The 72,089-nt window shown below is 41.9% G+C and overlaps 1 protein-coding gene across 3 annotated transcripts; it reads left to right on the top strand.

Moving 5' to 3' along the window:
• Positions 1–23,490: 23,490 nt before the first annotated feature.
• tle3b (TLE family member 3, transcriptional corepressor b) lies at positions 23,491–53,514 on the top strand. 3 transcript variants are annotated; one of them, XM_079158415.1, is made up of 22 exons: positions 23,491–23,857; positions 24,396–24,608; positions 25,248–25,348; positions 25,588–25,651; positions 27,710–27,754; positions 34,039–34,101; positions 34,845–34,949; positions 38,834–38,869; positions 41,111–41,315; positions 41,894–41,910; positions 44,526–44,648; positions 45,311–45,361; positions 45,767–45,922; positions 46,836–46,971; positions 47,428–47,603; positions 48,279–48,352; positions 48,447–48,696; positions 49,502–49,749; positions 49,946–50,093; positions 50,191–50,341; positions 51,567–51,643; positions 52,151–53,514. In XM_079158415.1, exons 2-22 carry the CDS (start codon positions 24,585–24,587, stop codon positions 52,256–52,258), a joined length of 2,358 nt encoding a protein of 785 aa, XP_079014541.1. In that variant the 5' UTR covers positions 23,491–23,857; positions 24,396–24,584; the 3' UTR covers positions 52,259–53,514. The 3 variants fall into 3 exon arrangements, with proteins under 3 accessions (XP_079014541.1, XP_079014542.1, XP_079014543.1); XM_079158416.1 differs by lacking the exon at positions 38,834–38,869; XM_079158417.1 differs by lacking the exon at positions 38,834–38,869 and having other exon boundaries at positions 41,114–41,315.
• Positions 53,515–72,089: the final 18,575 nt, after the last annotated feature.

Here is a 72,089-nt window from a genome sequence, read left to right on the forward strand (position 1 = left end):
TTTTGCACTTTACTTCAAATGGACAATTTATTTCAGCCTCCTCTGTCGTTAGCTTTTCATACTGCAACTTTTTTGCTTTTGGCCCAATAATTAATATTTCTGTCCCTAAAAAAAAAAAGATATATTCAGTCATATTCATGTCTGCATTGTAGAAGGAAAATGGATAACGATCAAGTTTCAATTGACGATTCTGAAACCCCGCTGCATATGGAAAGTAATACTAATGTAAATAAATCTTTACTAGCATCAGGACCATAAAACACTCAGTTAGTGGGTGTCTGGTGTAAAGCCATAGCGTAGATAGCATAGCATAGCATAGAGCGTTTTGTTTTTGAGGAGGTGCACGTCAGCTACGTCTCTTCAATGGCGATGTGCGTAGAGTCCTATCCATAAATTCAGCTTAAATCCTAGTACTTAAAATCAATTCACTCAATGATGATAGTTTCATCAGTGGATGGAGGTTTGGTGGTGGGTTGACACTTTTGTTTGTATTTGGATTACAGACTGTGCCTTTAAATGCTTCACATGTCTTCTTTGTATCACTCTTTGCTTTCTATTCACTGCACTGTGGCTAGAGCTACAGCCTTAGCACGCAACCGTGTCCTTAGAAAGCACCACGTCACCTCCTAAGTATCCATCAAGTGAACATCAGCAACATCGGCTGCCAAAGTCACAACCTCTGGACACGATTGTCGCACAAAGCAACAGTGTTTGCTCCGCGGATAAAGAATGAAAAACAGGAATTGGGTCTTACAGGCGGCCGTGCCAGCAGAGTATGGATTCATCTCCGTCTGGCTGACCTCATCGGCTGCTCGCTGTTGACCAGCGATGCAGAAGGAGGGGCAGACGGAGGGTGGGCAGAGACCAGCACCCGAGTGGACCTCCGGGCTGCTCGATTGCTCAGCCAAGTCGAAAATGTGTTCTCAGATCTTTGCCTGACATGACGTCCTGTGGGGTTAGGCCTCCGCGCGTGTGTTTGGTTGTGCGTGTGTGTCCGTCAGGGAGGAGAGGAAGCAGAGATTCACACTGATCAGCCTTGACTGTGTGTGTGTGTGTGTGTGTGTGTGTGTGTGTGTGTGTGTGTGTGTTTGTTTTTTAAAGGGCACGGAGTTGTGTTTAAAGAAGGCAATCTAATGTGCGACAGTTGTACACAGGTCTGCTACAAATAGGAGATATCAGATCACAGGGCCATGTGTGAGCAACATATGTCATCTGTTTGCAGGTGATGTGTGTTTGTTCGTATTGTAGGGACATTAGTGGTTACTGATGCAATGTGTGTGAAGAATTTAACGTGTGCTTGAACCTGTGTTTGCTTGTGAAAATGTGACGCAACCAAGATCGCTTCAAACGAGAATTACAGAACAAATAGTATGTCTGAATTTGTGTATTCGAAAAATAGATTTCAGGTGTGTGTTTTTGTGTGTGTGTGTGTTTCATGTCGTAGTGGAGGCAGTGAAGCCGTGATTCCTCCCTAGGCCTGTTTCCAACTGCACACTTTGTCAGATTGAGCGACCTTCGGCTGACAGGCCGAGGAGTTCACTGAACCGTGTGTGTGTGTGAGCATGCAGCACAGTCTGTGATTGTATGGTTAAATGCATTTGTGCGATTGTGTGTATGAATATGGGTGAATGCACGGATGTGTGAATGTGTCTGTTCGTTTATGTGTCACACATCCATTGTGTGTGTGTGTGTGTGTGTGTGTGTGTGTGTGTGTGTGTGTGTGTGTGTGTGTGTGTGTGTGTGTGTGTGTGTGTTTGCAAATCTCCCAGGGTAGCAATCCATCTTGACAGTCTGTGTAGCCCCAAAACATCACTGTCACGCCACTCTCTCACTCGGACGAGTGATGGAAGGAGTCCAGAGGGAGGGAGGAAGAGAGAGGGAAAGAGAGAGTGAATGACAGAGAGAACGACAGATCACATCGGACTCATCAGGAAAAAGTGCTGTGACACACACTCTTCTGCACGGAGAGAGGAGGGCTGAGTGCTCCAGTCATTGCAAAACAAAACAAACCGACTACTTCCCCCTGATCCGTGCATATTGGCTTAATTGGAGGTCTCCACTCGTTTGATTTCCTCCGAGGTAAACAGCTTGCGGCTTCAAATTCCACGCTTTTCAACGCTGTCAGAAGATTAACTTGTGCATGGAAGTGATGAGAACCACCCTTTTTCTGCAGACACAAAACAAGTATTAGAGACCACAGTCTACTTGGCCTCAAAGGAAACGGTATATACAACGTTATCACTCCTTTATGTTACATGTGAGAAGCTATTGATGCAATATTGCAATTAGGATTTTTACCGATAGCTCTGCTGACTGGAGAGTTAGCGTCATATGAAATGTATCGTAAGACACCTACATACAGTTTCGTGAAATGCTGTTCTGTCCATGGTGGAATATGTTTTGAAATTACATTTTAGTTTTGATGAAAATCTAACATACATACGCTAACAATATGTTAATATCAGTTGCTCACTCAAAATGGGACCTGTAGCGTGTTAGAGCTATGCAGATATCACCCTACATCAGCCCTACACCCCCGCCCGACCACTGCGCTCTGCTGCCTCGGGGCGATTGGTTGCCCCGTCGCTCAGAGGTCCCTGCGGCCGATCGACCCGGTCACGGCTGTTTTCTTTCCTGACCCCACAGTGGTGGAATGAACTCCCCACTGACGTCAGGACAGCAGAGTCGCTGCCCATCTTTCGGCGCAGGCTGAAAACCCACCTCTTCAAGAAGTGCTACCCCGAGCGTTCCACTTAGCACTTATTGTACTCATACTAGTTTGTTGCACTTATTGTATTCATATTAGTTTGTTGCACTTATTGCATTTGTTTGTTTCTGCACTGTACTTTTGCTCTGGTTTATGCTCTTAGATGCTTGTTTAAATGCACTTATGACTTCTGGTGACTATAGTTCTCTTGAAAACCTATGTTAAATACACTTATTGTAAGTCGCTTTGGATAAAAGCGTCTGCCTAATGACTGTAATGTAATATCAATCTTTAGTGCAACTTCATCTTCATCTTGTACTAAACAAACATCTTGAATGGAATCCATATTGAAAGTCAGTTTAAAACAATTATGTTGTGATATGTAGAACATCCAGAACCACAACAAGTAGCGATACCCAAATAAGATTACCACGGTCTTTAGTTACTTGGCCTGTTTGGGAATAGTAATATTTTGATACATGTTCTTAACACCCTATAGATGTATTGTCACAAATCAAATATGTTCTAGCAATCATACTTCAAGAATTTTGACATCATTAGGTTTTTCCTGATGATCCGGTATATAAACGTATTCACTAGTGATGTCACGAGAACCAATACTTCTGAAAACATGACGGTACTTGTTTTTCTACAGTATCACAGGTACAATAGGTGCGGTTCAGAATGGTTTCCACTGATTGTTGAATTGTATTTTTGTTTGATATGTCCATCACTAGTATTGGGCAAAGATGAATTATAACGTTATCATCATGTGTTAGAATGTAATCTTGCAGAATTTAGTTTTTGGTGAGTAACCTCAGGCATTAGGGATTAATGATACATTTGCAGAAATGTGCATCCGAACGGAAACAAAGGAGTGTAATTTGAAGAACATGGGATTTATTGTTTTGTTTTTTACTGTGGTATGAAATTGGGTATTGAGAATCATGGAAGCCCTAGTGTTAGAATTTTGTCCTGTGTTTTCAAATTTTTGTTTTATCGTGCTTAATATATCAACACTTTACATGTCTTTGCCGTTAAATGTGGTCCAAATGAATTAGTATCGGTCATCATTTTAAGTAAAAAGTGAAAGCTGGAGACGGTAAAATGATACACCATGAGAGATTTTATTAAAGTAAATATCAACAACTGACCTTGAGATTGAACGATAGATTTATGCCTGTACGCCAGAGGAATTTAAATTGAGTTGGCTCTTAAAGGATTCAGTCATGTGAAACACACAAAGAGCGCAGATTGGCATCGAGCTGAATACTCAATTTGTGGCAGCGATGAAGCTTATGGTTCTCAAATTGATGTCTTTTGCTCTCCTGCTACATTTCATTTGTTATAGATAGGCTTCAGCTATTTACAAGGAGTGAATAGCTTGTCCTTTGAAATGGCATGAAATTGGCCTCAGACAATCGTCCTTGAAGACTATTCAAAAGTAATAGATACTTTCCTCTTAACAGGAGATGAATAAATATATAACTCCTGTGTCCAACAAAGCATCCCATCTTTTCTGTAAAGACTGCTTTTTGTTGTATATCTGCTTTATTGGATGGTTAACATTTTAAGATAGTTTGTAAGGATGAAGATATTCTTCTGTATTTTAATGCTTTTTAGCCACCTAGCAGCTGGGCTCTAGGGATGGAAATGTATGTTGTTTGGCTGGTCAAAACACCAATTACTGGATGGATTGCCATGACATTTTACAGAGACATTCATGGTCCCCAAAGGATGAAGCCTACGGATTTTGGGGATCACCTAGCAACACCATGAGGTAGACATCTTTTATTTTTTTGTGAAAATGCCATGACAACTGTTGGATGGATCGCCATGAAATATAGTGCAGACATTCTCCGTAGGCTCTCCTCAGGATGTATTGTCATAACTTTGTTGATACCTCATTAGGTCAAAACGTTACTTTATTTTGTGACAAAATACCTGCAAAAATAATGACATCCCCATCAGCCCAGCTGTTGTTTGTGTTTACTGCTAATTATCAAATGTTAACATTACTACTAGTAAGACTTAAAACTCGGGATGTCAGGAGAACCGATACTTCGATGCCAAAAAATGTGAAAAAGTACCCCACGTACCTTGTATCAGGGCTCCAAACTGGCATCTATTGTTTGGTGAAACAATGTGCTGGTATTATTTTCCACTTCTGTGCATTGCCTTATGTACGAGCCTCCAGACAGCTGTGAAACTATAGTGACACCTGTGCAGATCTCATTAAGATGTCCAGCGGGGAAGCTGCTCACTCAGCCTTGGCAACGGGGCTAAGTACTGCAGCGCTCAAAAGAAACCAAATTATAGTGCTGGTGAGTACATCTAAGGGGAAGTTAGCAACCTGCGCTGCTTTAGCTCTCAGGAGCCTAAAGCCTAAGCATTTCTGCCATGCTGAGATTGTTTGCCATCATTGCTCTGGACCCTCTGTCTCATAGATTGACCATAAACTGCACAATTATTTGACAAAATCCAGCCGCACTCGCTAATATCAAATCCTTGTATTGTAGATTTAAGTTTATATTTCCCAAATGTGATGTTTGGCTTGGTCCACTCAGCACCGAGCCAGCAAATGTGATCTTAGTCCTCGTTTCAGAGTAATGATTTACAAAATTGCACAGGCTAAACTTTCATGACTTCATTTCCTCTCCCAGTGCGTTGTCACTCGGCTGTAAATGTAATCAGTTGCTTGTCCAATTATGTTCAAACCCAGCCTGTCAGTGCTGTTTTGAAAAGCAGGACTGCGGTTAACTGAGACGGTGAAGACTCTTGGCTTGTTCGCCTTGTCAGCTGCTGCTTTTAATCAAACTATCTTCTGAATAATATGCACTTCTTCATCCAATCCTTTTATGTGTTGGCTGCTTGAGGCCTACTAGGAAAATCTCCTTGATACTCGTGGCTTTTTCAACCTTTGCTCAAAATGTGGAGCACAGATGGTCAGCGTTGGCTGGGAACCAGGTTTGAAAGGTTCTTGTATTTATTTTTATAACAAGGATGGTCCAGACGTTAAATTGAAATGCAAGAAGTTGGATGAATACAAGCGAACGTGTGGGAACACAGCGTGACGTCTGCTGAGAGAAGCTTCATATACAGTAAATTAATCTCATTAGCCAGAGGAATAAATCCAAGTTTTATTTCCAGCTTTCTTTTTATCGTAATTGCTGTTGTTTGTTTGGTGTGTGGCAGCGTCGTAGTGGGGTTGTTTTACAGAAATCTCGTGGCACGAGCACATAATTAAAGCGTTGTAGGGAAAGCGTATTTGAGATCTTCATCAGCACAGACAAGCGAGAAAATTGCCATCGCATGCAGTGATTTATTAGTTTCATTAATTTATGTTGATTTGCTTAATCACTCTCAGAGTGTCAGGCTCAGATCACATCAAGATGTTTACAGCCCTGGCACTCAGCAGAGAGAGGTGTTATAACACTGACGCCAGATAATTAAACTGGAGTACTGGATGTGTAATGGGGTTAAATTGGAAGCAGAGACTGCAATCGATATTTTATCACTCAGGAATTGGTAGAGAATGTAACTCGCATTGATCCTAACGCATGACATTACCATCATTATCTTTTTGACTGGCTGATTATGTGGGTGTGAGCGAAGCCTTGAGGAACGTTACCTCCTCCTCTTCTCTCCACAGAAAGCCACGTTTTACTATTGATAAAAAGTATTGAGTCTGAATATTTACTCATTCTCTCCTCCCATCTGTTTACGCTTTCCACTCATAACTGTCAATGTAGCAGCTGAAAACGAGAAGCCGCTCTTACAAGAAGCAAGGGTATTTTTAACAAGGCCCCCTGTGTCAGTTGCCAAGCATTGAAGGGCTCGTGTGAAGTCTTGTGCCTGGAGGGGCTTACGGTTGTATCTCTGTGTGGCAATAACAAGAGGAGGAACAGTGGAGGAGCCAAAGGGGGATACATTTTTTTTCTTCCACCAAGGTTGTGGAACTGACACTTAGAAATGTATCACAGGAGAGCCTCCAGAGACAGATAGCCTTTTGTTTTTGGCACTATAGGCAGATGTGGACTGATTCAGCGTAGGAACACTGCTGTTGCTGTACCTTCACTCACACGGGTGCCACCAGGAGTTTTGGGCCCCTTGACGACAGCTCAACAACAGCTCTGACATAATAAATAGCTGTGGTTCCTGTTCCAGCTCCAGGTTTCCTTCAACTTTTAAGGTTTCATCTGGCCGGCAGCACGCCTGAATTCATATGAGACAATATAGCAAAGGAGATCTATAGAGAAAGTTAGAAGGAGATGATTTGTTCATATTTTCAATCTAAAGTCTAAAATCAATTTATTGATTATTTAATGTCTGAAACTAGTGGACAAAGCCCGTCACAATTTCCCTGAATAGTTTTTTTCTTAATAACCATCAAAACCCCAAAAAGATTCAGTTTACTACAATAAAACAAAGAAAAACTGAAACCATGTATTATCGTTGCAGTTGATTTTGCTGACGATCAACTACTCAACTAATCTATTCAACTGTCTTCTAAAGTAAAAATCCTTTGTAACTGGCCTCCAAAACAACACACTATGACGGAGGCATTTGCTTTTTGAGCATCATAGAATAGATTTTATAACCCTATCACTTGTCTATAAAGCATTAAATGGTTTCAGGCCTAAATATGTTACGAAGCATCCAGACACCAGGTCATCTGGGAGAGGTTTACTGAGTGTTCACAGGGTCAAAATCAAACAAGATGAAGCAGCTTTTAAGTTTCCAGGCACCTGTTGAACAGGCTTCCTGAATATCTGAGGTCTGCTGAAACCATTCAGCTCACTTATTAAATCAGGGCGTAAAACCTACGTGTTTACTGTGGCTTTCCAATACATTTTTTTATTATTTTCACTATATTTGCTTGTTCTTGCCTTTTGTTTTAGTTTTTATTGTCTTTTAAATGGAATTGTTATGTTTTCTTAAAGTCCCATGTTTGATAGATTGATTCTATTTCTATGCCCCTGTAAAGCATTTCAAATTGCTTTGTGTCTGAATTGTGTTCTGTACAAAGAATTGACTCGCTTTACCTTTTTTTTTTTGCGTGAGCATTTAGTGAAAAGACCGATTGGCCTGATTGGTTGTTTTTTTGTGACAGTTTACATTTTTTTGTCAGTGTTAAAGCGTTGTTTTACTTTGGGATCTTATCCCCTTTTTCTACCCTTCTACCCTGATAAACATGGGCTTTCATGTCATCGAATCCATGTTTCCATCGACAGTATAAGGTTTTTGAAAATATAAATATAAACTGGATTCCATTTGAAAGAAAACACAGCTATCCTCCTCATCTATATACATATAACTTGATATTATAGATCCCCCCCAATAAATGCTTTGACAAATGTTTCATTATATCATATGACTAATTGTGACAGTGTTTTCATCCTGGTTATCTCATTTGACAATAATAGAGCGCTTACATTTGGAGGGATTGCTGGTATAAAAGCATCTTCCCTGCGCTGCTGATTCTCCTCTCGGTCTGAGCCAGCACAGCTCGTCTTCAGCTCGACCCGCTACTTCAGCTAGCTACTTACAGCTTGATCGCAGTTCTTTAATCTCATTAACTGCTATGTGTGCGAGCACATCTAAATGACTTTGAGGCAGATGATGTGGTTTAGTGCAGCTTTAATTGTTGACCCAGGCTATTGTAACTGCTATCTTGCTGTTTAAAACCGCTTGGCAGTGAAGCCAAATCTCCCCCGCTCCAACTGCCACCTCTTAATTCAGTCTTAAACTGTGACCTTTGGTATGTGTCGCTATATAAATATATATGTGTTTTATGACGGTCTTTACGAGCCACTTTTAGCCACACCAGCTGCGTGCCTCTCTGGATGGCAATCTCAAGTCTGTCGGTCGGTCGGTCGATGCACCGCTTTGGTCCAGATTGAAATATCTCAACAACTGTTCAATGAATCTCCGTGAAATCTTGTGCAGACATTCGTGGTGCCCAGAGGATGAATCCTAAAGACTTTGGTGATCTCCTGACTTTAAGCACCATCGGCAGGTTGACATTTTTTTTTTAGCCTTGGTTAAATGTCCGAACGACGATTGGATGTATTGCCATGAAGTTTGTTACCGAGATTTATCTCCATGACTTTTCATCATGTGCCACCATCAACACAAACTTTTAATTTGTTCAGTACTGAATGTTTATGACAATACATCTTCAAGAAGAATAACATTACTACCAGCCTCAGCTGTAAGTGGAAATGTTAGCCGGCCGCGCTAAACTCACTAAAACGATGTGGTGAACATGATAGACTTAGCTGCACGCTAACACTGTCATCGTGAGCATGTTGCCTTGCTGCTGTTACCATTAAGCTCAAAGCCTTCTGCCCAAAATACAGCCTTACAGAGCATGGCTCTTAGACTTGTTATTCAGTATTTATAAAGACACTTCCACAGTACTTATCTTCTGCATATTATAAAGAAATCAGCTGCCAAAGCCACTTAGAAACAGCCTGACCCTGGACGAGGTGTGTGAGGCTCTTTGAATGAGAAAAAAAGTCTGTTGTTCGAGAGGCACTTCAGTCAGTTTCTAAAACACATTTGCGAGTGATGTTACAAAGAGCATGAAGTAAAGTACATACTCCTGTAGATGCTAAAGCTCTGCATCGTGACCCCTGAGAGGCTGTTGATCACGTTTCGTAACAATCTCATCTTCTCGGGCCCGGAGGATGGGAACTCGAGGAGTAGCTCTGTCGTTCACTAACAACCTCTTGAACCTCGATACCAAGGAGACCCAGGTACTCCCCAAATCCCAATTAATGAGAGAAAGGCTTAAAGAGGGTGTTCTTGACTCTGGCTGTGACAGCTTAATTGTAATTTTAGCGAGGCCCCTCTGGCAACAATGTTCTCTACTTGACAGCTCTGTGCTCCTGATTGAACTGAAAGCCCTCTTTTGCATATTCATGTAGCTTCAACTGAATACAGTGCAGCGGTGGAACATATGCCCATCTGCAGTTGCGTGTTTGTAGGCAAGGAACCATTATGTATCTAATCAACATGCATCCACGGTGGATAATTAACATTAATGTGTTCATACAGGCGACAGTGACATGAATGTGATGCTGCGTTTTAGTCAAATGTGATTAGTCCTCAGGAATATAACAATGCTTGATGAACATGTCTTCTATTTGTCAGATAACGCGCTAATAATGCCACACTGAGACATAATCGCTTTAAAAAAATAAGGGTCTATCGTGTTAAAGTCACGGTGAAATGAAAATTAGTGTCTTTAGCTTCTGTACTGTGACGTATTTCACATTGAAGCGGATTATTTGAGCAGTTTACAGTTACAAGAGGGTTTTTAAATCAAATCCGTGGCATTTGATTGGATCTCTAAAAAGTGTGTTGGGGGGCTTAGAGTTTAGCTATCTCTCCCCAAATTTAAAAACGATATACTGCGTATGCTGTAATTCTCTGCAGATAGCAGGAGTTAATCACTTGCACACAGATATGACCCATAGTTGTGCTAGGCGTGCACTTACGGCTAGCCAAATTATAACCACTATATGCTTGCCAACTAAACAGAGACAGCATGCTTTCAGCAGAGCAACAGTTCAAGTCTTCAGTCTAATGCTTAAATGAATGACATACTACACCCAGCAACCTTATCATGCTCATAATTTATGAATAAAGCTGTCAAATTTTAAGGTTAACTTTCATTTAAATTCATGTCAGGTAAACATTTACTTCTTGTATGGAGCCTTGATTTAAAACTGTCATGTACGTCCCCTACGTGACTGGTGGAGCCTGTGCAGCCATTGGCCACGATTAGAGCCCAGCTTCATCGATACTGATTGTTTGTAAAACATCCCAACAGCCTCTGCTGCTGGGCATTGAAAGTGCATGAATAGGTATCGTGTGTACATATATGTGGCATGAGTAGGAGCAGCTTATTCTACATAGTGGCAGACTGGCTTTCACATTGTGTGATAAACGGTATTTATCTACAGGGAACTGATAGGACTACAACTTAGTCAAAACAACACATTTCATTATTGGTTGCAGTCATGACATTGTCTTAAATCTTTTGTTAGACTGCCTACACTGATTTGTTTTTATTGCATTAGCATTGCTGCTGTTGCTCAGTAGAGCATACCTTGGTGCAGCACCCCTGACTTCAGATCAGCCTCGATGGACCATTGCCATCAAAAGATGCACACAGGAGCAAAAAGGCAGCAAGGTGCATTAAGAGTAGTCTTTTTGATGTTTGTGGACGCATAGTCATCCTTTTATGAAGTGCACTATATCTCGCATGATTCCTTCTCCTTATTAACATAATATTAGCTTTGAAAAGACCGGAGCTAAATGCATTTGTCTTCATGAATAATGCAAGTAAGAGACATGTCGTCTTCCACGTTTCTTTTCCACGCAACGAGCATCGTCTCCTCTCTGAAGTAGAAGTCCCTAAAAGCCTTTCCTGGGAGAGTGCAGTGAGGTGGACAGCAAAGCAGAACAAAAGGTTATTTTGTTGAAAGAGGCAGAGTGGTGACAAATTATGAACAACTCATTACACTGAGGTGGCACTTTGCAGAGCAGCGAACACAATCAAACATTGAGGATGGATCTCTGGCGGAATGTTGGTGCAGAAAGGTGCTAATAGCTCTCTGACAGTGACAAAATGAATTACATTAACATTTTCCCGAAGACCAAAAACTCATTTATACTTTAGTGCTTTTCATGTTATAGGATCATTTTGTATGGCGTTTCTGCTCTGTTAGATCAAAACAACAACTTCTTTTAACTAACCGTGTCACCTAAAATGCATATATATTTAAATGATAATTAATGTCTATGTTTACTGGCCAAGTTTTTTCCAGTTCAGAAAGTATTATGTTCTCATATGTCATTTCTGGTATTTAAAAAACACAATCCTTTTACACTGGAGACCAGGGTTTGCGTCTTGTTCCCCCATGTTAAAGTTCTGGACAGATTGTGGTTGTAGTTGAATATTAAAAGTATAAACACGACCCGGCTTGTGTCTGTCACCATTTACTTTTTAAATATTTAACCAACACCTGTACATTCACCTATCCTTAATCAAGAGCCTTTAGTTGCCTAAACATAACCATAAAGACTCTTTACCTTTAGTTGTGTTTTGTGGATATTGTAGTGGAAATAAAAATGAAGATCTCACTTCTGCAAATATGTTCAATAAAAATGTTTCCGTATGAAGATAAAAGCTACATTTGGGGAGGGGTTGTGTTTCTTTAAAAAAGCATTTACTGTTGCAAATTGACAGTAAATAAAACGGATTTTAGTAGTTTTATTTTTGCATATCTTTGTTTTTAAATGTATTGATTGAATCTCAGAAAAAGCCAGTGGACTTAAGTTGTATTGAAGGAATTTGACATTTTGGCAATTGCTCTTATTTTCTTCCTTGGCAAGAGTTAAATGAGAAGTATGAAGGGTCTGAAAGGCTCAGTGGAAGTGAGTCAATTCACTGAGCGATTAGACACACAGTGTGATGCAAACAAATTAATTTGGGTGGTTTTAAGTGTGTCTTCCCTTGAACTTTGAGGAACTTGATTAGTCTTGTGATGTGCTTGTATCCAAAGCGCCTCACTTTGCTGTGGTGGTTGTGGTGGTAGTAACACAGGAAAGAGGAAAAACAGCCAAGAAAACAATAAAAAAAAAAACAATCATGGAAGAGTTTACAGTGTTGTTATGAAGCTTCATCATTCAGTTTCCTCTTGCAGGGCGGTGGGGTGAAGCAGCGTAACCCTGCTCCGGTCTCTCGGATAAAGTTATCAGCTGTTTGGATGCTATGGTGTTAAAGAGAGCTCCTGTGTGGGCCAGCACATGTTTCCCTGGTGGCATCATCAAATCCCCTCGGCTAGACTCCCCACTTCGCTTAATATCCCTTGTCAACAACTGCTTTGGGTTCAGTTCTCGCCACTGGTATTTTAATCAGTCACTATTATGGGCTAAACGGCTACACCGGCCCTGAGGCCAGCTGCTGGGCATGTTTGGATGTGTTTGGATATCTGCCCGCATTGCGATGGCCTGCCAGCATGGAGGCAGCACAATTTGATGAACCTGTGACGAACAAACACTCACATTTACACACACAGAGACATAAATCTTTCGAAGCGCTTCATCCCATTGAAATGTTACGAGTTGTTAATGTTTCGCATTTTTTGCTGAAGTTTGTTGCTGCATTTTGTTCAGGTCAAGGGCGCTCTGGTCGATCAGCCACAGGTCGTTATCAGCCCATAGTTTGAACAAAACTGTACTTTTTATTCGTTGACTTTTCTAATTAATATTATTGACTTTCGACACATGACGAATGGTGACACCTTTGAGTGACAGGCTTAACTAAGGTCCCCTCAAAAAATATATGCATCCAAGCTCCTACAAATCCACACACTTTTGTTACAGTTACAAGTTATATTGCTTGACAACGTAGTAACAACCAATCACATCACAGGGATGAAGTTATTCCTGACCCAACAGACAGCCCCCTTCCCAAATTAGTCACAGCGAGGAGTCGAATAGATGAAAGAGACGAGTGCTCACTCTAAATAAACCTTTGTGTCGACGCACAAAGCTCAACATTCACAAAAAGATTTAACTACACGTTGATGGTGCGGCAAGTCTGACACTGGACCGGTAACTGTTAACTAAACCGAAAAAACCTGATGGGAAGATGGAAAATATGACAACGTTTTTCGCATGAAGCATCAGCTAATGACTAAGAATGCAAAGTGCAAGAACACGGCCTCAAAGACCAGAAATTAGACCCATCCCCTGGAACAAGTAGCCCACAGCAAACCACACCATTGCTGTTCCCTGTGCTCATAGACATATTTAATTGAAAAAGACGTGGTGCCAATAGGTCAAACATGCAGGATTTTAACTGATGACTGTAGCTAGTCTGACAAGTTTTTTGTTCATTTCTATACATTCAATGTATTTGATTAATCTCTGTACGCAGCTCAAATAACTCTTCATCATTTTTCCGATTCTGAATCCACTAATGGGGAATGTTAAGCAGGAAAATATATATTGTGATATGAGAGAGCTGTTTTTTCCTCTGTCTGACAAGAGAGTGAAAGACAGAAAGTGATGGGTAGTGGGCAGAGTGCCCGCCTCAGTGATAAGTGGACCACTGCAGAGCTATGAGTGAGGAGAAACCTGATATCAGGATGGCAGCACTCAGCATGCTGGAGGTGAGGGACAGGCGGAGGGAGGGCATAACACTCACAACAGCATTGCCTTTAAGTGGACAGCTTGAAGATATTAACACGAGGTGCTGCTCGGCTGTGTGAGTGTGAGCTAATGATACGTCAAACAGAAGTGGTACTGAGAGGAAATCTAACTAGACCAGCGAGCGAAGGTGTAACTCTGTCACATATTTCCTTTTTGTACCGTGTGAACCTAGTTGTGAGCGGTGTGTTTATCTCACGGTTACTTTGTGTTCTAGGTCGTTACCCACGCAACTTCTATAAAACCACAATTTGTTTCGATTGACACGAGTTTGGACACACCCTGTGGTGCGTCCTTAATAGGTGTGTTTAACTGTACGCTCCCATTCTCACGTTAACAAACACACACAGCAGTGGCAGATTCTCAGCCGTATTCCAGACCTCTGAATCATCTCACACATTTCATATGTTGACCATGGTGACTCAAAGGCATGGTATTCCCTTCATAATGTTAGAAGAAGCAACCAAGTGAGCCGGATTAAAGTTGGCTCGCTGATACATGACGTGGACTCTTATTTTGCTTTGTGGTAATCTTTTAGTCATCCTTATCTTATTATTTTCCTTTATTAAGACACTTTGTAAGGTGTCTATCAGCTTAAATAAGCAATGTCTATTTTCAGTGTCAGTACGCTAGCTGGTGCCATGTTGACTACAATAGGAATCAGAACCAGACTGGTTAAAGCAAAATCCAACCTTCTCCTGACCAAAAACAGTTAATATTAAGCTAATGTTGATTTAATGATATTATGAAATTACAATTCAGTCTAAATATGAAACTAAATAATCTATACTTTAAAGGTCCCCTATTGTAAATAATGTGATTTTCACGTCTTTTTTTATTATAAAGCAGGTCCAAGTGATCAAAACGCTCAGAATATATAGACCACGTCACAGTTTTAATTGTAAACACTGGAGTGTGCCAGTGTTTTTTTAGTTTCTTCCTATTTTTGGAGTTACTCGCCACTCAAGCAGTTTTTAAAGTAAAGTAAATTTGACCACTTTTACTTCTGTTTGTGTACTTTTTTTTTTTTTTTTTTTTACAAAGTAACAGTACTTTTACTTGAGTACATTTGTTGGCTACTCTATCCACCACTGCCAAGTTTATTTCCAGTTGCGGTGTGTGTGTGTGTGTGTGTGTGTGTGTGTGTGAGACGTCAGCTGACAGAAAGTAAGCATGGACCCAAACTGTTGCCTAGCAACTTAATTCCGTTGGAAAATGCTAAAACGAAGTGTTTCCAACAGAAGGTGCACACAGGTATGTTCAGTCAGTATGAAAGAAAAATGTGGTTTTTAGAACATGATTTAGTCAACAGCACTCTATCTTTGGTGCATCACTGATACTGTACTTCCTCGTTCCAGTTCCTTGAAGACAATGTGATAGGTTCTGAATGTATTGCAGTGGGTGGAGCAGGGTAATTAGAGCTATTGATCTGGCTAAATGATTGCCTTCGCATCGTGCTGAAGGGCATGTGCTCAGCATGCCCCGGTGTTATCTGATGACCCACAAAATCGATGGCCTGGCTGCAATCTCCCAGGTGATTTACCTCATTCCATTTATCTCGCAAGGCTGAGTGGGTCCAAATGCACGAAAACAGCTCACAAGGCCACGCATACTCTCAATAAGCATACGTAAATGCTACACAATTCCCTCTGAAGTATTTATGAGTGCAAAAATCTCATCTTGCCCACAGTCCTGAGGCACTGCGTGTAGGGGCTTGTTCCCTTGGAAACCATATTTTGCTCTGGTCCATAATGGATTCTGGTTTCCCGCTGAGCGACTGATGAAAAAAAAAGATCATTACATAGAGAAGACATTTGAAATGTCACCAAGATTTCAGGCTACTCTCACATACTTGTAGACCCTTTCCCCCCTTGTTTCTAATAGAAATTCTACGTTGGGACAAGAAGGCACACAGTTGAGTGCAAACCTGCCAATAATGAACAAATTCAAAGCTTTTAAGGAAACTGATTTACTCTGAACCACATTTCAATATAAGAATTTGGTCACAATATGATTGAACCTGTTTATATATGTATGACTAATTCGCAACGAGATGTAAAGCCGGCCGTATTACGTTTTCTATCAACATAATGTTGTTAATTAACATCCGGCAGTGATATTAACATATTTTTGCCAATATATCCAATCATGTGATATTATTCATAGTGACCACTGCAACTGTAAGTCTATGGACATTTTAATATGCTTTATTAAACTTTCCATAAGTTAATTAATCCAATTTTATTAAATAAAAGTTTGATAAACTTAAAACTAGGGAAAGATTGTGTTCTTGTTTACCACAGAAAATGTCCATATATATATATACGTATATGCAATGTCATTTCTAGGAGACAGGGTTGCTAAAGCAGGCACTTGTTTTTCACTGGTGGCGGGAATAGTAGTGTTAGCATTGACTTGGTAAAGGCAAAGTGGGCGTCGCCGTCATCACCAGGTTCCCTGTCACTCTCCAGCTGAAGGACAGGATAAGGTCCCTTTGTTGACCTGCTTCTTACAGCAGCCACTTGGACGGTAATCACAAAAAATAACACCAACCCACTAAAGAGTGTTACAGCGGGCTGGCCTGTAGACCCGGTCACAATGAGTGCTGCCTAAATGAGCTCATTAATCACAGACAGCACCAGAGGCAGAGCCATTCTTAATTCATTAATGCTCGGCAGAGCAGTCTGGGGAAAAAAACAATCGTGTTTTCGGTATCAACAACTGTGAACTCCAAATTGACGCTTTGTGTACAACAAATACTCAAAATGCATGAGTGCTTAATATTACTGTATGTTCCAGGGCGATAGGTCCATAGAATACAACAACACTCCAAACTAACCTGCATTCACATGTAAGCTGGTTTTACAGCTTCAAATCAAACAATTTAAATTAAAATGATACGATTGTTTAAAAAAACAACACTATTTTAGCTTTTAAACTTTTAAATAGTTGAATTGTCATCTTTGTGTAAACCACACCAGTTGCAGGTGGTTACTGGCGCATAAGGTGTGTGTAATAATAAATCCGGACATCTCTTACCTCTCATGTACGAACAAGAAATTCCTCAACATCCTCTCTGTATTTTGAAATTCAGCTCTCCATAACTCTGCTTATGTCCTTAATGAATAAAATACAATTTGGAGAATATGTTGTACTCCTGTTTTCTGCTGGTATACCTGTTAATCAGCCCACTGGCTTTGACAGCGCTATATATACACTCTGTAGGCATGATGAAATGGATAACGTCAGAGAAAAGACTGCTTGGGTTCAGCTTCACTATTTCTTCTCCAAACATGCACGTGCATAGGCCTATGCACACACACACACACACACACACACACACACACACACACACACACACACATACTGTATATACACCAGCCGACAGGACAAACAAATGCATGGACTTTAGCCTTCACCTATTTTGTTCAGACACGGCTCATGTCTGTTTGTCTCTTTTGATAAAGCCCTTTCATCTTGTTTGCATTGATTACAGGCTGACGAGTCACAGTGATACACTTCGGGGGCCCTATTCATGTCTGCAGCCCCCGCGACACACACTGGGTCCATTGTGGCAAGGAATGTCTCCTTTCATGGCCTGAACCCGCCCGTGAAAGTATGTCAATAATCCCCAGGCAGTGGGTGCTTCACAATGCCGCCGCGACCGTCCCACCAAACGGACCACGGTGGAAATAGGCCCCATTTTGCACTCCTCCAAGAAAGAAAAAAAAATGACTGGGGATGGCTGAAAAGAGCGGACATTTGAATGGATGAAGTAATTAATCTGATGGATGCTGATAATCAAACAACTTCACAAAGGTGAGACTACTTACACAAGAAGAAAAGCGCTAATCAATGTTAAGCCTTTGAAGCAGTATGCAATCCCCTCTTCATTTATTACCCTCTCACACACCACACCAAATATGTCGAGAACAGCTTTATTGCTCTGCACAGCCCCTCCTTGTTTTCACACTGCAGGCCTCCAAGAGGCGAGCGAACATGGTTTCGGTACTCAGGAAGTATCAAGATCCTTGTGTACAGCAGAAGCAGGAACAAGAATCAGTTTGCTGGAGAAGCTGTGGTTTTGGTACTGAGGAGCTGTTTGAGCAGAGGGTGCGATACCATAAGCAGAATAAATGAGATTTGTGTCTTCAGTGGCCACTAAAGTCATTGAAAATATACATCAGGTGTATTTATTTTGGGGCTGGTGTGAGTAGGTGGTGTAGGGCTGAAAGAAGTTGAAAGAATCCATTGGCCAAGCCCTTGTAGAGATGGGAGTGAAAAGAGCCAATCATTGCTCTGTAAAGAATTAAAACCACCTCTGCAAATAGCTCCAATATTTGTGTAGTGCCTCAGAGTGGGAGATTCACAGCGTCTGGGTTTCCAGTGCAAATAAACAGTGCAGAGGTCTACCAGGGTGGACTGGCCCCCCTTATCCCAGAGGTGAAGCCCCCTTCTTTGTTGCTGCCTAATCTGGGCCACTCTCTATTGAGTGGGATGAAAAGTGGATCTGTGTGTGTGTGTGTGTGTGTGTGTGTGTGTGTGAGAGAGAGAGAGAGACATAATCACAGTCCTCAATGTGTGAGATGAAGCTGTATGATAATGTGTGTTTGTATGTGGTTCTTGAATCAGAGTCTCGGGGCCTGTGGAGACCGCCGCTGTGTTTGCCAGTTCCCAGATAACCCACATCCTTACACTGCACCTACACATACCAATCCCAGGATCCCCGGCGCAGAGCAAACGGACAAGTATCAGCACAATTGACCAGCATTGCTGCATAAATCAACAGTACCCGCCCACTTGAGATATGATGAATAGAAGGTGATGTTGAAATGCCAGCAGTTGATTTTGGACGGCATACTTGACGTTCAAAGTAGAGGTCATCACAGGTCTTACCCACAGAGATCTGACCCCGGACCTGGACTGAGAAGGGTCTAAATTGTATTCAGTGTGTATCAAAGTGAGCAAACTATCCGATCACGTGTTCTGTCATTAACATCACTGGAGGAAAATGTGTGTGAGTGTGAACTGTGACATTTGGAGGAAAATGACATGTATTGCATCTGTTTTTACCTGCAGCTGCTCGTTAATATGGTGGCGCATCACAGAGCCGGTTGTTCTCTATGAGGGTAGTTTCCTGTCATTCTTGGGTCCCTTTCAGATCTGGTCTCTTGTTCTTATGAACTAATGCGGCCCGGTTCGGGTAGCTTTCCACGAGTTCATTTTGGACTTTGGACATTTTCTGATTGGTGGATTTTACTTGACTGAGAGGTGTGTAAACAATGGTGGCTTGTTTGATGACATTGGAGGATATCCGACAATACTTTTTTTATTGATTCATTTTAAAATGACAAGATAGATGTGTATGTTTTTTAGTGTTTCTGTGCAAAATGTAATGAATAATTGTGCTTGTCAGAAAGCCAGATAAAAGAAAGGTGTGAGTCTGAAACCTGAAGAAAGTCTAGAACAGTAATCGTTTCTAAAACCATCTCAATGCCATTTCTGTGTATAGTGACATTATAATTAGTGGGTTGCCTTGGCAAGTGACTTACAAGTGATCGTAAAATACTTAGTAATTTACTCCCTCTTTAAACGTGGCGACATCCCATATTTGAGGTGAAGGACGAGTTTTTTTAGCATTGCCACTCTTCTCGGGCACTTCAGTCTGGCAAAAAAAAAAACTAAAACTATTCGTTACACGTAAGGTACACATAGACATGTAATCACTTCAAGGGTCGCAGTCATACCAGAAAATACGTGTGTAGAGAGCAGGTCGCCATATTCGATAGATAGAGACGCCGTAACATTCATACCTTTGGGTGATTTCGTCTCTAACAACAGCTGGCTAGCATGTTGTGGGGGAGGAAACTGGAGAAAGCAGTGGAAATACACACAAACAAAGTTCTGTGCTGGCACCGTCTGAAACAAAAAAACGATTTGAAATATAGATCAATCTCCGTATGAATGTTTTCTACGACACACTCCTAAATTTTGGGAATAAGTCCACGCGTGCGCTACTAAAAACTTCTTAACGTCGCCCGTCTCTGGTTCTGAAGGTGAGACTGAACACACTTTAACATAACTTGGCACATTTAATTGTCAGCTAGTCATGTTATTTATTAAAAAATACATCCATCACAAAACAAAATGTCTTTCACCTGGAACGGTTCCGAATGAAAACAGAGCTCGCTGTGCTTTAGGATTCATGTCACAAGGTGGATGTCAGTTCAACAAAGTAAACTTTGATTTAGCTACTGCTCGAGGAAAGTGTTACGCTTTAACTCATGTTAAACCGAGAACAAGACAGCGATGGCTCCTGTACTTTTCACCAATAAGCACGCCATCTATTGTGATTTGTGAATGTCATTCTGTCATCATTTCTGCATTAGACTCGCTGTGTGTGTGTGACAAACACGCTTGTATGAATAGAGATTATACAGAACTGGAAAAAAGGAAAGTGACATTTCAGCCAGGTGAGAAGAGGAAGAGGAAGAGAATGACAACATAAACTGGTAGATTGATCGTGTAAACGAATTTGACATTGGTGTTCCTGATGAAAGTAGACGTAAGAGTGAACATAAACTATAACAACTTTAATAGAACACGTCGTTTCTGGTTCCTCCTACAAGTTGGCTGTTCTTAACCTCCTTTGAGTGGGAGGCACTCATTAATCTACGACCGTTTCTAAGAGCCTATTCACTTACAATTCTTTTGAGGAACACCTCTTATGCTTAAGAGGGTTCGTAAGATGGATTTTATGACCATCTTAGCCTTAAGATGCTTTATTTTTTTGGCAACGAGGCCCTGGTCTTTACACCGGAGGCTGCACAAAGTGAGAAGTGAATATGCTCGTGGAGCCTGAATTCGTATGTGTTCTTGTGTTGGTCCATTTTACTTCCACATGCAGCCGGACTCATGCAGTCTGCAAGGTCAGAGGTCACACAACGGAGGGACAGAGAGGAAATTATTAGAGTTTCTTTAACAGAAAGATGAGTTGATAGTCAGAATGTTCTCCATAACTCAATAATGAACCTTTCATACTTTTTGATTAAAATACATCAAGCATATGATAGATTGGAATACATCACCATATTATAGCTCGGATTAAATATTGAACTTTTGTGCAACCTTTCTTGTTTAATTCCACATCTTTTTGGCAAAGGCTGCGTCGTACTAAAGCCTCATTTGTAAAGTCTATATGTTTAAGCCCTTCTGCACCGACTTACACTTTACCTGCGTTAAAGCTAAAGTTGCTAACTTTAATATAAGATAACTTTGAGTCACATTTGCTCAAACTCATCACTATATCCTGATAATAGTACATGAGACAGATATTCTGTGATAAAATCAGGCTCCTCTGACTCCTGCTTCTAAAGCATTTGCAAGAAAAACAACCAATCAGAGCAGAGGAGTCTCTAACGCAGTGACGATCGCTGCTTGAGCAATTTCTGATCAAATTGTTAAAACTAGGCAGCGCTGATTAAATGTGCATTCACTCCAAGAAATTGTAAATTAAGTGACCTTTTCAACAGATTCTAATGATCTTCAAGCTATTTTCTGGTGCTGGTCATCACATGGTGACACGTTTTAAACTATACATAATAAGAATAAATGTATGTAAATACATAATGATAAATAAAGTTACAAACTGAATATATGTTTTGAGAATCAAGAACATGTTGTTGTTGGTTATTCCAAATCAACGCTTGTCACGAACAGCTAAGAGAACTAATAAACTTCCCTCAGGAAGCTTTGGTTTTGAGAAGTGTCAAAAGTTCGTCGCTCACACAGTTTTACGGTCTGTTTCTGCTAAAAAGGGCAAAGATTACAACCAGGAAGATGAACTATCATTAGGGAGGCTTTGTTTGAAAAAAAAGTTCTTTAAAGTCTCCCAGTGAGAGTGTATAGCTTCCTGACATGCCCTCCGTTTATGAGTTATTATATCCCAAACTCACGTCAGAGCATCTGCAGGAGGGATGCATTTGTTGCTAAGCAACAGCTAAAGCTCGCAGTATGCTGTCATGTTCAACATTTGGTGGACTTCTAAGCTTTGGGCACCTTTTTAATTTTACACATCATTTTAAATTTAGTTGAGGTCTCATGTGTACAGCGAGTGCCCGAGTAGTTCTATTCAATCTGCATTTCAGAAATACCTTGCTTTAATTAAATGATTAACTTAGATACATTTTTCATTTTTATTATTGCGCACGTTAGGTACTGCAAACTTAAATTCACAAATGATTCACATTTTCTAATACCTGATTTATTTCTTTTGGGTTGTGTCACTGGGAAATATGCATTCAACATTTTGCAACACATTCTTCGCAGACTTTAGTAGAAGTTTCCCTGTTGACGTCAACACACGCGTATCAAAAGATTACACTTTTAAAAATAATTTTTGAAGACACTGTGCAGAAACCGACGAGTGAACACGAGTCCATGTTTGAGGTAAAAGCTTTGTTTTGCAGCAAATGTTTTCATGGAGGAGGGGTTGAAGAGAGAGGGGGGGGAATCAAACTGATATTTAGCCCCTACTGGGTTTTTTTTTTTTGTCCTGCTTTTGTTTTATGCAAGGCTCTTTTTACCACATGGTAGTGACAGATTGTTTGAGCTGAAAGGAAAAGCCATTCAAAGCTAATTAAGCAGCCATTCCAGGCACTATTCGCAGGCAGGAGGGAGAGTAGCACAGGCATTTGTCAGCGCCGTACCCAACGTGGGTTTAATTGACAACCCGGCCTCCTGACTGACAGCTTTTCCACCCCTGAGCCAATCGTGAGCCGCGCAGGAAGACAGCCGCGACACCATTGGCTTAGAAAGCAGTGACGAGGTAGGAAGAGGGGCCCACGTGGGGGCCGAGCACTGTGAGCCATGCTTGATAGGCTGATATTCCTCACGCGCAGACGTGTTGTAGCTTCCCTAGTGCTGCTGATAGGGAAGCTTGTAGCTGCTTGAGGTCTCGTTAGAAATAGGTCGATCAATTGAAGTCACTCAAAGTACACTGCTGTAGATTAAGCGGTATCCACATATTCTACACATTTTGGGTCTTGAATTAAATTCTATGAGCTTCTATTTTCCTGTTTTTTTAAGAGGATACATTCTGTATTTGGTTAGTGGGGGTATTTCCTGTTTACACCGGCAGATAGTCTCCGAATCAACATATTTGTAATGATACAACTCGCAGGTAAACACTCACAATGTAAAAACACGAAAAACACCGATTCAAACGCGCTAATATATAAATCATTGCCTTTTGTTTTGAACAAGTCGTTGAAAGCACCGAATGTCACTACAAATTCAAAATGGCGAACATGTGAGGTCACACATAGCAGGCCTATCAGAACGCCCGTGCGCTGAACACCCCCACGTGGGGGACACTGGGCTGTGATTGGTCACCGGAGCTAAACTCCTACGGAGAACCCCCATTGGTCAACGCAGGGCCCTCTCTCGGCAGTCGGTTCCTCGTGTCAGTGCACAGACTGTGTGTGGTAGGAACTGGGTATACCCACCAGTGAGCTCGTGGTATATTTCACAACGGCCGACATTTTTCACAAGAAGTAAACCCGTTTATTCGCCACACTAAAACAAAATTATATCTTTGGACTTACTGGAAGACTCGTGTCCTCTCGCTAACTGGATTGTAATATTCTTTGAGTTTGCATGCCGTCAACAACTAGTCCCGATCGAGGGGTTTCCAACGTCCGACCGGACGGAGAGACGCTCTCCGCGTCGGGATCACCGGGGTTTTAAAGGACTCTCAAGGGGCAAAGAAGAAGAAATACGCACGGCGTCGCACATTTGCCGCACGTATCAGTCTGCGGTGACGGTTACAAGTGAAGGATATTAAGCGTTTTGTGTCTGGATACTATTTTTTTTTTTGTTACCTGTGAAGAAGAGAGAGGGGAGGAATCCGCCCAGACAAAGGTAAAAAAAAAAAAGGGCGACATGAGGAGAGCCGCTAACAAGACGGGTGGTGGTGGTGCTTCATGGCAGCCGACTTTCAAAGCAGCAGCTCCTTGTTTTCTCATTTTTTTTCTCCCCCGGACCACCAAAACAACCCCGTTGTGTGTGTGTGTGTGTGTTCTTGTTCCCTTTGTGGAAGTCAACTCGTTACATTTACAAAGCATCTTGATGTTGAGATCAAAAGTATCAACTTTGGGATTTATTTTGATACATCGGATCAAACACATTTTTGCTGGTGTCCGTGTTTTTCCCCCACTGTGTGTCATGCAAATCAAAGCGACACATTTCTATGTTTTTGTCAAAAAACGGGGAATATATGAAATTTAAATAATGCCTCAATGAGTATTACACAACACATTTTATTCTCATTTTGTCAAGGAGTAGATTACAGACAATCAGTCCGGTGAAGTTCATAATACAGCTTTAACTCTCTATACGGTCGCTTGCAGCGAAAGTGATTCAGCTCCTCAGCTGTACCTCGTTGTCTGTTTGTCTATAGGTACAAAGGAGAGGTCCAGTGGTCGGGCTCTTGAGTGTGCGCCTCGCAGCCGAGAACAGGGCTTTGTCCGCCGCCATCCTGCGTATACAGGGGAGGGGGTGGCGGTGATCTACCGCACCTTCACTGGGATTAAGGAAGGAGGAAAAGGAGAGGGAAAAACAGCGAATTCACTCGTGTAAAGGACGCGACATGTATCCACAAGGCCGGCATCCGGTAAGTAGCTCTCTTTGTCACTATTTTGTAAATTGATGCAAATTGCACGCGCCCTTCAAAGTATAGCCTAATTAGCCCGTCAGAGTGGAGCTGCTGATCCACACCTTACTATTTATGGTCTGCATCGGTGCCGCTGAGCTGCTTCTCTCTGGCAGGAGAGACACTGTGAGCTCGTGTTCATTGGCGAGCCCATCAGAGCTTTTTTAGGTTGAACTCAGGAAAGTAGATCACCCTCCAGCTGTAATGTGACTTCATTTCTCAGTGCAGTTTGTTAGTTACATTTTTACACAGAATTTGAATGTGAATTTAGCTTTCTGTGCAGCACACACTTAAAAAAACCCCACATCTTTATTGTTGTTTTCTTCGTCCCTCTCTCGTCATCCTCTGCCTACCATGTAACATTACTTTAAGGACAAATGAAGCGACCCACTTCTGTCTAAGCAGATGTTGTTGTGTGAAAGCGGCTCTTTCCTCCGCCAGTCAGGGGGAATGTGATAACAAACCATCAAAAGAGAGAAAAAACAAAAAACCCAGTTCACCAAGAAAGAGGAGGAGGTGGCTGGAGAGGGATGAGCCTATTTATCTTGACTGTGATGGCGTTATTTACACCTGTGGTATCTCCTACCTTGCACTTTGCAGGCACCTCACCAGCCAGGGCAGCCTGGCTTCAAGTTCACCGTGGCAGAGTCCTGTGATAGGATCAAAGACGAATTTCAGTTCCTGCAGGCTCAGTACCACAGGTAATGACTGGCCGGTTCGCTTCCTGGAAATAAAAGGAAGAGGAAGCTTCTGTCTTGTTCCAATTGTGCTGCTTCATGCATGTCTACACCGATGTTGCACTCTATCTGTCCTGAATTTTATATATATATATATATATATATATATATATATATATATACACTCCAAATCAAGAATGTGCTTTAATGAATGTCAAACGTAGTAAAAATAATCATTTTGTTTCTCTCTTCTCTTCCTGAAGTCTTAAAGTGGAGTACGATAAACTGGCCAATGAAAAGACAGAGATGCAGCGTCACTATGTCATGGTAAGAGCAGTCGTCGTACAGCTATGAGTCTGATTTAATGGCGTATCCTCCCTTTAGCCTCAGGTGAACAGTCACAGGTGCTGCAGCCCTGGTGCTTTGCAAAGGCCATGTTAGCATTGGCTCTAGCTTGGTATTATTGACTCACGCTCCGTGTTTTCTGTTTTCGTTGGATAAGAAGGTGCAGGTGGGATGTGTGGAGGGGGTTGTTGAAGCTCTAGCAGGGGTCAAATGTCCAACTATTGATTGAGGTGTGACGACCCTCTATGGCCCGAGGGTCCTCTTTATGACCCTCCACCACCCCTCCCTAACACACCCAGCATGACCCACATGGGGGTTAATGACTGGTCTGCTGGCTTTGTGCATAAATCAGAGGGTTTCCTGTATTATTATTTTTACTTCTTAACAGCCATATTGAACCATGAGGTGATTCAGACACTTCTAAGGTCTAAAGTAATAGACTTCTTGTGGGGACGAGGAATATATGAGTGTTTTTCCACTACTGCTATCACATTATGAGAAATGGATGCAAAATCTCACGTAGGATAATCAAATTGTTGTTCAGTGCAATGAACTACACATGTTCCACTGTTTTGCATTTAATCACACAGAACTCTGTACTTGTGTGACTAAAAAAGAAACCTGTTGAATCGCTAATTGTTAAGATGTGACGTCTTCATCTAGTTTGTTGATTAATTAACCAAAAGCTAATCAGACATTATTTCAAGACTTTTAAGTCTGCTGAGATCATTTTTAAATCAGTAATGTCAAACGTTTCCTGGTTCCAGCTTCTCAAATGTGGGAAGTTGCAGCTTTTCTTAGTAGTTAGAAAGTAAACGGAATGTTTTGGACTGTTGGTCAAACAAAACAAGACATTTGAAGACGTCGTATTGGGTTTTGGGAAAATGTGATGCGCATTTATTTCTCTATTTTTGACCCAACGAGTAATCGGTTAAGTGAAAAAGGGTCAGCGGGTGAATCAGTGATTACAGTAATAGTTGCAGCCATAATATCATTACAGTTCAATTAAAAGTCAGTAACCAGTAATCTCAAGCCCCTACTTTGCTGTTGTCTTCCAGCACTTAAACCATTTTCTGGAAACCCTACTTGAAAGCTAAGATAGGTGCTTGATTCCTATCAAAGAGCTGTGAAGAGGGGGACTTTAAAACTCTTCGAATACTGCAACTAAAACATTACATTACAGTTCGGAGCTCCCTGGTGATCAAATGATACAAAATAAATACGTGCCTCTGCAAACACGACCCAACTCAAAGGTTCTCTCTACCGCTGCATTGTGTGCGCGGAAAAAGAACAATCTTTATCCGAGTATGTTGTAACTTAAAACCTCACTCTCAGTTTGTGTGTATGCGCGTGCTTATCTTGTTTGTACTTGAAAGGAACGACTTTAACTAAACGCAGCAGTACGTTTTGGTAAATATTATTTTCACTGTGAGGAACCAGAAGGTGGTGGGAGTAGCTTTAATAAATGGAAGCTGTTTGATAAACAAGACGGACAAACTACTCGGCTTTAGTTTGTATCTGTTGGTGGGCTGACAATCTCTTGGCACTCATCAGCAGATAATGTCATTTTCAGTGATAGTATTGGCGCTCTCTGGTGTTTTTGAAGCCACAGACTGGCTGTGCCCATAGAAGTAAATGAGAAGAGCAGCCACTCGTCTGTCGGCTGTGGTTGCTCATAGAACATGAAGTTGTCAACCTCCTTTTGGTTTATGTCAGTGTGTTTTTAAAATAGCTCACCCCTTGTGCTGCAACAAGTATTCAGCCTGTCTATTTTATTGTTTGGGTACTTTAGAGGAAGGATAAAAATGTCATACCAATCAAACACCATTTCTTTTTTACTGCCTTGTTGCACGAACAAATGGTCTGTTCCTCATTAGAGAAAAGTCACAAGTAACTTGGGTTACTTATTGCGTTGTGCACAATGAGGATCATCTCTTGACTCAAATGTACAAAAGTAAATGTGTCATTGAAAGATGTTTGAAACAACGTTTTTAGGCCAGCGTTATTGTGTATTAATGTTTTCTCTCCTCTATTTTACAGTACTATGAGATGTCCTATGGGCTCAACATTGAGATGCACAAACAGGTATGTAGCCATATCCGGGATGGTCTGTGTACAGCCAAAACATTGCTGTTTTTCCCCCCCCTAGTGATTATGGAATACAAACACACACACTTACACCTGCCCGTGCTCTCTACCCGCATCCTTAAATGACTTTTAAGAGGCATACACATGCTGGCTTCCTGTAGTAAAAATGCTGACAGGCTAAACAACACGAAGGGCACGCTGCCTGATGGGGATGGTTTGATAAGATTAAAGTGAAGTATTTGGCAGACTGTCTGAGAGGATGTTTGTTTGAGGGTTTGTCCTTCTGGGTGTGTGTGTGCGTGTGTGTGTGTGTGTGTGTGTGTGTGTGTGTGTGTGTGTGTGTGTGTGTGTGTGTGTGTGTGTGTGTGTGTGTGTGTGTGTGTGTGTGTGTGTGTGTGTGTGTGTGTGTGTGTGTGTGTGTGTGTGTGTGTGTGTGTGCATATGCCTGTATTATTCTGTGTCTGCCTCCCCAGTGCCAGCCGGGCTAAAAGCTCATTAGTTCAGCTGCCACCCAGCGCTGGGCATCATGCTGCAGTGGAAAGACTGTTACAGATGAGTAGGGCAAAATATCTGCAGCTTCCTCTACACCACCCAAGAAGCCATTTCTGTAGTCTGGAGGCATGAAGGGAATGACGACGAGGGGGGGGGCAGATATCTTCAAATCATCTTAGCCTTAGAAATAAGGGCCGCAGTTCATATCAGGCTTCTTTGTTGGTGTGTTTCTTTGGTCATGTTCAGCGTTTGTGGAACTCAAGCATCATGGTGTTTATCGGGTTTTTTTTGTAGTGCTGAAACAATTAATATAGGGACAAATAGACATTAATTCGCTCAAAGATTTGCTGCTATTCTGTGTTGTTATTATTTTGTTATTGAATATCTCAGTCTTTTGGACAAAAACGAGCTCTGTCGGGATGCTCTGTTGGGCTCTGGGACTTTTGGTGACATTTATGGACGAAACAATCGATAACAAATCGAGAAATGACTCTGATGATAACAGTAGTTAGTTGCAGTCCACGGTTTGCTTTGAACCAGAAAGCGGGTATACGTTCTTTCATGAAGTCGCGAGGTGTGAATTTGAGCACTTCATGTGAAGTGATTCAGCGTGTCCACTTGATAAGCAGTGTGCATGGTGTCTGGCTGGCTAACTTCTGGTGCGGTTAGGATAAGACATCGGCTACTGCAGACACTGTAGTCCTGGATCCTCTATAAAAGTCAGATTACACCTGTAAACAACTCTGTTTAGCTAAAGAGCTGACCTGGGGCCTCGTAGTCAGCCGTGTGAAACCCACATTTTCTTTTCTATTAACATACATTAGCATAATCTTTTATTCAGTTCACTTGAAAAGAGGAATAAAGATTACCGTGATCTCGAGATGCCCCTCTTTTTATCTGTCTACACTTACATTTCCATTTTCTCTGGTTCTGTCTTGCCTTCTGTTTCCCCTCGGTCACCTTTTGCCTCCTCCATTCTCCTTTTCAACCTCCTCCTCGTGCCCTTATGTCTTTCCTTTGCTTCCCGCTCCTCCGTCTGTACCCCTACCCCAGCGATGTGATGTGAATGATAGCCCCTGTGTCATTAGCTGTGTGATATGATGTATGAGAGTGGGAGTCTGTCAGAGGGGGAGAAAGAGAGGTGGGGCGGAGGCTTCATGGCCCTCAGATCCAGAAGGTTAATGGCATCAGTGGGAGGGGAGCCCAGTTGGAGCAGCAGCACACTGCACAATTCATCAGGTGTAGACGTTTTTTTGTAGGCGCGTGTGTGTGTGTGTGTGTGTGTGCTAACTAGCTGTTAGAGCCAACCCCCGCCCCCCTGTTCTTGCGCGTTGTCTGTCATGCACTTATCACCAACAAGGAGGTTGCAGGGTGGGGGTGGAGCTGGTTGTTGTGGGTGGATGCTGGTGGCAGTGGACAAAACAAAGGGGGATGGAGACGGGAAAGGAGTGAGCGGCTTCAGGGTAAATGGGTTAATCGACTGGTCCTCTCCTCTGCATCTCCTTTTGTTTATCAATAAGCCCGGTGGAGTCGACGGAGCACTCTGAATAATGCATGATTCCTGCCACCTCCCTCCCCATCTCTCCCTTCTCCCCTCCCCCGGTGATATGAGTGTTTGTGATGACATCAGCGAGAGCTAAACAGGCAGCTCTTAGCGGCCCCTGTTATTGGGAGGGAGGGTGGGAGTGAGGCTGGATTATTGGATGCAGGCAGGCACATTACTTCGCTTGTGTAGGAGATTTATGGCAGTGTGAAATAAGACATGAGAAAATCTCACATTGTGTTGTTATCGCTGCAAAGCTGGATTGAAAAAAAGCAGGGGAACGGGCACAAACCTCACACGTATGCGCATATAAATAAATACTCGTATCCCTTACATGGTAACAGTCGTCGTGTCTTTACACACACGCACAAACACACTGTAATTGAAGTTCCAACAGATGCACAGCTTCCCCTACGCTGATGCTGATGCTGAGCTGAGCTGGATGGTTGCTAGCGAAGGGATCTGTGCGGTTGCTGGGGGGGGTAATTTGTTTTGACAGTGTCTCTTATGATGGCAAAGAGTGCAGGGTGGAGGTAATCACCCTCGCTTGCTGTCAATAAGTGATTTTAATTAGCGCAGCTCATTAGGCTGCCTCAGCAACATGCCCTGCTGACTTAGTGGTGTGGGTTTGGTGGGGGTTGCTTGTTTTTTTTTTTCGTTACGTCTCTTCTCTGTTGTGGTCCATGTTTACCTCTTGTACGCTCGCCTACATTTTGATTTCAGTTCTCTCTTTTGGTAAATTGAAAGCAAAAGGAATCAACGGTTTCTATTCCACACCATTGTGTTTGGCTGCAGACTTGTGTTCGCGCCGTAGGTAGCCATTTTGTGTAGCATGTATGTGTCCTTTTCCTCACTTGTTGAGTGAATGAGGGAAGCGGTGAAAGTGCGAGGAAGAGAGCAGTGTCATGTCAGTTTCCTGGATGGAGGAAGAGCATGAAAGAAGGGGCAGAGGGAGGGAGAAAAAGAGCTTGTGCAAATGAATAATTTATAGAGGATTCCTGGAATTGTTTGCCAAGGTGATGATGGCCGACCTGTCTCTAAGCCAAAACAAACTGACTACGAGAACACACACACTCTCTCAAGGGAGCTTGACGAGGTTATTGGAGGCTGTGAGACATGCTTTATTTTGATAGGCAAGCTAGAAGGGCAGGTAGAACAGTGTTACACAATTAGTGTCTTGGTGTGTGTGTGTGTGTGTGTGTGTGCCAGTTGTGAGTCTTGATGTGGTTAAATGGAAGAAACAACATTGTGTCTGTACATGTATAAAGTGAATAATTCAGAATAAAATCTATAAAAGATATTGTTCACATGATTTGAAATCAGGTGTAATCTTTTGGAAAACAACTCGTTTCCATATGCTTTTCCTTGCAGAAAAGGACGTCACTTCAGTTTTGTGTGAATGAGCTCAAAATAGAATGACATGCACATGCAAAATATTCTTCATGCATTTGTAATGAACACCGATACCTCTAAGTGCCTCTTTCTTCCTCTGCTCTGGCTGAGAAGATAATTCCCAAATAGCCCCCCCCCCCCCCCCCCCCTTCTCCCCAACATCATATGCCACTTGGTTACTTTGCCAATCGAATCCTCGTCAGAGACTCTGCTCTCCACTTGGGGGGCTAATGCCTGTAGCGACAAACACCCAAATGGCTTTCAATGCACCATTGACGGAGGGATGCAATGGAGAGAGAGCCTCTCCAAGCTCTGGTGCTACTAGACAACCCTGAGTACCTGTAATTGTGGAGCTGCAGCGAAAAGCTTCAGGTGGCTCAAAGGCTTCTGTTTTCAGTGGCTTTAAGTGATAATAAACTCTTTCCAGTGCCGGTCTCTGCCACTAAAAGCACTGTGGAAAATAGTACCTCCGAAGTGAAGCGAGAGTAATGTAAGAGTGCCGCGAGTCATTGGATTTGATGTGTTGTGAGTATTACTTTTTTTTTTTTTTCTCTGCCAAATGGCTGTGAAAAAGTCGTGTAAATAAGCCATGTGCCCGTTTGCCCTCCCTAACATGTGTGAACTCTGTCTGAACAGAGTGGAGTGACTCAATCCGAGAAGGAGGGACAAGATGGAGCTGATAAAGGCAGCGATTCAGTTGACCGCTTTCACAGTTGATGCGCAAGTCATGCCCTCGCATTCTCTTACAGTGTAGCTGTAAAATGCGCAAAAATGGTTGCAAAGGAAGTCTGTTCCATTGTTTTATTTCCTGGCTCCAACGTAATATTTTGACTCTGGGGTAAATTTCAGAGGAAGTTAAAGGTTCGGGAACATTTAACCTAAAAAAAAAAACATGATCTCAGCTCTCAAAGTATCTGGTGCCCCAGCTGGCATTTCAGAATGAACCTCGCACACAGAAACCTGTGTTGTTGTTGTTTTTTTTAGCACATCACACTAAACAATGCAACAAACAAAACTGAGTGCGCCCGAATTCCATGAATGTTTTTGGCTTCCAGTGGAGGCACTGGAGTGGTGATTTTCTATGAACAAATGGATGCCTTTCTTTGGGAACCCGTTTGTGGTGAGGGTTTGTAATGTTGTTGCTCTAATAGCCGAGTGTATCAGCATACCGCTGTTTTCTACAAGCCCCATGTTGCTCCCCTTGCAGCCATTTCCAGAGAAGTGGTGTGATACTGAAACACTCTAATCCTACTGTGTGTCATTGTATCCAGCCCCCGCTAATGATGATGGTTTATGAGTCTCCATAGAGCTTCCTTTTTCTCTTGTCAGCCCCCCCACCCACCCCTCCCCCAGTACAGTCCCCTCCCCACTCCCAGTTATCCCTCATTAATTTCCCGTGCCGATCAGATCGACAGGCCGAAAATTCAATTTAATGACCTGCCTCTTTGCTGTGCCTAATATGATTTTACAGGCTGTTCTGGTCAGGGCCCCGGCCCAATTTACATAACGATCAGCCGTGCCAGATAGCGTTGCCCCGGCAACAGAAGAGGGGGGGGGAGGAGGAGGAGGGAGGAGGAGATGAGAGAGGAAAAGGAGGGAGGACACAGAGGAGAGTAGTGAGGATTAGTAGGGAGGGGTGTGAAGGAGTGTTTGGAGGAGGGGGGGAGGAGTCTGGATGGAGAGAGAGAGAGAAAGCACAGTGCATCTAAGGTCACGCAGGAGGTTGTGAGATAATTCCTGACAGGCCAGCAAAGGTCTGTCCTCCTTCTCCCGTCTACCCTCCTCCTAAATGAAAAGGGTGACGCAGAGAGCTGTGCAAAAAGGCCACCGGCGCCTCCTGTCCCCCTTTTCCACTTTCTTCCTCTCTCCTCCCCTCTCCTCCTCCCTCACCCTTTCACAGTCAAACGAGGTTAACGGAGAAAATGAGTGGAATGCAGCAGCGTATAAAACGGCGGGAAGGACCTCTTCACCCCCCCCCCCCCTCACCACACCTGCTGGGCCTCCACCCATAATCTCAGAATCAATTAGTTCACCTCCCCCGGTTCAGTCAAACTACATTACTTTAGTGTCAAATCAGACTTTCCCTTCACCATCCCCCCCCCCCCCACCCTCCTCCTTCTCTTTTATTCTTTCTACTTTTGTGTTCCTCTCCTTCCCCTCCTCTTTGTATGGAAAGTACAGATTTTAAAAAAGGAAATGGGGTTTGGGCAAAATGTCTTGGGACATTGGAGTGCGGTAGGTCGGCAGCGCAGCATATCCATTTGTCCAAATGTAGCGCTGTAAAGTGCTCTATGTGCGTCGAGTCCTGCAGTATCATCTTACTCTCCCGGCTAATATTCTGTGGTCGATACCGAAGATCCCTCTGATAGATAGAACCAGAGAGTTAACCAGTCTGCCCCACCCTTCTCCATTGGCCGTAATTATGAAGTATGGACCTCATTACGGTCTCTCCAGCCAGATGTTATTAGCATATTTCAGCCTCGTAATGAAATAAGGCCCGAGTCTAATGGAGGCAGGAGAGAGGGGGAAGTAAATTTGTTCTAAGGCGGTCCCAATTTAGTTAAGAAATACAGGGTCTGTCCGGATGGACGCTGCAAACGTGTGTGTGTGTGTGTGTGTGTGTGTGTGTGTGTGTGTGTGTGTGTGTGTGTGTGTGTGTGTGTGTGTGTGTGTGTGTGTGTGTGTGTGTGTGTGTGTGTGTGTGTGTGTGTGTGTGTGTGTGTGTGTGTGTGTGTCCACAAAAGCACACCGTTTTGTTTTATAGGTAGTTTAAGTGCTTGATCATAGTGTTGCCTGTAGCATGCAGTATACAGAAAGACACTCACTCTATCATTTTCTCTCTCTTCCCCGACAGACTGAGATTGCCAAACGTCTCAATGCAATTCTGGCTCAGATCATGCCGTTCTTATCACAAGAGGTGAGTGTCACTCCAGCTTGCAGCTTGTTTTCAACAGTAACTGTACAGGAAATTGTGAGGCTGGCTATTGTGCAGAGACCCTTTTTAAGCAGTTATGCTAACAATGAAACGGTAATTGAATTAGCAATTTTAGCAGCACAACCCCACGAAATAATGCTTTGTGTTTATAATTTAAATAAAGAACAGTAATCTATTTGAATCACGTCATCACTCAAGAGTGCTGCTCTGCAATGTGAAGCTAAACAGGCAAGGAACTTTAAAACCCTTATCAAGTAGGAAACTAAAACGTCCCGATCTCCTAGCAAAAGATTTCAGTTGAACTGTTTTTTTGTTAATTTCTCACGATAAGGCAGACTTATCCTAACTAAGGAATGAGTCCAGCTGCTGAAAACACCCACATGGATGGAAATCCTGCCTCAGGGATACATAAACATTGTTGCGCCAACTTTGCGCTTTATTGGTTGGTATATTCTTAAATTAAATTCTTATCAGTGATTGATGGAGCATTGGTTGCATCATTAACATCACTTTTACATCCTATTAAACTTACTACGCTTATTTGAATGGGCCTGCTTTGACTTTGAGCCGGATTAAATGACTTTTGTGCATTATCGGGCATATTTCTCCCCCTCAGCTAAAGAGCCTGTTAGCAGACTCTTTGTAGGTAAACCATCAGTACAGGCCTGGATATGTGCTAATGCATTCTTCATTAGGAATCTAATCTGTGTTTTTGTGTCCTGCAGCATCAACAGCAGGTGGCTCAGGCTGTTGAACGGGCCAAGCAGGTCACGATGACTGAGCTGAATGCGATCATCGGGGTACGTGGACTTCCCAATCTGCCTCTCACTGTGTGTATACCCCCTTTTCTTACTTCATTTGACCCGAGGCCAGGGGCAAAACTGCACGCATAGAGGAGGGCCGGCACTCCAGTACAGACGTATCTACTATTTAAGCGTGCTACATTAAGCTTACGGGTTTATTTCAGCTTTCGGCGCCTCAGCTGAAGTGTGGCATGTCAAGGATAACCGGGGAAAGGGTAATAGATTCAGCAGAGAAATAGGGGTGAAAAGGGAGTAGCTTAGTGTATTAAGCTGCAACCATTTTCTCCCTCCTGTCTGTGGCATTTGAACACTCAGACTTGAATACAAACTAGCGTCCCATGTCCTCCTCACTTGTGCAGACTTGCCCCTGTCCCCAGTGGTTTACTATGTTTTTATTTAAGTTTGCAATGATGCTGTTAATATGGTCTTCACTGGTGTAATGTCTCTGATTGTTGGTTAACCATGACCTGTCAGCACGCTGCGTGCAGTTCATAACAGCAGCTGTGCTCTGATTCCCTTCTCCTCAGAGTCAAAGAACATCTGATATACAGTAACACGGTCCAGGCTGAGATCACATTATGCCGTTTCTCTGATTTCACTTTGGCTGCACTTAAAAGGTTCCAGCTAACGGGCTTACCTTTACCTCTGACCCAGCAGCAGGAGGAATTAGAGTATTGTGATTGTAACAGAGATTACAGCAGTGTGGACGTAGCCGGTACTGAACCTTTGTAAGGTGTAGAGGGTGATAGATTTAGGCTGTATCCAAACAATGTGGGCAGAAAAGAAATAACTCCTGTTATTCTGACTTGGGGGTATTCACACACTGCTAACTTTGAAGTCGCACCCTATAAACAGCCTAAATTAGCTACTTTTGTTGTTGTTAGGGCTGTAACTATTATTTTCATTGATAAATCTGCCAATTATTTTCTTGATTGATAAACGAATCATTTAGTCTATAAAATGTCAGAAAATAACCCAAAATGCCATCACAGTTCCCTTAAGACCTGGCTGCCATCTTTAAATTGTTTATTTTCTCCGACCAACAGTCCAATAGTTAGGTTTACTATCACATAAGACAAATACATTCGCCAAATTGATTCTGTTAGTGTGATTATGACGATATTATTTTTTTATTCTTGTGTAACTTCCAGTGATGTTTCTTGACACTTCTGTTGTATTTTGTAGCCAAGTGAGAGATGTCATATCTGTTAAAAGTCCTGGATATCTCTGCTTGTAATTATGCTCTGAACAGTATAAAGTGTACACAGCATTATGTCTGCTCCAGCATTAATGTGTTTCTCACTATATTTTCGGGGTTTTAAGAACAACTTTTGGCTTACACTAGCTATATTTAAAGTACATTTTCTTACGTTTGATTCAATCAGTCTAAACGTTAATCGAGGAAAGGAGTGCACTACAAAAATCGGTAATTGATCATTTACTTGTAGCCAAAACCCTAAACACGCACCGAATCCACTCTGGCCAAATATACTTTTAAGTGATTTGGTCTTCCATCTGCTTTTATTTAAAAGCCATCAGCCTAGCTGCTTTATGATAGCCAGCTTGGACGCAGATGGATAGCTGACCCTTTTGATTAGCCCTCTGTAGTTATAGGTTAGTCAGCGGTTAGCTAGTCCCACTGGTCAGAGGGGTCAAGTCTAATGAGAGGCAGATATCGAAATTCGATTAAGGTAAATGAGCCAGGAGCACAACCTCCACTTTTCAAAGTAATTACTTCCCGTTTCCTTTTCTCTTTTTTTTTTTTTCCAACCAGCTCAGTGAAACAGGAGTGACCCTGCCATCATTAAGGGTGGGCAGGGCCACACACACACACACACACACACCGGAAAACACACTTTAATTATAGGGGCAAAGACACATGGCAGGTGATCAATCTCCATGTCCCCACAGTGTGAGAGGGGCGGTGCTGCTGTAGTGATATTCAGAGAGCACCAGACTCTGGCAGCAGCTAGATCAGAAAATAGCTTTGAGTCCACGCTTACAAACACTAACACACACGATAAGCGTTTCCGTATGTGATGCTATATATATATATATATATATATATATATACACACACGTACACACTATTAAAGTCCCCCAAACACCCAACAGTCTCCTAACCCGGCTGGAGTTAACTGATGTCATGGGACATAATATTGCTATTTTACTGAGATGGACATTCATTACGATTTTCTGATTTTCAATAGACTGGAAGGATGTATTGATTGAAAATGATTATATTATTATTTGTTACAGCCCTAATCCTTTTTTTTTTTTTTATTATTATAAAAAATATGTTTTATTAGTTTAAAATGTAGCATATTTTCTATAAAAATCCACCTGTATTTCACCAAAGTGAAAGTCGATTCACCTGATGATGTGATAGCTGTCTGACTGCTGGGTGTATGAAGACCTGTGAACTCAGAGTAAACTAGTAGTTACTATACAGTATGATATGATGCTTTTTGTAAATGTTAATTGCTTCCATCATCTTAAACTACAGAAACACAAGTTACCTACAACTTGAGTGGGTTGAACTGCGTAAAGACAAAGATGCAAACTAGTGTCGTCCGTGCTACAATATGTTTTGCATATGTTTGGCCTGAGGCGACGCATGACTTGAGTGTGATTTGACAGAGGTGCTTTCTATCACACTCCTCTCCATGATGTCAACCGGGGCAAAGATTGTACTTTGATCATGTTTAACGAGTCAGTTACAGGTGGTGTGCTGCTTATCACCTTATTCAAATGCTGTGGAACACCCAATGTAAAGTTACACTGCCCGTTTTTTTTTTGTTTTTTTTTTGCCAACAGTGATCTCCTCTGTCACAAGTTTGCATGTTTCATTTGCATGTGTATATTTACTTTATTAAAAACGGTCATATTTTCATCCAGTTTGAGTGTGTAGGCTTTTTATAAAGTAAGAGTCTGCACATGTACACATGGTGTGACTTGTCAGCATCCACACATTGAGGTCTGTTACATGGAGCTAGCATATTGTTTCTTTCTTAGCTGGCCCTTTTTTTTTGTTTTTATTTGATGTTGTTTAACAATAAGACACTAGCCTGGAATCACCAGCTTTATTATGAGAGGCATTGGATAATGAATCAAGCTTACTGTTGTATTAAAGTATTGTTTTCAATTACAGGAAACAATTAGTTCATTAATCAATTAGTTGATCCACAGTAGAGCTGCACCGATTGTAGTTTTCTTGGTTGATTCCAATTTTTAAATACAAAATGTTATTCTTTTATTTTGCTTTTGTCATCTACAGTGATTATTTGCATCACACATGTAATAATTTCCTCTCATATCTGTTTCATATTGCTGTAAAAACATCTTCAAATCTCGCCAAAACCTAAATATTACAAGATTACATTTCATCATATCGTGACAGAGTTTATAATTTACCTTCGGCCAATACTCGCGCACCACAATGCCAGTCAATGCAACCTCTGTTAGCTGTTTAACTCCGTGCTGTCTGAGGACGAGCGGTCACTGTGATTATTCTGAGCAGCATGATGGGAATGAGTTACAATATAATAACTGTCTAAATAAGTTAGTTGTTCCAAATGTTTGAATCATATTATGGACTTGCAGTTGTAACAAATTACGAGCTTTGTATCTTCCTCTGTATCTTTAATCAACAGAAAATATGTTCACTATTTTGATAATTGAATGATTCAGTCTATTTAAAGCCAAAATGTCATAAAATGTCATAAATGTGAATAATTGATTGTTTTCGTTGCTACTTTGGCATTTTGGACTGCTGATTGCACAAAACCAGCAATTTGAAGACGTCACCTTGCACTGTGGAAAAATTTTACTTTTTATTGTCCTCTTCAGTTTTGTTGCTTGTATCATTTCTGGCTGAACCTCTCCTCTTCCTCTCTCCTTTGACTCAGCAGCAGCAGCCGCCTCATAGTGTCTACCCAGCCTTCATGGTCAGTGTTCAGGTTAACAAACATAGAGAAACAATCTGTTTTTACCAAGTGTTTTCAATTGCTTGCTGGCAGTCTAACATGTGTCTTTGTGAAGGTGGGGCTGGTGTCTTTTTGGAGACTAAGCATGTCTTGGGTGTGTTTTGGATATTTTTGGCATCCTGTCCTTTTGTCTGCCTCTCTCGGGTGTCTCAGATTTGACATTATTTCTAGCCTCAAAAACATTTTTCCAGAATCAATCCTTTAGCGAAGGATGTAGTCTAATCGTTGTCGTGACATCTGAAGAAAATATGATGATCCACAGAAGCTGTCGTAAAGCACGGGATAAGTAGGTAATGTGGCGCTCATTGCCAGACTTATTAAGCCCAGTCTGCCAGCTGGTTTGTGCTGGTGCTGTTGACGCTTGTTCCACCTGACAGTACTGTTCTGCTGGGAGCCAGCTTCGCCTAGTTAACTTTAATTGCCTGTTTCCTGTGGAAGTTGCCTGAGCTGTGGCGGCATTTACACATAATGAAAAAAGATAAGTGTGAAAGGAAGCCAGCTCTTTATCCATGAATATTGAATTGGAAGCAATTTATTTTCTGAATTATTTTTTTTTTTGCCTTCTTTCTCTCTTTCTCTCTCTCTCCCCCTCACCACAACCCTCCCTCGTCTCTCCTCGCTCCTCTCCTCAGCCATAGCTCGTTAATGAGGCTTCTTGATAATGATCCCTGCACGCTTTTCCTCATTAGGCACACTCAATAGGGACGTCCCTGACTCAATCCCTCTCTCTCTCTCTCGCTCTCTCTCTTTCATTCTCTTGTTATTTTCTGATTCTGCCTCTCCCTCCTTTTCTTGTTCTGGCTGCCCCTCTCTCTCTCTTTTTTTTTCCCCTTTTCCTCAACAAATAGGCTGCTCGGCACACCAGCACAATATCGATTAACAATGCCGCCCTTCAGTTGCTTCTATCCATTGTACGGTTTCAGGTCCAGCTCGACATAATGAGCTGACTGAATAATGGCCAGCTGCTAAATAAAGCTTTAAATGTGGTAAGCCACTAGATATAGCCTCGTCTAGTTTCTCCATTTTATGTAATGAACGTATGGATGAGGATATTGAAGTTCTATCCAGCAAGGAGAATAGCAATCATGTTTTGTTTTTTCTTCTTTGGAGAGGCAGTTGATGGATGTGCTAAGTGTTATTTAACCTTGTTTTAAAGCACTTGCTTCCCTCTTGCCTGAGTGGCTATTTAACTCCTGTCTATCTACTCGCTCCTCTCCGGCTGCCTCTCTCACACAGACATCCGCGGCCTCTTGGGAAGTGTGTGTGTGTTCTCCACTGTGTCTGTGTTTAACATCATTTTGCTGGAGGAGCAGGCATGTTTGCTTCGTTTCCCAGAGTGTTGAAAGGTTTTCAGGTTTTCAAGTGTAGACCTATTGATTTTTAAGCGACCCAACTGTGATTGAGGCACGCTTGGTTTGGGAGAGAGCAAGAAAACGCTCTGTATCATCGCCGACGACCAGAGGTGACATGTTGTCGAGCCGAACATAGTTGTCACATAAAGGTCCACACTTTTTTTAAAGAGTACCAGGTCTGTAAGATGCACCTGGAGACCCTCAAGAACAGCTCACTCGTGTGCAAACCTTTGCACAAAGCTGATTCAGACAGAAAATAAATCAACAGCAATTCTGATTTGATTTGTCAAGCTATAACGTCAAGTGTTCTCTGCTTCCAGCTCCTCATGATTTGCCGCTTTTCTTTGTTCTTATATCTTTTTGTAAATAGAATATATTTGTGTTTTAGACTGTTGGTAATACAAAACCAGTGATTTGAAGACATCACAGCCCTACTTTGCACTGCTGTCTTGGCACACGTTGATTCTTTGAGTGTAATGTGATAAATCAGCTAGATTGTGTTTTTCAAATGTGACATACAGCTGCCTCATTATGGAAGCGGTGGTCTGTCTCGGGATAAAACTGCACAGCCAAAGATAAAGTAGTAATAAATTCTGTTTCAGTTACCCAACACTTTCAACCAGACATAACCGTGCTGTGCATCTACAGCTATGAACAGAATCCGTTTTCCCCTCAGACAGTGAATGAGCTGGATCAGCATGTTGGCAGTCACCGTCAGTCTGCTATTATGCATAAATGGTTTGGCCTTGAACTAAATGTTGTCAAAGCCAGCTCTAATGCATGAGTAGAGTGCGGTCATTCATGGATACACTTCCCAGCCTCTGTCTTGTCTCCCTGCGTTTGTTTACAGCAGCAGCAGCTTCAGGCTCAGCACCTCTCTCACGCGGCTCACGGCCCCCCAGTCCAGATGCCCCCTCACCCCTCAGGCCTGCAGCCGCCCGGCATGCCCCCGGTGACGGGCGCTGGCGCCGGCCTGCTGGCTCTGGGTGCTCTTGGCAGCCAGGCCCACCTGCCTGTAAAGGATGAGAAGAACCACCACGACCTGGAGCACCGAGGTGAGGATCACACACACACACACACACACCACCTGCAGCATTTTAGAAATGATGGGCGATTGTTTTGGCCAAGAACTACTTTTACCGGCTGAATATATTTATCATAGAAACATGTTTGAAAATGCAAATGTTTATGTACTGTTGGAGGAAATATTCATACAGGTTTTTGTACATTTCTTGGTCTTACCACTGAGGACATACACGTTTAGTTTGCACTAACATTAGGAAACACTACAGTGTAGAAAGATTCAGTCCAGGTTTTTTGCACAAATTAAAGTCTAAGATGCTCAATGGTGACTTATAATTGATTCATAAAGCATCATTAAAGAATTGAAGTAGTAAAAAAAAAAAGCTGAGTTACAACTTATGAACCCTTTCATTAAAAGCAACTCATTAGAAAGTGTTGCAAAAATTGCAGCGTCGCAGACGTGAGAGTAATCTTTTAGCTGAATAATAATTGAATACCTGTTATCTGATACGAGTGCTGAGTCGTGGTGACACCCATACTAATTTGAGTTTTGCTTGTCTCTCTCCTGGCCCCTCATCTTTTCACTTGCCTCTGGCCAATCCTCTGAAAGAGCGCGAGTCGAGCACGGTACGTTGACTCTCCTTCTCCTTTGTGTCTTGACTTTGCCCGTCTCTGGCTCACCGTGTTTGGTGATTAGGTGTGCTTTACCTAGACTTAAGCCCACTGTTCAATAGAAATTCGTGCTCTCTGTGTAGGAAGACACACATTTTTGTACTCTGTGCAGGGTGGGGGGTTATAATGAAGTCTGGCCAAATAAGCCAGTGCCATCTAATCCAGGTGGAAAATGACTCCAATCACTGGGCGAGGATTAGTAGTCAGCTACCTCCTTTAATTTCAGCACAATTAAAAGCGACTTTGACTCTTCTTCGCTCACCACTTTAGAGGATTCACTGTTGCATATGTCCACTACTCGACTCCTTTTATCTACCCTCCTCTTTTCCTTTTCACATATACTTTCTTTATTTTCTGCTCTCTCTTCTTCTTATCTCACTCATTTACTCCTTTCCACCGCTTCTCCCCCCCCCCCCCCTCTGTCTCTCGCTATCTCTCTCCTCCTTCTCATGTTAAAGTCCTTGTTTATTGGACTGGCTTAAAGCTCTCTGTTAGCTGGAGCGTAACGCTCTGTTGGATCTGCTCGGCCAGATTGAGTTCCCATTGACTGGCCATCCTGAATGGGACCACTCATGTCTGAAGGGAACCCAAACTCGTCCCCCATCTCGTATGGTGACGAGACGGCTGCCAATACTGCCTTACCTGATCTCCTCACCACCCTCCCCCATCTCTTCTTTCCACACACACACACACACACACACACACACACACACACACACACACACACACACACACACACACACACACACACACACACAGCGTCTTCCTGTAATGTTGTCTCAGGTCATCTGATACCAGAGCTGGAGGCAACTGCAGGGTTATTGAGTCTAAGCAATCCTTTAAAGGTCACAGACTCAGACGCACAGACAGGCTGTAGTGCTGTAGGAGATCTTTGTCTGTCAGAAAGCATCTTCACACCAAACTCTCTGTGTGGCTTTTCTTTTCCACAGCAGTAGCTGAACACATTTCCATATTCTGACCTGACAAGAAGGGATGTGGAATTGGCAGAAAGTGTGCCATTAACTGTCCAACCTCAGTGTTTTCTTTTTACGTCACACTCTACTTTTTAAAAAGGTCGTCCTTTCACTCAAGCGGTTACCTTTCTCTGCTGCTGGTCCTTCTCTTCCTGTAATTTGCAGTCAAGAAGTCAGACATCTTCCTTCTCCCTCTTTTACCATCTCTGTCTGTTTCTGATGAAGGCAGGGATTTGTTGAGCTGTCTGCCAGCGTCGGCCGGCCTCGGGGACTGCTCGCCTTCACCCCTCCTCTTCCTCCCTCCCTCCCTCCTTGCCTGTCGGCCTGTTTGGCAGTGGCCCCCACCCCCCCCCCCCCCACCCACCACCATTGCCCAGACTACAAAAACCCCGTTTGCAGCTTCTGAGAGAGTGCCAGCCTGTCAAGGCATTTCCACTAGTGGGGAGAACTCATTGCCACACTGCTACGCTCTCATTGCTTGCCAAGTTCCTTTCCTGTTTTGCTCTCTTGTCTTTCTTCCTCTTATTTTTTTTGTTTTTTCTGATTTTCTCACTCTGCCTCTTTCATGGGTCTTTTCTCTGCTGGCAACACCCTCTTTGTGTCTTCACATTGCACTCATGTCCAGGTTCCCTCAATGGCCTCTTTCTTTTTTTTTTCTTCTGGTGGATTTTCATGAACTTTGCTGTCATTTAGTCACCGACCTGCAACAGCACACACACGCCCACACTCATGGACTCTCCCGCAGTCATAAGCGTGGGTTTTACAGTTGCAGCGTGAGATATTTTGGTCACTTTTGTTTTTATTTGCATGTACTTGCATGTCACAGAAGAACATAAAGTCAGGAATGCGAGCTGTGTTTGAATTGTTAATGTAGCTTCAAGCGTGTCCCTGACCAGGTCACTATGAGGGTCTTCAAGAGGATTAGATGTCAGGGTGTGTGTGTGTGTGTGCGTGCGTGTACCAAATATCCCATGCTGCACTCTGCTCCCACCTCACATTTTCTCTCCACCTCTCCTCAATCTGTCCTACGTATCCCCTCGCTTGCGAGTTCATGCCATTGTCTTCCAGAGGCGTTTTGTGGGTTTGCTCAGCTGCCTAGTCTGTTTCCTCCTTGCTCCGCTGCCTTGGCAGCAGCAGCAACAGCAGCAGGACTAAGCTGTCCCAGAATCCTCTTCTGCACCTTCTGTCCCAAATCAGTCCAGCTCAGTCCAGGAGCATTGTGTGTTTTAGCTTTACAGTCAATATTGTCACTGCTCTGACAAAGGAAAAGGCTCCAGAGCCATGCCTGGACTTAAACGCACCATTTGGTTTTCTGGCTCTTCTTGTTCTCTGCTGTATTTAAGCTCCCACATATTCACTTGAATGAGGGGCATATGCTGGCAGGGCAGTGCTTACTCTTTTATTTTAGTCTCTTGCACTGAATGTTATTTATTTACAAGAGTCGCACTGTTTGTTCCTCCATATCATGTCAAGATGGGTTAAAATGGAGCAAGATTACATTTCCTATGTTGGCAGTATGTTGAGGATGCTAAGACGCAAAGGTGTAACACACTCAGAGGGAACTGACGTGGTCTGGCTGCATCTTGTTGTTGGCAGAATAACTCGGTGTCGCCATCAGACAGCCTGCGGGCAGCGAGTGAGAAGCACCGAGGCTCTTCAGATTACAGCCTCGACTCCAAGAAACGTAAAGTGGACGACAAAGACAGCATGAGCCGATACGTGAGTGTTTATAACCGCCACAGTTTTGGCAGTGATTTATTTTATGGGTCTTTGAATTCCTAATAATTTAATAGAAAGTGTCCTGGAAAGGAGTATCTACAGTAACTTGGCTCTAATTAAAAATAACATACAGTGTTTAATTGGTACACTTCTAATTGATCAATTTCAATTTAATGCTAAGCTAGTGCCTCCTTGAGTCTTTTAGTCAGCGCACAGCACGTCAGCTGAACATGGTCAAGAGGCGAGTATACAATTCATCCGTCATGAAGAATGTTTACTATAGTTAATGAATATGAATGTCCTTGGGTTCAAACGGACCAGTTCTTTCAGAGAAATTCTTTTGGATGTGAACAACAGACTAAAATAAATAAAGCTCCCTTTTAATTACAGCCAACCTAAACACTTCTTTCCAGGAAACTTTCAAGGCATTGTAAATATTATGAAATAATAAATACTGTAAAATAAAGGGTTACATAGTCTCATTTCATTAGTGTACACAGTATCTTAAACGATAATGAACTAATGCTAAAGGTTACAAATCCATAAATCTGGTCTTTGATGTTGATCTAGTATTTAAAGAAATTGGACTGCACTGGTTTTTGCTCACGGTACTGTTTGTGATCTCTCAGTCATGTTAAGCACGTCCCTCTTTTGTTTTCCAGGACAGTGACGGAGACAAAAGTGACGACTTGGTGGTGGATGTTTCCAATGAAGTAAGACTTCGTTTGAACTGAGCTGCTCGGCCACATTCCTGTGTGAATGCTGCACAGAAACTAAACACAGAGCTCTTTTGTCTCTTGTCTGTAGAAGCCTCAACACCTTTCACAGCGTTGCCAAAAAGTCTGTCATAATATTGGTTGTGTGTGATTGTGTGCGCTTACTTGCTGTATTTCTTTTGCTATTCATGCAGAAAGTAATACAAAGAGAAAATGGAGTGACAGGTGAATGAAAAGTGTGTGTGTCTGTATGTGTGAGGGAGAGTATGAGCATGCACAAGTATATTTATCTGTGTTTGCACATGAGGCCCCAGTTTGTTTGACCTACATGTACATGCCAGTGGCTTTCCTCCGCTCTGTTTGCTCAGTCTCGCTCTCCGTCTGTCTCATTTAACTCTGCAGGATCCGGCCACCCCTCGAGTCAGCCCCGCTCACTCTCCTCCAGAAAACGGCCTGGATAAATCACGAGCCCTGAAGAAGGACGCTGCCCCCAACAGCCCCGCCTCCGTCGCCTCCTCGGGCAGCACGCCGTCCTCCAAAGCAAAGGACCACGCCCATGTGAGTGACACACCGAAAGCCGAGACAGAAGATGAAATAGGGCAGTTACAGTGGAGGGTGAAGTGACGGACTAAAGGGCATTTGTCAAGTGAAGTGGGTGTCTGTGTGCAGGACTAATGCGTAGGAGGCTTAGCAGTTGGCTGCTACGAGGGGCTTGAAGGGGCAGAGATGCACTCTCAGGAAATCAAACCCTGTGGCTCACTCCTCTCAATCTCCTTTATGGCTTACCCAATAAATGGTCATTTCTTCCCTGGCCTGAGGCTGTAAATAACCCAGAGACACAGCGGCGAGGGAACTGCTGTCTCTCTCTTTTCTTGCTTCGTCTCATCCTCTCCCCCATTTTCTCTTAATACCGAAGCTCTCGATGACCAGGCTAAAACAATCCTCAATCATCGGTTTTACATAAACCATTTCTCTGAGGATTAAGAGAGACTTATAGCCCACATCACTGCCCTCCACATCTGTGACACCCAGCCTCTCTCCATCCCTCATTAGTGTGTGTCACCAAACTAAACCCTCCACTCCTCTTACTCCATCTGCAAAGAAAGAGAGAAAGAGAAAGATGGATGGATTAATTAATTAATTATGAGAGACGTGTTTGAGCCACCATGTTGTTTGTTTAGTCACTATTAAGAAGCCTGACTTCTACCCCAACCACACACACACACACATACATGTGGCTGTAATGAAGTGTCAGTGTTGGATTGGATTACCTTGAGCCGTCCACTCAGATTGTCTCTCTGGATTTCTCTGAAAATGAGGGGATTTTTGACTCACTTGGGATATTTTTTTTACACTGATGTGTTTCATTTCGTGTGTGGCTGAGAGTGAGAATAAGTGAACTCACAACTTTCAGTTAAGTGGATACTAAATAAGGTTTTCACCCAGAGATTAAAGACTATTTGTGTTTTAGAATGACAAGTCGTCCACACCCAGCCTGAAGTCCAACACACCTACTCCGAGGAATGAGGCTCCAACGGCAGGAACCAGCACCACTCCGGGACTACGGCCTCTTACAATGGGCAAACCACCCGGCATGGAGGCGTTGGGTATGTAAAGACCTTCACTGCTTTTGCTTAAAAATGAGTTAAAATGAGATTATACTTCTCCAAAGATGCATACAATGTGCTTTTCTTCCTATTATGTGATAATAAACAGAATACTTTTAGGTTTTGGAACGCTGGTCAGACAAAATAAGCATTTAAATGACATCAAATCGGGCTTTAGCAACTTGTGATGGCCATTTTTCACTATCTTGTGACATTTTATAGACCAGACAATCAATGGAGAAAGTACTCTGCTGATGAATTGACGATAGAATAATGATTAGATTGAGCGTTGATTCATGACCTTGGAAATAAAAAATCCATTAGCAGTAGTTCTGGAGCTTTTGATCGTATCACACGATCTGTAATGAACCATGGTTTTGTGTTTTATAATGTTTTTTTATTATCTTCTCTCCCGTCTGCAGAATTTCTATTAAAATGCTCTTCTCTCTTCTCTAGCTGCCCCGGCCCTGCGGACACCTCTGTCCATTGGGGGTTCCTATGCCTCCCCGTTTGCGATGATGGGTCATCATGAGATGAACGGATCACTGACCAGCCCGGGCGTCTATCCAGGTCTCATCTCACCGCAGATGAGCGTTGCAGCTGCTGCCGCCGCCTATGGACGCTCACCAATTGTAACTATTTCAGCTTCTATATAGAATGTATGAATCCAATGAAGCTCCTCTTCACATATATTCATTCAACATCGGTTTGACACAACAAACCCTCACTAGCGTCTGTATGAATTATCCTCCATGGCTGTAGGTTGTGGAATCTGTTTGCAAAAATGACTTTGAGAAACTTAAGTGTGTGTGTGTGTGTGTGTGTGTGTGTGTGTGTGTGTGTGTGTGTGTGTGTGTGTGTGTGTGTGTGTGTGTGTGTGTGTGTGTGTGTGTGTGTGTGTGTGTGTGTGTGTGTGTGTGTGTGTGTGTGTGTGTGTGTGTGTGTGTGTGTGTATAATGAGATAGTACAAAGACGGCCTAGCTCTTTTACTTTGATGTTAGTTAGTTAGTTAGTTAGCATTCTAAAGGCTTTTAAATTAAAATGCCTCTCCGTGTTTGAAAATCTCCCAGGCTTTCATTAGCATTAGCAAGTGGGATGTTGTAGCCTTGTGTAAAGCTTCTCTGTATGCAATGAAGCTGAGTCTGCGCCTTTTTAAGGGATTTGCCTGGAAAAGATGGAACGAGAGTTCCTCAGGGCCTTAGCAGTTAAAGTGAGGCATACATGTTAATTTGAATATTAGCTTAGTCTAATTAATCTTTGCAGGTTATTGCTTGTTTATTAACTCCTGGCTGTTCTTGGTCATGCAGGCAGGGTTTGACCCCCATCCTCACATGAGGCCAGGCCTACCAGCCAGCCTCACGTCCATTTCTGGAGGAAAACCGTGAGTGTCTGGACATTTGGATTTAGCTATATAACAAAGAGCATAGACATCCAGGCTCCAACTGACCATATTTCCCTTCATTTGTCCCCCGCAGAGCTTATTCTTTTCACGTGAGTGCAGATGGTCAGATGCAGCCCGTGCCCTTCCCTCCAGATGCACTGATTGGCCCGGGCATCCCGCGCCACGCTCGCCAGATCAACACATTGAGCCACGGGGAAGTGGTGTGTGCTGTCACCATCAGCAACCCCACGCGTCACGTCTACACCGGCGGCAAGGGTTGTGTCAAGATCTGGGACATCAGCCAACCAGGCAGCAAGAGCCCAGTGTCCCAACTCGACTGCCTGGTAACTTGCATCTTGTTTTGTTTTTTTACAAGGAAATGTTTGTTAAAGAGTTTTAGATTTGTATTATTAATGTGGATATTTCAAAGTCATCCGAACAGAAACATAATGTACTCATTTCATGTGGTCTCTGCAATCGGCCTCCTTCATTTAGATTTTTTTGAGCATCAAATGTAGTCTGACTCCAGATCCCAACAGACAGAGATGTGAATAATTCAGCAAAGTGTCTCACTGCTGTGCTGAAATAATCCTTGGTGGGGAAAAAAAAGCCTGCTGAGTAATGATGTTCTGATTGGCTGACCCTGTCTGCCATTACCCAGCTCATTACTTCCTCCCAACTGCCTCCCATTTCTCATTTTGATACTGCGGCTTCATGCCATTCAACTCACATGGCCCCCAACACCCTTAAGGTGCGTCCAGAGTGCAATTGGGTCTTATAAAGCCATCGGGGTGCCGATTTAATCCGACCAAGAGCTTCCACGGTCTTATTGATCTGTCTTCCTGCTCTCTTGGAGCCTGGCCAACAGCGGCAGCCTCACTCTCTCTCTGCATCTCTTGTTAAAGCTGACATCCACATCTTCACTATAACACAAAAAACAGACGGCAGCAGCCTGAGAACTTCACTTGTCAAAGAAAAGCTCCTCTGACGTAGAGATGGTCTCGACGTGGACATGCTGCTAATCTTTTTTTTTTTTTTCCTCAACAGAATTGTAACAGAGTTTGTTCTTAACCTCGTTGTCCTATTAAAGTAGATGTTTCACATTTTTAAATTACATCAAGATCGTGATGACACTTGTTTCTCTTCTAGAACAGGGACAATTATATCCGCTCCTGCAAGCTCTTGCCTGACGGCCGCACCCTGATAGTGGGTGGCGAGGCCAGCACGTTGACCATCTGGGACCTGGCCTCACAGACGCCCCGCATCAAGGCCGAGCTCACTTCCTCTGCTCCGGCCTGCTATGCGCTGGCCATCAGCCCCGACGCCAAGGTGTGCTTCTCCTGCTGCTCGGATGGAAACATTGCCGTGTGGGATCTCCATAACCAGACCCTCGTTAGGTCAGTAATTAGTATTTTTTACCAATATGGTTTTGTTTCAAGCACTGACTGAAATACATGGTGTATGTGTGCTTCTTGCATTCTTTAGTACACACCTCATTGTGTTTGAAGAATAGAATAGTTGGCCATCAACACAAGATGGAAGGCTTAGTCCTCTTGTTTCTAACTTGATGTTTGGTGTCTTGGGGTGTTCCAGGCAGTTCCAGGGCCACACGGATGGAGCCAGCTGCATCGACATCTCCCACGACGGGACCAAACTGTGGACCGGAGGGCTCGACAACACCGTCCGCTCCTGGGATCTGAGGGAAGGCCGACAGCTCCAGCAACACGACTTTACCTCACAGGTACGGAGAAGCCTGTAAAAAAATGAAATGATAATAAAAGAAAAAAAAGTGTTTGGTTTGAGTGATTCTCGGTTGAAATACTGTGTCCTTGTTGCAGATCTTCTCGTTGGGCTACTGTCCCACTGGAGAATGGCTGGCTGTGGGCATGGAGAGCAGTAACGTGGAAGTGCTTCACCACACCAAGCCTGACAAGTACCAGCTGCACCTGCACGAAAGCTGCGTCCTCTCACTCAAGTTCGCCTACTGTGGTAAGTAACCGGCTCCTTGACACAGACCGAAGGGGAATGATAAAAAAATATGTAGGCATTGCAAGTAGATTTAAAGGTTTCATTTTAAGTGTAAAAGAGTGGTGAGTGGAGTTTTGCTGGGGGAATGTTTGACTCCAGACCTTAAATCCTAAATACTGCCTTGTTGTTAAATTTTGTGTGTTTCTCTTGTCTTGCAAAAATAATCTTGGCATCTCGGCAGAAACCAGTTCCTAGAGCCGTGTCAGATTTGTACAGTCTAGATGAGTATTATCTGTAGTATCGGCATTCTGACAGACTTCCTGGTTGGTTGTGTTGGAGACAACTTGTCTGCACCAAAAAATGAGGAAGCAACTATTTCTGTAGATGTTAAAATGATTTAAACCTTCAGTAACTGTGACTTAGTCACTTGCGGGTTGATATACGATTAAAGTGCTGTTTATTAGTGAGAATTTGTTTAAAAAATGCAGTTGCACGTATCATTCTGTGCAGTCTGAATTGCACATAACAACATGCTCATTAAATTTGTCATTGCTTTTTCGGTTTAGCTCATTGTGCCTGCTGGGCAGACCAGCTGGTGTCAAGTTTAAGGCTCAGACAAATGAGGTTTCACTTTCGCCTCACTCAGTATTCATTTCTCCTCACGAGACCCCCACAGCAGAACTGGTTAATTCAAATGACACTCACTGCTTCAGAGCTCTTGCTGCCACTAATTAAATTATTACCAAACTAGTCAGTTGGGTAATTAATCAGAGGGTGATTTAAATAATTATCCGAGTGGAAATGGTGTGAGTCGTCTTCATTATGTGCATTTTATGTTAATGTAGTGTTATTTCCCCCAATAAGGTTTTTACAGAGTCACTAGTTAGCTGATGTTGTGTGTTGGAGGTACAGTGTGAATCTATTCTCAGACTACAGAAGACACGCTGTGTGTGCAGAATCCTCCATGAAAGTAGCCAGTCAGGAGGTTCAGAGGCCATGCCCCCTCTTAGAGAAAGATTTTTGTCGCAAAATTCCAAATGTGGTGGCTTCTGGCACATTCTCATGCTACTCTTCCATCATATTCACTGCTCTTAATTAATGTGTACCCAATTGTATACATGCAGTTAATAATTCAAATTTGGCTTTAGTAGTCAGCTGTTTGGATGGCAGCTGGCACTTTTGGAAAACTGTGTGTGAATACATACGTTCAGAATATATTCTCAAGACGTCTGTTTTGTGTTTGCAGGTAAATGGTTTGTGAGCACAGGGAAGGACAATCTGCTGAATGCATGGAGGACTCCTTATGGCGCCAGCATATTCCAGGTAACTACAACAACCACATGCACACACATAAAAAAAAAGTTACCTTCTTGTGATTTCACAACCAATTTAAAAGGTGTGTGTATAAACCGTACAAAATAGAAGCAAAATAGTCCCAAGAGTCTGTGGTCATATTATAACGCTGTCTTACTAATCGTCAGACATATAAATCTTGTGTCAAGCTAAAAACGTATCTCATTCATTGGCGGAATCCATTTATCGTTCAATAAAAACCATAAACAAACCTTTAATGCTTTCAGAAAGTACTCAGAGGCTCTGTGTGATACTAAAACTATCACTGCTGCATGCGTTATGTGACAAAGACATTACTCATGCTAATTCAACTGTAATTAAAGAAAGCTGCGTACCGACATACACATACCTGTTCACCCTATTCATTAGGCTGATTTAAGCATCTTTCATACAACTTGACAAGATCAAGAAAAAAAGAAACCCACATATAAATGAAAGCTTGTCCTCCTAACTTGAGTTTCTTCCTTACTCCCACAGTCGAAGGAGTCGTCCTCCGTCCTGAGCTGTGACATCTCCGCAGATGACAAATACATCGTGACGGGATCCGGTGACAAGAAGGCCACCGTCTACGAGGTCATCTACTAGAGAGACCGGAGGCTCCTGCTTCAGCACTGATGACTTTTACTTTTCCCTCCCGACCATCCGTCTGTGGACTACAACACGCTAAAATGAACTACAGATTTGGCGGTGATCGATGGAGCTGTTTGGCCGAAGGATGCTTGTGCTGGAAAGAAGCGCTTTTCTGTACTTGTTTTGGAAGGTTTATTTTACGGTTACACATTTTTTTCGTGACTTTTTTTCCCCTTGAGAATATTTGGGTGTAACCCGATGAAGCGGCGCTTCATTTCTGAGAACCTCGTTCCCCCAGACGTCTTGTGAAAAGTGTACATATCGGATTAAATAAAAGACTCTTTATATATATTATAAAATATATATATTTTCATGTCCTGGGTGTACTTGTGATCAATTATTTTTTTTTTGCCCACTCGGTCTTATGCCATGATATTTGAGTGGGAACATAGATTAGAACTTTTTAACAATTTTTCTCTTGATTTTCTTAAAGCACATTCTCCGGGCTGACCTTTTCAGAAATCAAACCGAGGAGCATGAATCTTGTAAGTAGGACGTTTTGTGGAGATTTTTAAAAGGCCTTTTTGTCACAGTGCTCTTACCGGACAATGGATACGTGGAGTCCTCTGACTCCGGCAGAGACTCGGCTGGTTTGGACCACTGTGGGATGGAGCGGGACACTATGATTCAGGAAAAGAAATGGATGTAAATTTAATTCATATATATATATATATATAAATATATATATATACACACAACACAAAAAAAACTTTTTTAAGTGTACTGCTCTGTCTGTGCTATCTTTCCTGTTTGTTTTACCTTGTTGGATTATGGGAGATGGGAAACGTTTAATGTTTAGCCTAACCCTTGGACCTCAATTGGCAGCAGAAGCACTGCAGCAGGCACAAACTGGATGAAAATGTACCATTGATTTCATGGTTACAGACTAAACAAACAGTTCAATCTGCGCTATTGGAATCCTTCTGCCCTTTGTATCTTATCAATATTCCTGGAATATGTTTGGTTGGCGGAGACATGTAAATGCTCATGAGGACGGAGGGAACAGCACTTAAATGTAAACACAAATGAATAAGTCGGGTCTCCCACGTCGACGGTAACAAACGGTGAATAATTCTGGTTGTACACTGTGCTCTTGATCCTGTCAGCATTTCCCACAAAAAAAAATCTAAAAAGGAGCGATAAGCGCTGGCCCTCTGAATCACACCAAAGTATGTAGCAAATGCTGTCAGCACTGAAAAGAAATGTACAGTTGTTAATAAATCAATAAAACAGTTTTTGTAGAATGGCCCATTTCCTTGTGATTGACCTACCGATTCTGACTGTTTCACCACCGTTTAGGACACTGAGATCATGTCCTCTGTAGGATGTTGTAATGTTTCTGAAACCGAGGTCTGGTTCTTCTTATCCACCCACCACCTCAAACAAAAGAAAATACAAGGTAAATCGTAACACCCGTAGCATTTTGTAGAACTAATAGTTCCGCGTTAAGAGGAAAACGTTGTGAACAATATTACAATTAATTAAAACGAGTTTAGATTTAAAATAAACACATTAGTTGAGAAAATATGATGTACTTTTTGAAGTTCACGTGATGGCACTTAATGCAGCAAGCTAATCAGCTAGCATCTTCACTGCCAACCAGCGGTGGAAGAAGTATTCGGATCCTTTACTTTATGTGGATGTCAGATCAGTGTTTATGGTAAATGTAGTCTAGTGAAACAATGCATTCCTCAGTACTGTATCCAACCCATGAACACTCTAGTTTTGTGTTTAGCCTGTAAATTCACATGTTAAAATGAGGGACCAACTGCCACCGCTGAGAGAAATCAAGCATTTATTGTAGGTGTCATTTTTGGTAATGGGAACTGTTAAATGTCGTGGTTCTAACACAAAGACTAATATATTTGTCACCGCTCACACTGGTATGAAAGGGGAGATCTTCAAACTGAAGGAAAAGGGTGCGAGTTAATGGCTTTGTCTCCAGACGGGATGGTTTGTGGTTTCAGGCCTGCTGACAAGAGCAATGGTGGGAGGGATGAGACACGGCTAAGGATCTGAGTGGTTTGCCAAACCACACATACATAGACATGCACACACACACACACACACACACACACACACACTCTCTGCTGTCACACTTGAATCACAGAACCAGTAGAGACACATTCAGTAGCACTCCCATTCCACACACTCCCACACACACACCTCAGAAAATGACAAACTACTTTGGGAATTTGTGGCTTTGTGCTGATATCAGTGATGATTGTGAAATAGGATTTGGGGATAAAATTTAAAGCATGCCAATAACAACCAGCAGGTGATATTTAAGCTGCAGCTTTTGGCTTTTTCTGTTGTGTATTTTGCTAAGCACAGGCTTCCATAGATTACCCATGATATATACTATTAATGTGAGTGTCTGTGTTACAGACTCACCGAACGTCTTCTGCGTCTTCCTTTCCCACCACAGGTGGGGAGTGCAGTCATTGTCACTCTTGTGAGGGTGCTGGCTGTTAGGCTGTGATTTCTGGCTGTAAGGATGTGAGAGAGAGGTTGGGAGACGGGGTAGTTAGAGATGCAATATGGAGAGATTTCTTATATCTGCTCTGGACATACGGCTGAGCTAAGCATGCATACAAGTCAAAACAAGGTGAATCAAGCTTTGTATGTATCACATGTGGTTCAATTTAGGGAAGTTGAAGTTCAGGAAAGACAGTTGCTTTGGTTAAATATTGACAAATACTGAGATATGTGGAAAAATGATCTTGTGTCACCGTTGACTTTTCATTATTTAACCAAGACAAAGGTCATTTCCCAAGTTTAACCAAGTCCTTTGACCTTATCACACCATGAAATTAATTTGGGCTTTCTTAAACCAATAATGTTCACGAACATTTTGTAAATGCGTTCATTAAAAATGTTTCCTTATGTTAAATGAAATTCAGGCAGAATAATGTTTCTTTCAAAATGCAGTTGCAAATTAGTAATTTCATAAACTTGAAGAATTGGCTTTTGTCCATAACGAGATAGTACAACATTAAGTACAAACACAAATGAGCCAGGAAGAAGTGTTTAAACCATAATGTACGATGGCGGATGGATTGTGTAACAATTGTCAGTTCAACACAGAACACACTAGAAGTAACCTGATATAACAACAGAAGGATGAAGCTGCTGACCCCTCCTTCAAAGACCCAGCATCACTGACACTCGATTCCTGGCCTGTGTGGAGGTACTTCGGAGAAAGCATTGCTCCTGCACAAAACAAACACATACACTATGACATTTTTAAAGCATATTAATGACTGACTATACAACTATACAACTTTTTAGACTTTAGTTTAGACTTTAGTTTTTTAGACTATATGATATGGAATACCATACTGTGAGTTTTTTTTATGACATACTATCTATACCATGACTTTTTATGAAATACTGCATTATAGATACGATTTTTTTTACGACATAATATACTATGACATTTCTATGGAATAACATACTTTTGATGACATACTTTGTGATGAATTTGTTTGGCCATTTTGTTGACAAATGGTATGGAATACTCTTAGATGACATATTTAAGGAAGGCTATAGTATGACATTTGCTATGGAATAGTAATACCCCTGACATGGATTTGGTAATTTTAGTGCAAAATTCCTTTTTTATCTTTCTGTTTCCACAGACAATGTCTTCACTTAATGGGAGTAATTACAACTGCTGAAGCCTCAAATTACTTTTTCGTTAAATGTTGGGATGTAGAAAGAGGACTGTTAGGATTTTTGAAATAGCATTGGAAGGGATCTCCTCACAGTCGGTATGAATAGGATGTTTCAGTGTACATATGGGCATGTGAACATTGTTTTAATACACACTTCAACACCTTAACATCCAACCTTGACATGAAAAAAAAGATACACTGATTATCAAGATATTTGCCTAAATTCGAGATATTGCCAAAACATATAAATGAGACATGTTTCATTGTCAATCAAAGAGCTATTACACCCAATTCATAAAAAAACATTTTCTCTTCTCATCTGCTAAAAGCTGACTGTGCTGCAGTAAAAAGCTTCCAACCAGGGCCTGTAAAGATCCTGATGGAAGATGTGTTTTGTTCTCTTGACAGTCGAGAGCTTTTGCTGTGAAGGAGAAGTAATGCAAGGCTCTCTACCTTGCTCCTCTCTATTTTCTCTGCTCGGTCCATTTCAGCAGCGAGGCAAATGTTTTACTCTCCTTTTACCTGACAGCCGTCTGATTTCATCTCTCTTTCATAGCACCGTGAGAAGAAAAGGAGGGCAAAATGATGAGCCTTTTCTCTCCCTTTTTTTTCATCGAGACGGACCTTTTATGTTTCCATCTTCTACTGACTCCTTTCCTCCATCCTCAGAAAACGGAGAGGAGTGTATGAGGGCCCAATATTTTTTCTTTTAAATTGATGAAAAATGAGAAGCTCTTTTTCTTTCTCTTTCACTCACTGGATAACCAAGTGCGTGTGGAGAGCAGCGTGAGATTAAAGGGACCTTGTAAAGTCAGAGAGCACTAGTGCTTCAGCTCCCAGAGGTCATTTTGGTCCCTTTGATAGCATTCGGGCCTCGCTCCATCTTCTGACCTGTCCTTAAGATGAGAAGCTTTCATCAGTCTCTGACGGACACGAGAGCCCACTCACAATCAGGGACTCAATTTAGAGAAGGGCTTTGCGTGAGTGTGTTGAGTTTTCATATGTATAATTCAATGCTTTTACAGTTATAAAAGCCTTCCCCTTGTTCTTTGACCACACAAATTGGTGAGAACAATACCTAAACTCGAAATGATTTGTCCGGGAGGTACTGAAGGGGGATTTGAAAGGATTCAGGTAAAAAAAACTAAAATAAAATGGTGGAGGAGGCTTCCTGTAGCAAGCTAACAGCACCCTATGGAAGAACATTACTGTAAAAGCTCCACAAAAGCAGCATTTATATACATTGCATGCTATTGTGTCTACTAAATGTGCATTTGATCTATTAATGAATAACATGGGGAACATTTGACATGGAATATTTCCTGCAAGTATGTTCTCCAAAGTACATCAGGTCTGTGATGGACCATGACGGAATTATAGAACATGAAACCTTTGGACTTCACAAAAAAACAGCATCAGAATTCCCCTTATTCCTAATTTATTTTGTATGCCCCTTCCTAAATTATAAACAGTCCAACTAATTGCTTTCACATTGAAATTTTGTTTGCACAAAAAGAATAATTCAACATGTTGTTAAATACGCTTATTTGCTCTGTTGCCAAGAGTTAGATGAAAAGATTGATCTCACAAGAAGAATCTACAACCCTAACCTAACCCTAGAGATGATAAATACTAGGTGTTGGACAGAAGAACATGTAACTGAAAACTAGACTAAGACTGAGTCTGAAGGAAAGCTTGATGTTAGAAACGTCACGGGTGAAAAAAACAATATGATCACGTGAGCATTATTTAGTGTGGGATTCTATTTTTTCAACTTTTTAAGATTGATATCACTCTCATGTGTGTAAGCTAAATAGAATGAGCAAGTTAGCTGAGCTTTGCATGAAGACTGGAGGCAGGGGGAAACAATACACCTACCAGCACCTCTAAAGCTTACAGATGAACATGTCAAAGCTTTTTCATAAATGTCGAACTACTCCTCAATGTAACTATTGAGATGGACAGGAGTTCAGAAGTTCTATCTATCGACTCCTCTGTCACCCATTCATACCGAAGATGAGCAAACGTAGAGGAGGAACATGGCTTATTCTTTCTTTCTTTTTGTTTGCCTTTAGCAACAGAGACAAACTAACATGATGCGTCATTAATTAAGAAGATTTGGGAACTTTATATATCGAGGCAAACAGGTGATGGGGGAATAACCTGCATCGGTCCAATCTGAGCTCAAGCTGGTGTCTCAACACACAGGATGTTGAGTATTGAGGTCTGGAGTAGTTAAATAGTTTAAAATGCATCTTGTGATATACGGACACTAATAAGTGAAAGACAGCAGATAAATGGCTCACAGACACAAAGTACACAACAAAAAAATGACTCGTGCATTTCATAGGACCTGTAAAAAGGGAAACTGTGAAACACTCCTCACAGCAATCGCTTTAACTGCCAAGGTGAACACAGGGGTTAACAAGCTTAGCAAAGCAAATAATTGGTACAAATAAGTCATTAGCACAGTAGAAAGGCTCCGATAAAATGTGAAGGAGCACTAATTGAGCATAATTATAAACTTCCTTCCCTTCCTTCTCCATCAACTGGAGCTGTAACGAGGTCCTCAGAGATAATTAGGATCACAGATCAGAAGTGCCACTTAAGAGAAACTCAGATGTTCAATAGAGTCAAACACAAAATACTGTCAATTTCACACATTCATGTGATGGTTTACATATCTTTCCCATGCAACGTGGACTGAGTTCCAAGACAGAATAGGTTTTAGAATAACACTAAATCAATTCACTCTGTATACTGTGAACATTATAAACATAATATGATTTTCTGTTGGTACTCTGACTGTATTCTTGAGACTCACCACTTTCATCAATCTCACCATTCATACAGCAGATAACAATTCAGATATAGGTGAGTGTGAGACTTTACATTCATCCTGTGTCCTAAAACACAACTTCAATGTTTGTCTCAATGTGTAATTGTTTGCTGACACATATTTTGGGTGAGAACACTTCAAAAATATCCAAATTTCTCATTGTAAATGTAATAAATTATAAAAAGAAAAATGTTCAGGATAAAAATAAAATACATCCTCAGATGTCTGGCCTACGGGATTGCAATCGTTCGGGGTATAAAAGGTAAGGAACTGATTTTAAAAATTGCGGTGGGGAACCAGCAGAAAGTGAAAGCAGAGTGAAAGTGCCAGCAGACTATTTATATATTTGTCTGTCCATAGACTGTTGTCCTCCATAGCGCTCTGCTATAGCAGCATGGATTCTGCTCAGCACTTTTACACTTTCAAATACAATTTGAACGGCCGGACTGAAACACATCTGAAGAAATCCGATTGGAATTGCATTTCAAACCACTTCCAAATGTAGGTTAGATACGATTTGCAAAATTCATAGTATAGTACGTCACAAAGTCTTTATTGTCATTAAAAAAAATCATACTATAGTTGATATTAAATAGACATAATATATGACATAAAATGTCACAGTATAGCATGACATAAAGAGATTAAAAGTTATAGTATTTCATACAAATGTGAAAGTCATGGTATAGTTCTATTTGTCATAAAAAGTCCATTAAAATGTCAAAAAACTAACTTGTACAGTTTGTTGTAAAATGTCATAAAACATTTATAGTAGTATGTCATAAACACGCCAGAGACATAGTATAGTATGTCATAAGAAGTCATAATATAGTATGCCATTAAAAAAGCTGTAGTATATTGTGTCATGAAAAAGTGCTGATAATATTATTGCATAATAGGAATCATTAGCGGTGCCTGAAAGGTTATCCCAGTAATTTACTGCAAACTATTTGTGAAAGAGGCTCCAGATAATTCATACACTAGCAGTGTATGAACATCACGTTTCAATCATCGTAGCAGTGTTGTCTTATTTTGTAAAATTGAGACAGAAGATTTAACAACAATTATAATTGTTTTTGATATGAATGAGATATTGTGAGTGTTTTTTAAACTAAAGACACAGGCCTTGAATTTGAAGAAAGTTCATTTTATCAAAACATTTAAGTTTTAAGTTAAGTACTGAAGTAAAGTAACTTATAATAGAAAACAATGGCGGAAAAAAGAAGAGGAAGGGAAGGTTAAAAGAGGTCATTGAGGAGAGGGAGAGGTGAAATGAAGCCGGAAGCCTGACAGGGCTTTGTGCTGTATGAACAGGTCATTTGTTTGGGTGGGTCACAGTGGTTTAAAGAGCCAGAGGAAAGTAAGGTGCCAAGTTAATGTGACAGGCAAATGAGTGTGAGCCTGTTCCTGGGATTTCTATGGGCTTTATGCAAAGCGAGAGGCGAAAGGGGAAACTGCCCATTCAGTGTGGCAGCAGAGAGGAGGAGGGAGGCTCCAACCAACACAAACTTAAAGCAGCGGTGAATAAAAACCCCAGTTTATTTTAAGAAAACTGTATTTAGTCAGCGAGGCTAATCAAATAATCAGCCAGCTCTGTCACTGCTGATTAATACTGGTGTGTTTTGTAAATGTCTGGATGGAGTATCTATATTTATTTTCAATTAGTCATAGTAATAAAAAACATCTATCCACACGATCTACACATACATGATGGTGTGAATCAGTAGAAATATACTCAGACACACGACTACTGCAGCTACTCACTGCTGATGAGCTATAAAGAAAACACAGACATAAAACTTCTCAAGAATTTTCATCAGATAAAGACTAACTCTCCCTTGAGGTTTTGTACTTTGAGCTTCAAGTTAGCATTCGCTTGGAAGATCTTTCTTGACTGAAAGGTGTGTTTGTGTACACATACACACAACAGCACATGTAAACCCAGACACAGACATGTTGGACGTGCCCTGAATGCCTCCACAGGGAGACAACCAAGAGACGGCCCGATCAGATGCTTGAGCAACCACAGCTGGAGGCTTTTGACACAAAGGAGAAGCAGTACTCTGTTCCTTGGAGTTTCTGACCTTCATCCGATATTTCTGTAAACCACCAACGCTCATGCTGCAATTACAGTCCGATTGGCCAGCAGATATACTGTCAAAAAGGAGAGATGCAATCCTGAACACAGACTGGACACTCCTCGCCTATGCCTCAAGTTACTGCCTGTGATAATCAGAATCAGTGACAAGGCACAGCCTAAGCAGAGATCACCACAAACCAGGAAAGAGCTGGAGTGATGCTGCATTCACGTGGTATTAAAGCGACTGTAATTACAAGTTTCCGAGTTGTAATTACGACACAGCTCAGATTAATCGCTGTTGATGCACAGTATTATGGAAGTGTCTGCAAAAGCAAAAAATACGGATGCCTTCAGTCCGTGTTAGAAAATCAAGGAGATGTGAGGGGAAATAAGCCTGAAAAGAGTCACGCATACAGACAATTCTTCTCAGAGAAATCTGGGCATTAGCACATTTGTAATCACTAAAATCAGACGATAGTTGTGGGAAAAGCTGCCGTAGCAAACGGGCGGTTTCTAGAACTGCGGAAGCGAAAGCTCTTCTTCTCTCTCTATCTACCCCTTTTTTTTCTCAGTACGAGTTTCTCTCTCTGTCACACAGACACAGCGTTCTCCCCTCTCCCTCTCTCGACCTGTCTCACACACCATTACCCCTGTGAGGCCAGGAGACAACCCTAGCCAGGGGAGAGGGGGAGGTGGGGCGGCATCATGGGTAATGTCAGTAGACACATGTCAAAAGTACAGCCTGTGTCCTGAAAAAGCTGTGTGTGGCGTGACAGCAGTCCACCCGCCGCTAACCCGGCAAACCCTCACCCCCCCCCCCCCCCCCCCCCCCCTCCTCGTCGGATCCGTCCAGCTGACACAAAAGCTTCCTGTGTTATCCCTGAGGGAGAAAGAGAGCCAGCAGGGAGGGTCATCAGCACTACTCCGCTAGGATAAATGCTTTTCCTCTTGCAGTCTCACCTCACTGCACAGCTTTTGTCCTCAGGAAGAGTGAAAAAGAGGTTTTCTGTGTGTGTGTGCGTGCGTGCGTGCATGTGTGCGTGTGTGTGTGTCAAAAGACAGCAATCATGTACGTGTGTTCGGGTTCAAATACTCAACACACACAAATCACTTGACAAACCTCTCAACCCTTCCCTATGAATTCCACAGCTATGAATCAAATAATTGGCTTTCTAATGAGTCAACCTTTCTGTTGTCAAGACACTTCCCAGTCCAGCCATGATGATAATTCACACATGGGTGCTAAGTAGGTGGAGCTTACGTTTCCAATATTTACTACAGACATTTCTTAATGAACCTGGCTTTGTAAATGTAAATGTGATGTTGTGAACGAGGGCATTCGCATGTTGAGAGAGCAGGTGGTCGTCTCTTAACTGTTGCCACAAAGTCAAAAGTACACCACAGTCTAAAATATTACGCTGTAGCATTAAGATTTCCTTCATTAGACCTGACGGGCCTCGTTAAAAACAGTACAGAGCATGTAATGTACCAGATAACATGCATTCATAGAAATGACTTATTCAAAAAGAGACTGCTGAGCATATAGATGCTTATTCATTAGAGCTGACGTGCTCGGATGAGAGATTCGATTTGCTCATAGGACACTACAGTTTAATTAGTGAGATAAACTACAGTACAACTCCCTTGAAACTCATAAATGTATACGTGCTAATGAGCCACACAGCATACATGCAAGATCTTTAATAGATTTACATTTCATGCACTGATGTTACAGTAAACATAGCTTTCCCTTCATCCGTCCAACCAGTGGTAAACATATGGTTTGTTTGTGCTCTTTGTGAAGCAGGTCGCCACTACATGTTGACATAGTCGTTGAAATAATGTTATAGCAACGGGTATATAACAGTAACCCTGACACGGATTATTCTTTGTATCATAGATTACTTAGTATTTATAGTGTGCATGTAATGTCAGCGTGTATGCAGTTAAATCACAGAACAAATTGAATTCCATTCAACAGTAAATTGCGTGTGTTGTGTGAAAGAGTCTGCTGTCGTCTTGCGTTAACACATATTTATCTCTGAGCCCCTTTTTCCTCCACTCAAAATGCTAATTAATTCAAATCTGCCACTCAGCTCTAATTAAGAAGATGCATCAGAAATAGCAGCAACCTGAGATGTTTCATATATAAATGTTATGTGCGTCTGGTATTACAATAATTATTCACAATCTGAGAGCATGATGATCACACATTCACACGCACAACTGTTAAGACAGCTATGCGATGGAAAATTATTCTAATTATTAAGAATAATTATGCCACTAGAATCGAGTCCTCACACTAACAAAGTGAGACTTGGTCATTTCTACTGGAGTTATTGTGCTGCACAAGAAAAAGTATCGTCTTATTGCAAGGAATACTTTACGATCACACAATATTTTTGAAGAAATGGTTTGTTTGTTGGTAGGTAAGCTGGCTCGCTAGATGTTGTTGAGGAGCAGAGCTGTGGCCCAATATGATATCATAACTAACTCTTTGATTATTACAGTCATCGATGCATATGGAATGACATTAGCTACCTGATTAATATCAAATTATAACTTCATCTTGTTACAGACCAAACTGTCCAGCTACTAGATGGCGATGAACGAGGCCTTCGTAGTGTGATGCCAGTGCTTCTGTTCTGTCTCTCGAAAGGCAAATGTCGTATAACTTCTTAAAAACTATTGAAGTTGCTCCTTTTTTTAATCCTCCACCGCCGACGAGCAGGAACATTAACATCACTCGTCATGTGAGCTGCTGCTGTACATGGTTATCATGTAAATAAATTAATTTGTTGCAATTGGACTTGTACTTGGATCGTGCTTTTCTACTCTTCTGACCACTCAAAGCGCTTTGGCACTACACGTCTTCATTCACACATTCATAACTGATGGCAGAGGCTACCATGTAAGGTGCCACCTGCCCATCAGGACTCTAACTAACCATTCATTCCCACTCATACACCAGGCACCGCCTACGGGAGCAATCTGGGGTTAAGTGTCTCGACCGAGGACACATCGACATGGACTAGCGGAGCCGGGGATCGAACCGCCGATCCTTTTGATTGAAGGACGACTCCGCTCTACCACTGAGCCACAGTCCAATGTTGTATCAATATTGTGATTTTACATTATTAACACAATAATAATAACAATTTGATGATACACCTTTGAGTGCACATTCAACTAATATAATCGTTCAAATTACTGTGTCCATTCAGTACTGTTCAATACATGTTATTCCACATAAAAATCTAAAAGCATTCTGTTGCAGCCTCGTCCATTACAGTTAGACAACGCAAGGTTATAGAAAAGCTTTCATACAAAGCCTCAGATAGCACAGTACAGAGAGATGAGCGTCTATGTTTCTCAGATGAGGAACACCTGATGACCCCTGTTATTCTACCTTGACCAAACAAAAAAATCTCTCTGCTTGATATCTTGACAGAGTGCAGATGTACTTAAGTAACCTCTTGTATTTTCCTCTCAGCTTCTCCGCTATGAGATCACAGACGGCAGTGAGCATCATAAGAGGCACAAGTAATTGCCCTCATTTCTGCCACAGACAAAAGCTAATGTTCTGGCTGCTCTTAAGTAAACTGTTGAGTGTCAGTCAAGGATTCTTCAAGGCTGCAGAACATTTTAAGGGCCTTCTTTTCCCCATGACTACAACCAATCTCAAGATATTATATGTCTCCCCATTTACGAAAAACCTTGTGGTGACAGATTGCTGCAATTGTATGTGTATGAAAAAAACATGTTTTTGTCTTCTTTCTGAGACAGCTGAATTGATGATCTTTGGCTTGCTGTTAGACATCATTTTTAATCCATTTCTTTCCGTTTTACTCATTATTCTTCGTGTGACGGATGAGTTGCTTTTATAACATTTGCAACTGCAGCTCAAGAGATGTTAGTTCACACTGCTGACAATTCGTTATTGCACGATAATGACTTTTGCTTGGGAAGAATTATCTTTCCAGAACATACTCCACGAACTAAAGTAAGACATTCGTGGACAGTTTGCAGTGTGTCTCTAAGTAGTGGATGAAGTCAATGAAGTCAGAGAACTCAAGTAGAATAGATTATTATGTAAATGTAGAATATGTCCAGCAGTGATATTTGGCGGCACACATTTACATAAGATTTTAACCTTAAGTTAAACACATGTAAGCACTGATGTCTTTTAAAATGTACTCATAAATATGCAATTCATATTTGTATTTGTATAGAGGATGATAGGCGCAGGTAAAGCCCTGTACACAAATAAAACGTTCTACGATACTAAGTCGCATGCTGATTCCTACGTTTGACTTCTTCACTCCCCACAAACAAGCACCATGTTCAGCCCAGCATGGATGGTGGAGGGATCATAATATTTCCCCTATAGGTGAATGCTAGGGTGGAGGTGGGGCTTTTGAAATGTTATGAGAGCAGCAGCAGCGAGTGTCAGCATAGCTTTCAGGTAAGCAGTGCAGCAGCACAGCGAGCAGAGCAGCTTAAGTACAGTGGCATATCCAAAAGGTGTGTTAGAAATGTGTTGCAGTGAATGTAGGGGTTGGATTTGAGTCGACTACCTACAGTTTTGGTATTGTTTGCTACTTTCTATGCTTTTTCAGAGCTGATGGATCTGAAATCACTAGTGTTGGGTTGCACTGGGGAAAGAAAAAAGAGAATTTCCCCAAAATGATGACACAGGTTTTAACAGATATAAATAGTTGTGTTGTGCAGCAGAAATGTGAAGAAACAAACTTTCTGACATGTTGATCTCTCTGTGATGGCTCAGTGCCATGTTCATGTTGCCAGACAACTTCAAACGAATAAAACAGTGATTGGCACACAATGTAATGTTTACCTAGGTTGACAGGTGGCATTTATGAACAATGACCAAAGATTTAGTTGATCACCAACCCTTAGTCAGTTTTGTCCTGAGTGCTTTATGGAAACCACCTAAAAATGCTGGCTCGGATGGGAGTCACCTCGGAGTGAAAATCGCTTCAGAAGAAGGTGGTACAGTAGGTGTAATTCCAGCTATTGAGAGGGTGTATTTAAGCGTATGCGTGTGTTCGGTGTAAAGGACTGCTGGCTTTTAACAATGTCAAGACCAAAGTCACCACAGATTGTGTGCTTGTGCTGGGACCAAACCCATTTAGGGAATTCAGAGGGTATTAGTTGGTGATTTAGGTCCTAATGAATGGGTTGCCAAGCCACACACACATAGATGTGTCCTCATCAAACACACACACACACACACACACACACACACACACACACACACACACACACACACTAATCCTTCAGTGAATTGTAACTAAACATTGCTCTCACCCCAAACCTCTCTTTGTGCCATGCTAAACACCAGTTCATGGAACACCATCTGGTGTCCTCGCTTCAAAAAAATATATAAAAAAAGAACAGAGATCTTGTCAAAGCAGCGTGAATAAGCACACAACGCTGAAAACCCAAAGACTCCAAAAGCCAGATGAGAAGCCCAAATATTGCCCCATTACTGATCCTCTGACCCCAAATGTGATGTCTATTATAGCACACCAACCATCGGGGTAGAACCAATCCTAACCCAGTTACTATTTGCATATGAATGGCTTTAGCCTCAGAATATAGCATCCAGAGAGGAGGCTCTGGCTCTGATTTCAAGGGATATTTAGCCCCCTATTCAGCCATCAACAAAGGACGGGCATTCAGACAGGCAAGGAGGGAGGCAGTGCTTGCTGAGCCGTCACAGAGCTCATTTGTTCTCTTCTGTTTACTTAAGCCTCCCCCTCTTTTTCTCTTCCCTCCAGAGGCTTCAAGCATGGATGGGTGGGTGATTGGGAACCCTCCTCCCATCACTCCATCCCAGTGGGAGAGATAAACAGCAATTTAAATGGTAGTCAGAAAAAGGTTTTGATTTGCATGAATTTATCGGTCAATCAGCACTGGCGACAATCATCGCCAAAACTGTCGGTGTGCTGTTGAATAGAATTATTCATTATTTTAACTCCTTCTTCTTCTTCATCCTTTGTTTGGTTGTTAGAATTGTGTTTGTCTATTTGAATCTATCTGGGAGAAAGAATGTACTGTTGTGTATGTATGTGTGACCCTACACTGTTCGAGTCTTTAGTCTCTGATAGGGAAACACAGAGGTCTCCTGATCGGGTTTCTGCCACCAACCACCTCCAGCCTTAAGTGTATTGGCTGGTAGACTGCTTAGGCGTATGAGAGGAGAGGTATTTGTAATTATATAGGTAGATTAGTGGGTAGACTGGAGGCCACATGGACTAGCTTTGTCATGTCTGAGAAGTACGGGAGGTCGAGTTGTGCTGCATGTCCCTCAGACCGAAGCGTCTCCCCCAGATTAGCTGGGTGTAGTGTAACGTGGTGGGAGATGAGGGGGTGAAGAAAGGGTGGCAGGTACGCAGTACCGCCAAGACAAGAGTTCCACTTTCAAATTGGAAACCAGAAGTTTAAAACCAGATAGAAGAGAGCTATAAAAAGATGGTGTAAGTTTGTAAAATGCTTGTTTCAACAAGCTAATACAGACATGGAGTAGCTAGACCTGCAACAATAATGTAATAATGACAACATGTGTTTGTTATTTCTATAGATTTGTAGATTTTATTGCAAATAAAGACTGTTTTTGATAAATATTATGACCTAATATAATATATTTATCTTCCAACTGCTGTGATACCACGTGTGACTCAACAATAAGTCACACTGTGGACAGTAGTAGATATACTATACTAATGTACCTAACAGGTCTTTATAAATGTGGTTCTGTCCCTCAGTGAGTTTAAATAGATTGGGAAACATCAGCAAACTTCGAACCCCCCCTAAAACACCTTCCACTGCTTGCTGACTCACTCTTTTTATGATATATGTAAACACCTTCCACTGCTTGCTGACTCAATCCTTTTATGATATATGTACGCTTTAATGTAAATGCTCAGCAGAAATGAGATGGAGTATGTTGTTCTTTATTGGAAACCGAAAGCCGAGGCTTCAGTGTGTTTACATCAATTAGTGAAATCCTCTAAAGCTGCCAAGATGGATCAAAAACACCAGTGAGCAGAAAACAACTCTCTCATAATCATTCACATACATATGTTGAGTTAAAGAGAAATTGAACTGAATTATTACGGCCTGTGGAACTTGTAAATGAAACTCTACCTGCTGATATCATTTTGAATGCATGGATGCATGTTAAAGAGCTGAACAGAGATTCATCTCTCACTAAAGGCTCATAAGTACTTTTCTAGCAAAAGGGAGGCTGGCGTTTAAGTATCGGTAATTCAGAAATCACGATGTTAAAAGCTGTCCACCTGACAGAACCAAATAATGCATCGGGCAGCTTTCTGAAAATTACGATTTGTCTTTAAGCATATTTTCACTCATTATTCAAACTGTGATGTTGGCGAGCCGACACTTTTGTTTGTCTCTGACCTCAATGCAGCATTTACAGACTCATTTAAAAAGCTGCTGTATAAATTAACCAGGTGTCCAGTAATTTAACTCGGGTTCTCAATACTGACCCAGAAACAAGGACGTTTTATTGGACAGTGACATGCCTAATACAGATATGACTGCAGTTAATGAAATACACTTTTAATAAATAAGTGGAAATGGCCCTCTTCCTAGTCAAGATACTTATTTATTATATTTGGGCATATGCTTGTTCTTATCCCAAAGAGAAAACTAATCAATCAATTAACTGCGTAACTATCTGTCACCACCAACAATATGTTGAAAATATGGTGTGGATGGCTACTATCAAACTTACATAATGTTTTAGTGTGTTGAACACAGTAATATCCACAAACACCTCTCAATACCAATCAGTCCATCCCACGTTCTGGTATTGACCCTTTACTATGGAGGAGGTTATTGAAAATTGTACTCTCATGCTATAAAATTAATAATCCATCAGAAAATCATTGTTGCACAATTCCCTTAAGACTTGCTGAGCACATGTTTCGCATCTGGTGCCATAAGCAGAACAGCTGCTTCCATACCAATGATTCTGGCATGCAACATAAACGAAAGTATAGAAAACAGTTAATAAGTAATTATTTTTTGGTTCTTTAGATGAAGTGGACCAGGAGAAACTAGTGCACCCTTTCTGCACTGGGGCACTGTCCAAGGTGCTGAATGCGTCGCTTCTGCTGAAGCAGTAACAGCTTTGAATGTGTCTGTCGGATATATCTTTTATATATATATATATATATATATATATATAGCTATAATTCCTGACACCCATTGTGCTTGTCAGGAAGCATGGCTCTAAATACATTTTAAAAAGCAAGTTAACAATGTCTTCTTTAACACAAAACTATTGTTCACTGACTGAGTGGAGAAGAAGGGAAATTGCCTGATGTGAAGCCTGTCTTGAACAGTTTTGAAGCTGCCTTTGTCATCGATGCACTTTTTTAAATATCTGATCTTGAGCTACACTGTACACCACAACTGAACAAACATAGTTTCATTAAAGCGAGGGTTAAAAAATATAGCAGTTAAAAGTTGAGAGTGCAAAAATGACTCAATTTCACTTCTTTCTTCTCAATAGGGTGCAGCATCAGCTCTCGCCACCTAACTGACGATTGTCTTTTCATCTTATCTAATTTCTACTGTTTGAATAGTTTCATTTTTGCAGCCCTCTTCTTCCATTCCGAGTGATATTGTGAATATTTGCTGCTTCATTGCATACACACTTTTATTCCCCGGTATTCAAATTGAGAGCAAACAAGTGCAGACCTTCTGGCAAAGGTTAAATGGTTTTGTAGTCAAGCCTCTTGTCTCTGTGCCTCAATCTCTTTATCCCTGGACTGAGCTGGCCCTGGCCCAGAGCCCGTTCCCAGGCTGTGTGTGTGTGTATCTCTATCCTCCCAGCAGGGAGTTATCTAGGGGTAAAGGGCTCACTACTGTTTTTACATAAACAAAGACTTTGGAATGAAACGGTGAAAGCGTCATGGCCAAAATCCCTGTGCCTGGCTGTCGACCACTGCTCCATGCCGGTTTCACCTCAGGCACCTTGTGGGCACCACGCTGGTCCTGGTAATTAAGCAGCACAGACAGGCACCATGATTAAACTAAGTGAGACCAGAGCGGGGCCACCACACCATGTGTTGGTCAGAGCCATCCATGGAGAGTTTCCATTGGATCAGACTTCACCTCAAACAGCAGATTATATGAGATATGTGTTAAGTACAGTCTGACACTTCCTGTCCTGTTTTTTTACGCATTGTTACGAAAGAGTCTTTAATTTCAGTTGGCTAGTGGCTTATGACTGGATCATAGGAGGAAGTCAGGTGATGTCTTTATAGGGCAACAGAGTCCCTGTTGGGAGGTTATGGTGGACAGTGGATCAACAAAACATTAAACTTTAACCTTTAACAGGGGAGCCCGCCAATGGTTTCCCGTTTCAAACCACGCATGCCTTTTAAGGCATGTTAGTGCATCTGAGCATGCCCATTGGTGCTGGTGAGATTTATTTTTTATGACTGAACTTTATTTTACTGGTGTCCAGGATGTGCGGTGAACAGTGCCGAAAGCGCAAAGTTACAGAGGGGTGTTGAGGGGCACAGCCCCCCCGGGCATTTTCTGTTTCTAAAATTGAGCAATTCAGTGCATTCTCATGATTTGTATCACTGGCAAAGGCACCAGTTTAAGTATATAAGTAATTTGTTTTACTGAACAAAACGTGTAACAACACTGCACAACATATGTCAGCAGTTCAAGTGTAAGACAGACACAACACTTGTGCATTATGTGTTGTGTGGAGGTTCCTGCTTACAACTGAAACAAAATGCCAGACGATATCGGATGTGTACCAAATGTAGCAAATTTAAAATTAAGGTTAAAAAACCTTTATATTTTCATGTGATCTTGTCGTTTAATGACATGTTGCACCCACCGTGGACATGAAGCATAATCCTTAATATTGGACAATATATTCTGCTGTTTAGGAGACGCATATTGCAATTTTGCTTATCTAACTTTTATTAATTTGCAGAATAGTTTAATTAGTTGACACTACAGTTTGTTAATAATATGGGTGTTATTATTCAAAAGCAGGCATAAACATACCCCCAAAAACACTTGTCTTGAAAATGATCAGCTGGATCCACTCTCCACACTCTGCACAGTCAGGTAAACCCAGCCTACATGCCAGCCTGCATTAGGTCCCTGCAGTGAGGAGTCCCTTGGAAAACATTGCTGACTCTACACTCATGCGATCTAAAGCCACCTCACTCTTCCTATGATGACTTATCGCGAAGGCAACCCTCGTCCCTTTCCTTCCTCCCTTATATCGACACAACTATCTTGGACATCCCTTTAAGAAGAAAACCACGGCCAAATTCCTGCACTGTAGTAGAGTAAAAATAACCTTAATGTGAATGAAAACTTTGCTCTCTACAATAGGTCATTGGTTTAAATATAAGCATTCAAATCTCAAATGATTTGGTCCTTTCCCTGGAGATGCATTATTGCTAGATCCCCATGTGTAAATCAAGCATTCATGTTTAATACTTTCTTCAAAAAACAAACCCTTCTCCGCTGCTAATAAACAGTGATGTATAACAGAATGTGACATGGGTTCAGTCACAAACAGTTTGTTGGCACAAAAAAAAGTGAATTCTGAAATGCAAATATCCCAAACCTACAGACTAAACATGAACTCCAAGTTAGCATATTGCTCTTTGCTGTCATGAGAAAGCAGGATGATTAAATCTATGAGGACTTCATCTTCAAACATGAGCTTCATGTTTACCAGATGTTGAATTTTCTACTTTCAAAAATCGCTTGACTTTCTGTGATACTGAAAAGAGATTTTGAGACAACAGCTTTCGCCTGACAATATCAATATGAGAAACCAACCACAGTCAGATCTGTTGGCCAGTGCACAGCTCCACTGGAGAAGCTGAGGGTTACGTTCCTTGCTCATGGGCACCTCGGTGGTGGTACTGAGGGAGAAGTTGATCCAGATTTTTGCTGCAAGCTTGCTTCTCTAACCTTCATACCAGAGTTTGGTCAATGAATGATGCCATCGCCCATCGACAGTCATCGGCCACTGAGCCTTACAACGTGATTTAAAAGTGCCCCCCCCCCCCCCCTCCACGCCAAGGGTGTTCTGTTGCAAGGGCGCTAGCGACCGAACGCCACAGTAGATAAGAATACAGACATCCTTTTATT

The sequence above is a fragment of the Pholis gunnellus genome, assembly GCF_910591455.1.
Source record: "Pholis gunnellus genome assembly, chromosome: 1".
Classification (NCBI taxonomy): Eukaryota; Metazoa; Chordata; class Actinopteri; order Perciformes; family Pholidae; genus Pholis; species Pholis gunnellus.

Excerpts from the sequence above, each read along its gene's own strand:
- tle3b (XM_079158415.1), top strand. The coding sequence starts at position 24,585 with ATGTATCCACAAGGCCGGCATCCG. Across the intron at positions 45,362-45,766 it reads TGGTGGATGTTTCCAATGAA|GATCCGGCCACCCCTCGAGT; the intron begins GTAAGACTTCGT and ends TTAACTCTGCAG. Across the intron at positions 50,094-50,190 it reads AACACGACTTTACCTCACAG|ATCTTCTCGTTGGGCTACTG; the intron begins GTACGGAGAAGC and ends TCCTTGTTGCAG.